At 44.3% G+C, this 68,302-nt stretch overlaps 10 protein-coding genes across 11 annotated transcripts in view; 6 read left to right on the top strand and 4 right to left on the bottom strand.

Annotated features, from left to right (window-relative positions):
* Nucleotides 1–351: 351 nt before the first annotated feature.
* On the bottom strand, nucleotides 352–3,956 carry fbxl15 (F-box and leucine-rich repeat protein 15). The gene is made up of 4 exons (XM_030339824.1): nucleotides 3,817–3,956; nucleotides 3,347–3,506; nucleotides 2,752–3,254; nucleotides 352–2,035 (listed from the first exon to the last, which is right to left on the bottom strand). The coding sequence occupies exons 1-4, from the start codon at nucleotides 3,849–3,851 to the stop codon at nucleotides 1,846–1,848; spliced, it is 888 nt and encodes a 295-aa protein (XP_030195684.1). The 5' UTR covers nucleotides 3,852–3,956; the 3' UTR covers nucleotides 352–1,845.
* Nucleotides 3,957–3,961: 5 nt separating this feature from the next.
* gpx9 (glutathione peroxidase 9) lies at nucleotides 3,962–5,969 on the top strand. Its single transcript, XM_030339827.1, has 5 exons — nucleotides 3,962–4,014; nucleotides 4,845–4,938; nucleotides 5,189–5,319; nucleotides 5,419–5,549; nucleotides 5,647–5,969. The coding sequence occupies exons 1-5, from the start codon at nucleotides 3,979–3,981 to the stop codon at nucleotides 5,702–5,704; spliced, it is 450 nt and encodes a 149-aa protein (XP_030195687.1). The 5' UTR covers nucleotides 3,962–3,978; the 3' UTR covers nucleotides 5,705–5,969.
* A 370-nt stretch (nucleotides 5,970–6,339) lies between these two features.
* Nucleotides 6,340–8,389, top strand: ndufb8 (NADH:ubiquinone oxidoreductase subunit B8). Its single transcript, XM_030339825.1, is given in 6 exon segments — nucleotides 6,340–6,464; nucleotides 6,703–6,744; nucleotides 6,747–6,828; nucleotides 7,012–7,111; nucleotides 7,587–7,742; nucleotides 8,237–8,389. Coding segments are annotated over 6 exon segments (564 nt in total). The 5' UTR covers nucleotides 6,340–6,373; the 3' UTR covers nucleotides 8,330–8,389.
* Nucleotides 8,390–8,542: 153 nt separating this feature from the next.
* sec31b (SEC31 homolog B, COPII coat complex component) lies at nucleotides 8,543–23,758 on the top strand. The gene is given in 32 exon segments (XM_030339823.1): nucleotides 8,543–8,688; nucleotides 9,346–9,454; nucleotides 9,676–9,799; nucleotides 9,982–10,177; nucleotides 10,441–10,536; nucleotides 10,640–10,648; nucleotides 11,180–11,320; nucleotides 12,033–12,175; nucleotides 12,720–12,759; nucleotides 12,761–12,808; nucleotides 12,810–12,821; nucleotides 13,146–13,187; nucleotides 13,189–13,254; nucleotides 13,256–13,309; nucleotides 13,716–13,868; nucleotides 14,632–14,674; nucleotides 14,677–14,861; nucleotides 15,111–15,185; nucleotides 15,292–15,384; nucleotides 15,523–15,631; nucleotides 15,950–16,128; nucleotides 16,573–16,699; nucleotides 16,818–16,963; nucleotides 17,401–17,574; nucleotides 18,191–18,364; nucleotides 18,774–18,975; nucleotides 19,084–19,494; nucleotides 20,560–20,618; nucleotides 20,899–21,024; nucleotides 21,236–21,355; nucleotides 21,801–21,872; nucleotides 22,390–23,758. Coding segments are annotated over 31 exon segments (3,678 nt in total). The 5' UTR covers nucleotides 8,543–8,688; nucleotides 9,346–9,375; the 3' UTR covers nucleotides 22,570–23,758.
* Nucleotides 23,759–29,617: 5,859 nt separating this feature from the next.
* scd (stearoyl-CoA desaturase (delta-9-desaturase)) lies at nucleotides 29,618–34,423 on the bottom strand. The gene is made up of 6 exons (XM_030340340.1): nucleotides 34,228–34,423; nucleotides 33,757–33,987; nucleotides 33,499–33,629; nucleotides 33,145–33,350; nucleotides 32,589–32,821; nucleotides 29,618–32,273 (listed from the first exon to the last, which is right to left on the bottom strand). The coding sequence occupies exons 2-6, from the start codon at nucleotides 33,974–33,976 to the stop codon at nucleotides 32,074–32,076; spliced, it is 990 nt and encodes a 329-aa protein (XP_030196200.1). The 5' UTR covers nucleotides 33,977–33,987; nucleotides 34,228–34,423; the 3' UTR covers nucleotides 29,618–32,073.
* An 858-nt stretch (nucleotides 34,424–35,281) lies between these two features.
* Nucleotides 35,282–41,655, top strand: dnajb12b (DnaJ heat shock protein family (Hsp40) member B12b). Its single transcript, XM_030341009.1, has 9 exons — nucleotides 35,282–36,137; nucleotides 36,602–36,764; nucleotides 37,754–37,899; nucleotides 38,303–38,476; nucleotides 38,565–38,635; nucleotides 38,841–38,950; nucleotides 39,679–39,851; nucleotides 40,234–40,376; nucleotides 40,725–41,655. The coding sequence occupies exons 1-8, from the start codon at nucleotides 36,005–36,007 to the stop codon at nucleotides 40,353–40,355; spliced, it is 1,092 nt and encodes a 363-aa protein (XP_030196869.1). The 5' UTR covers nucleotides 35,282–36,004; the 3' UTR covers nucleotides 40,356–40,376; nucleotides 40,725–41,655.
* Nucleotides 41,656–42,327: 672 nt separating this feature from the next.
* On the bottom strand, nucleotides 42,328–44,255 carry ddit4 (DNA-damage-inducible transcript 4). Its single transcript, XM_030339763.1, has 3 exons — nucleotides 44,109–44,255; nucleotides 43,665–43,897; nucleotides 42,328–43,538 (listed from the first exon to the last, which is right to left on the bottom strand). The coding sequence occupies exons 1-3, from the start codon at nucleotides 44,213–44,215 to the stop codon at nucleotides 43,039–43,041; spliced, it is 840 nt and encodes a 279-aa protein (XP_030195623.1). The 5' UTR covers nucleotides 44,216–44,255; the 3' UTR covers nucleotides 42,328–43,038.
* A 1,438-nt stretch (nucleotides 44,256–45,693) lies between these two features.
* On the bottom strand, nucleotides 45,694–48,974 carry anapc16 (anaphase promoting complex subunit 16). Its single transcript, XM_030339764.1, has 4 exons — nucleotides 48,738–48,974; nucleotides 48,361–48,510; nucleotides 46,629–46,703; nucleotides 45,694–46,521 (listed from the first exon to the last, which is right to left on the bottom strand). Exons 2-4 carry the CDS (start codon nucleotides 48,500–48,502, stop codon nucleotides 46,412–46,414), a joined length of 327 nt encoding a protein of 108 aa, XP_030195624.1. The 5' UTR covers nucleotides 48,503–48,510; nucleotides 48,738–48,974; the 3' UTR covers nucleotides 45,694–46,411.
* On the top strand, nucleotides 48,933–60,356 carry ascc1 (activating signal cointegrator 1 complex subunit 1). Of its 2 annotated transcripts, none has more exons than XM_030339761.1 (10): nucleotides 48,933–49,222; nucleotides 49,722–49,824; nucleotides 49,913–50,010; nucleotides 50,146–50,324; nucleotides 50,602–50,735; nucleotides 50,860–50,979; nucleotides 51,407–51,531; nucleotides 53,289–53,362; nucleotides 53,818–53,964; nucleotides 60,101–60,356. In XM_030339761.1, the coding sequence occupies exons 1-9, from the start codon at nucleotides 49,006–49,008 to the stop codon at nucleotides 53,932–53,934; spliced, it is 1,167 nt and encodes a 388-aa protein (XP_030195621.1). In that variant the 5' UTR covers nucleotides 48,933–49,005; the 3' UTR covers nucleotides 53,935–53,964; nucleotides 60,101–60,356. The 2 variants fall into 2 exon arrangements, with proteins under 2 accessions (XP_030195621.1, XP_030195622.1); XM_030339762.1 differs by lacking the exon at nucleotides 60,101–60,356 and adding an exon at nucleotides 55,592–55,610.
* Nucleotides 60,357–63,549: 3,193 nt separating this feature from the next.
* Nucleotides 63,550–68,302, top strand: part of LOC115531363 (testican-2) — a 30,732-nt gene continuing 25,979 nt past the window's right edge. Inside the window, exon 1 of the mRNA XM_030340580.1 lies at nucleotides 63,550–63,930. Coding sequence (XP_030196440.1) covers nucleotides 63,736–63,930 — 195 coding nt within the window. The 5' untranslated portion in view covers nucleotides 63,550–63,735. The remainder of the gene's footprint in view (nucleotides 63,931–68,302) is intronic.

Raw genomic sequence — 68,302 nt, 5'->3', positions numbered from 1 at the left:
ACAATCATCAAATATTGACCTTCGTTAATACTAGGATAAAAATAAAGAATAAATTAGGTTTTTATTTTATTTATATTTTCCATACACATAATATGACGTTGATATTGCTTCGTAAGCATTCACATTCGCAAAAAATGTTGGGCAATACTGTTCAACTGATGACTTATTTGAAATCACAAGCAACTAGTGTATTTTGGTGTTCTCTCCCGTTGCTCTCGTCTGGTCCACCAAAACTTAATTGAAAATCCAAAGGGTCAGGATATGCTTTACTGACCATGCGTTTACGAAATGTGTTGTTTCACCACAAAGGTAGGAAAACGCAGTGTAGACTATATGCAATTAAAAGACAACTTAAACTGTGACTTTTTTTATTTACAGTAAAATAAATGTTACATTTAACAGTATATTAACATTATGTTTGACATAGTTTGCCAAACATCCTAAATCTTCAAATGTGTATTATATTTATCTGAATTTTTGATATAGTTCAGTGCCTGAAAGAACTGATAAACAGTGCCTGAGTACTTCATAAAAAAAAATGCAGATATCTTATAATGTAATATTAAACCAAGTAGGCTTACGCATGCAAAATGAAATTAATCTTTACGAATTATAAGAAAATAGTTTTGTGAAACAAACAATTCCAACAAAGAACAATAACAAACAATAATAATGAGAAATTAGTTTTCAATTAAAATAAATATGTTGCTTTGGTAGTACATAATGCCAAAGTCACAAAATACATATTCTTGAAAAACAGTGAAGAAAAAAGTTAAGAGGCAGAAACGATTTCTGAAAAGTGCATGGCTTTCTATTTCTTAGGTGCAGAAATATTCTCAATGCCATTTTACATACTATTGCAATAAAAGTTTGAACATTTTCCCCACATAAGGTGAACATTTTCCCCAGATAAGGTACACATTTGTTATCATTAAATATTTGCATTTCTTTAACATAAAAAAAAAGGATATATCTTTTCAAGTTGCAGTTAGACCGAGGTAACCGATGAGGAGACAAGGTTACTTTCTACTGATCATTTAACACAATTATCTAACACGGTTATCGCATCGTATAAAAAAACATAATGAGAATGTGTGTGGATAATACTTGGACACATAAATATGTTTATAAAGGCATTTGGATATATTGCAGTCAACAATAGGGACCAAAAGAAGCTCTTATTACATATATTTTTTAAGACATTTAGCGACACTTTTCTTTGAGAAAGTATTTTCTTTTTTAAACGTTAAGGCTCGGGTGTGGTTCCACGTCGCCGCAACGCAATGGGGTTTACAGATCCCCTTACGTCCTTGCGCCCCTCCTTGCGTCCACCGTAAGGGCCTGACGTGCGCCCCCAAAAAATGTTAACCTTCTGTGGAGGCGACGCAGCAGCAAGGGCCGTGATTGGTCCACTCACTAAAACCAGCCCAAGAAACAAAACAGGTTAATGTTTCTGCGTCTGGATGTAAGGAGGATCCGTAAACCCTCTTGCGTTGCGTCGACGTGGAACCATAACTAAGGCCCAGACCCATTTCTACCCCTTATCCCTTCCCCTAACCCCTCCCCCATGTTTTGAAGGGGTAAGGGGAAGGGGTAAGGGGAAGGGGTAAAGGGTAGAAATGGGATTGGGCCCAATCCCATTTCTACCCCTTACCCCTTCCCCTTCCCCCTTTTTTTGAAGGGGTAAGGGTAGGGGGTAGAAATGGGATTTGGCCTAAGGCCCAATCCATTCTACCCCTTACCCCTTCCCCTTAACCCTTCAAAACAAGGTGGAGGGGGAAGGGGAAGGGGTAAGGGGTAGAAATGGGATTGGGCCCAAGCCTTTACACGTGGCTCTCTTACGGACTATATCTGCAGGTTGATGAACGGGGTGAAGCCCACCACGTCCTGCAGCAGCACCAGGGCCCGCTGCAGAGGAGGCTCCACGTCGATCTCCACGTTCCTCTTGCGCAGCGGGTTCAGAGTGGACTCGGTCACGTTGTGGCAGTGGTTCACCTTGAGGGACTGCAGCTTTGGACAGTACTCCGCCACGGTCCTGTAAGGACCCGAACCCCAATGCAAAGCACAGTGGGCATGGTTATGTAAGAGTCAGGGGCAAAGAACAAAGTGAATGTCTATCAAGTCCTGAATAGTCCCCTTTTCGCAAAGGCATCATTGTAGGTTAAAAACAGGTCTCAATTCATAACACTGCTAATGGGTCGGCTGCTTTAATGTGCGGGCGCACGGGTAGAAGACCAAACGAGTGAAGGAACCACATACGTGGACCATGTGCCAAGGTACATAAAAGTAGCAAGCAAATCAGTAGTGATATGAGCGACAACTGCGTTTGTCCTACGATGGCGATGGAGGGAATCCAACCTCTAGGATTGGAATCGATTTCTGGATATGAAAAAAAAGTAGACATGATCGATACACAGTACAGACTTTGCAGCAAGAAGGCCTTAGTGCCAGAAGCTTTCGTTGTGTTGTCAGTTTTATTGTTGGTTATTATCATGTTATTCCTAGCTAATGTGCCCATTCTTGTCTTGATACGGTAATATTCTTTGCATATTAATAATGTATATAATATTCCAAAAAAAACTTTTGACCATAGAGAAAAAATAGAAACAGTTCAATTTTGCAGTTCAAATTCTTTCGGCAATCGATCCTGGCCCTGCCTAGTACAATGACGGTTTGTGTCATTCCGAGTCTGCAGAGAGCCGGATACCAACCTTAAGAAGAAAAGTTCTGTGTGTGCATTACGAGTCCTACCTGATGGACTGGTTTCCCACCCGCAGGCAGCCCGTCAGGTCCAGCTGTTCCAGACTCCTGCAGTGCTTGGCGACTTCCTCCACAGACTCGTCGGTGATGTTGGCGTTGACGGCCACCGACAGAGACCTCAGCCGCAGACACTTCTTGGCGAGGTAGCAGATGGCCTCGTCCTTGAGCTGGCGACAGGCGGTGAGGTCGATGGACTGGAGCCCCCCGCAGTGGTCGGCCAGGCTGCGTAGGGACAGGCTGTCCACCCACTCGCAGTGCGCCAGAACCAGGTGCTGGAGCTGCACACAACTCAGGGACACCGCCACCAGGGAATGGCGGGTGAGCCGCACGCAGCCCCTCATGTCCACTCTTAGCAGGTGCTGGTTTTGGCCGATGACTGGCAGCAGCTCTTTGTCCGTCACCCACTCTGCACAGTTATGAAGTGACAGGTTCTGGAGAACTGTGTTGTCCCTCAACATGCTACAAAACGCCTCCTTGGGAATGCATGTGCCAATCTGTAGACGTTATAACAAGGTTTTAATGTTTTAATTACACTGATACAATCGAGGACACTACATGGATCGTTTGACATCACCGCGTGACCTACCTGTGACAGATCGAAATTCCGGCAGTTGGCAAGGTACACCTGAATGAGAGCTTGGAACTGCTTGCTCACTCTTTGGAGGCTTGCAATGTGTCGCAATGGTAAATGGCATAAAATGTGTGGAACTAATACATCCTCCCAGGGCAAGTCCAAAATATGACACCTGCAATAGAAAAGTAAAATGAAGACTGGAGCAAAGAACAATGCTTATATCATATTTCACAAAGATATATCCAACCTATTTTCCTAGGAAGTGGAATAATGTCGATCGTAAACAATGCATTGTGTGTGATTCACGTTGAGTGAGTAGGAAGGTTTCTGCATGTCCCGTTGTGCATCGTTGCATGCCTGTCTATTGGTTGGATGGCTGGTGGCTGAAAGCTAATACTAGCAGAACAGCTAGCCCAGCTCTCAGGTTGTGACATTTGCTTTGAAATAATGTATTTTAAGAATTATTTACAAAACGCACATACTTTAACTCCAACGCATCTTCATCCATGTTGAGCATGTAGGGATATGTATAAGCACTACTGAATAGGTACTCATTCGGCTGGTACACACACCCGGCTAAATCTCGCGATCAGACTAGAAACGGGGTTCCGTTGATTTCCGGGTTTGAATACATTATTCATTGGATGTCTGGAAGAATGGAATGTGACATTTCAATCATGGTAATGACTATAAAAACAGCGCACATAATAGCAATACAAATTTACAGGTAACAGATATGACTTACAGGTAATAGATAAGACGTACAATATTTTACTTAAGCATCACATAGAGTTTACCGAGGTGTCCTATCCCAATTTACTATAGGTGGTATATTCTTTGAAATTGATTGTAAGAATGAATACAGTGTTGTACTATTAAACAACTAACTGCAATTCTATAAAGGTTGAGGCTGTGGTTAATGAATTAATTTAATACATTTAACGTGTGTGTGTGTGTGTGTGTGTGTGTGTGTGTGTGTGTGTGTGTGTGTGTGTGGTGTGTGTGTGTGTGTGTGTGTGTGTGTGTGTGTGTGTGTGCGCGCGCGCATGGTTCCTGGGAGCCTGCGTATGGTGTGTGTTTATGCAGTCCTGTGGCCTATGTGTAGAAGAACAATTGAGCATAATGTCAGTAGTTCCCTTCTGCGTTGGGGAATAATGGAGTCAACCATGCTGACAAACTGCTGACCTAAGAGTTGTCTTTCAGTGAAGAAGGTGAGCAAACAGGGTGGCAAACTTTCTCCCCCACAACGAGCCGCACAAGCTCAAGAACCAACATGTGTGATAAATCCATCTATGATTTTATGGCAGAAAGCCTTGATGGCCAATCTGTACCACTCAGTAAATACAGGGGTAAGGTGCTTCTGATTGTCAACCTGGCCACTTTCTGAGGCTCGACAATAGAGGAGGTAATACTTCATAGATACAATCATAACACGATACATAAATGTGTGTTTGTGCATGTCTTGTTAATAACAAAATTGGCGTTGCTGCTACTTTTTCCTCTTCAACAGCACCACCGACTGAATGCACTGATGGATATGTTCGGGGGCCTCCACTTCACTGTTCTAGGGTTCTGCTGTAACCAATTTGGTCTCCAGTCGCCAGGCAAGGCAACATTAAGGCTTCCACTATTCCACTATATATATAAATATTAATAGTATGTCTTGGAAAAACGCAGTGGAACACTCTTATTCTTGAAACGCCATCTTCTAACGGTTTGAAAGAGGAAAACCATATGGCTTGAAATGACTACTGTGTGTAGAATACTGTCTCACAATATTTCACGTTATTTTGTCTTGTTCTTTCTTTACATCCTGTTTTATTTAGCATTTTGTATGTTTTCTTTATGCTGCAGAGGTGAACAGTGAAACACTAAATATACTTAAGTATGTGCGACCAGGAGGGGGATTCATACCCAAGTTCCCTGTGTTTGGGAAGGTAGAGGTGAATGGGTTAAGCGAAGAGCCACTTTTCACCTATCTCAAGGTAACGGGCAGTTTATTGGCTTATCCCTAATGCCCCATATATGGAAACAAAATATTGAATATCTACTCTGTCAAGTCTAACGTCTATTAATCCCTGCAGGACTCTTTGCCTTTTGTAAACCCTGTTATTGGAGACATAAAGAAATTCTACTGGTCACCTATCAGAGTCAATGACATTCGATGGAATTTTGAAAGGTTTCTAATCACTGCAGATGGTGTGCCATTCAGACGGTAAGAATAAGTTAATATTCAGATTTCAAAATAATGTGGTTGAGCACAAATACTATTCAAAATACATATAGACAGCCTTGGTTGTTTTCTCTTTCAGTTATGAACTTCACTGTCCTGTTTCAACGGTGGAAAGAGATATTGCTGAACTACTATAGTAGTAAATGTCTTAATTTTCCCAAAATGTGTGTTCAACATCAGTGGTAGAGTGACGATCCCTCTGTAAATGCAGACATGCACCTGAGCTGGATCTGATGGGGAGGAGCCTGACTCAGAGATTTAGTGCATTCACTCTGAGGACTGCTTCCCTTGGACCATTGGTGTTGAATTTGTTTATCGGCTCTCAATACAGCCATGTTGTAAATCAAACATAAATAAGTATGTGCTAAAATAGTACATGAATAAACAACCTTTATGCATCTATGTTGTTTGTATCCTCATTGACAATTTCAGGAAATCAGATAGTTTACACAAGTTCTACTTTGATTTGTTTCCTAGCATTAACTGAGAAGTTGTATACATTTTGTTCTAAATTCACATGTGCGAATGCATAATATAGGCCTAACCGATTTCTGATATAACAACATTTGAGAAATGTAGTGCTTCATACAACAAGCATTATTCTTCACCACAACTCTTGTGCATTACTCGGCATTTCTTCTGTTTGAATTATGGACCGACAGTTAATAAAGAATATTTTATATTCTTTATATATAATCAGCATTATACCTTTGCTTTTCGTAGGACCATCTGCCCCTTTTCGCGACCCATAGATTCACACGCACATGCGCGTTTCGTTTGTATCGCAAAGCAGCCAGTGTCAAGAAATGGCTGGTGTTGGCTTTCAGCGGTGGGTCCGGACCCTTTCAAAAGGGAAAATATCTGGTATTTCAGGGCTGCTGCCGGCATGTAGATCAGGTGAGATATTGACTTATTTTCCCATCAACATCGGAGCAATATACCTTAATAATTTACTTGCATTTTGAAGCACTTGCCCCGATGTCAACATAACCTTGACGGGCTATCAGAAGCTAGCGCTAGCAATACAAACCCAGTAACGTTTTACTGTCAGATATAACAAGATGGATCCAACCCATTGGTTAAGTTGTCATCTTATAGTCTTTGTAAATAACAACGATTTAATTGTGGTTTTCAGCCTCTGGAGTTTCGAAGGATATGCTACCTGGAGCATTCCCAAAAGTCCCGAGGAGATTGCCGCTGCAGCTAAGAAATACAACATTAGGGTTGAGGACTATAAACCAATAGCTGACAATGGCGAGGGGTACGTCTTTAAATCACAGACGTGTTTGCATTGGCCTTCTATAATCGGTTTTGGACTATAATGTGGCTATTGTGTTTTTAACGTGTATTTGGTCCCTTTCTGAACGTCATCACTTAACATGAGGATGAATGAATTGTTGAGATTGTTGCAACTAATCTAACGTTAGTTTGTATGTCTCTGTAGATACGGCGACTATCCTCAGTTGCCAGATAGATCTCAGCAAGATAGAGACCCAGCGTATCAATGGGACCATCCTGACCTGAGGAGGAACTGGAACGAGCCTGTAAGACTTGTAAAATGTATTGCTGTTCAAGTTCAACCAGTAATGGTTATGTTTCTTACTGGGCCTAGCAGTTGTGTTGGGTCAGAATAATTTTTTGACGGAATTTGTTGGAGTAGTCCTCATGTTAGTTTGACACCTAAATTGTTTAAGCTTATATGGCTGGAATTATGCTAGACTATCCATAAAGTGTAATAGTCATTTAAATGACTGGACAATATCAGATCCTCGCCTTAATTGTTAAATAGGGTTGTCCCGTTTTTGGTATCCTCCATATACATGGAATTTCACAATTGAACAACAACCTTGTTTGGCTTTATTTTATTATGCCAAAATGAATTCTGACATACTGTGGACTGTGTCAATGTGTTACTGAATTGTAATTTGGATAGTATAAGCATAGTGTCTGTTGATAGCTTGAGAGTTAATGTAACCTATACATGCATTAATTAATTTTTTTGTTCTGGATCATTTGCAGATGCACTGGGACTTTGACATGTTCATCAGGAACCGCGTTGACACCTCTCCCACTGTGGTTCCCTGGTCAACAATGTGCAAACAGCTCTTCGGGTTTGTTGGATTCATGCTGTTCATGTTCTACCTTGGGGACAAATTCCCAGCTTACCAACCAGTCGTAAGTACAGTTGAAATCATTCCATGTTCCTTTACCATACCCACGCATGCCATAATATATTGTGTTATTTCCTGGCTTTTAATATTATGGATGTATGGTAGGGAAGAAAAGGGGCAGAGGGAGCTTTTGTTAAGCTGAACATTTGTTTTTGGTTCAGCAATGCAATTAAAAGTACGCACCAGAAACATATTTTTTGGTTCATCATGAAGCATATTTGTACAATATATATACTTTTTAATGGAATTCAGTCACTTCATCTGACTTACTTGTTTCCACCCAGTGGGTATACCTTCAAATATACTGATTTTCTGAGCGAATCTGACCATAAACCATGCACATTAGGCTCGTATTGATAGGCTTAATCAGCGCACCAAAGCCATTTTTACCATGTTTTGTCAGAAAATCGTCTTTATATTATTATTATTATTATTATTATTATTATTATATTTATTATTATTATTAACTCTTTCGTATTGCAATCTTCTATCTTTCAGGGACCCAAACAATTCCCCTACAACAACCTGCACCTAGAGAGGGGTGGCAGCCCTGATGTGGAACCAGAAGAAGTCAAGAATTATGAAATATAATAATGAAGACCTTCGTGTGTATATGTACAATTTCTTCCATTAAAAATCTTAAACATTGTATCTTTTTGTGTTACATGTTTGAATAATAATTATAAACGAGGCAGCCTGTTTACAATTTTATTTTTACGTTCTGACAAAACCAGAAGTATTTCCACTCACATCAACTACGTGTTCATGACCTTTTTTTCAACCAAGTATTGGCGAATTGTTTTACCCATGTCGGCCACCGTAGCGAAGTGACAACACGGCAAATAATTGGGTGGATGTCGGTGGCTAAGCCGCTAGCATTTTTGCCTATCCAAGCTAGCTTTGTACATTTTCTGGTGATCAGGGTGCCATAACTGCATTTAAAGTCTTGAGTGAGTACATTGTTAATATCGAGCCTCCAATTCTGATTTGCAAGGGGTTATACGTAGGTATAACAAGGGGATGGATTGGTTAAATTCATTTCCTGCTAGCTAGCAGTAGGTCTGCTCAAAGTCTGGAGCTAACCGACTGTCAAAGTTTAAACTATCAGCTATCTTTCTGATCGTCACCAGAGCGAGATTAGAATGAGTGTCTGCTGAGGTTTAAAACCTTGCAATGGTTGACATCTTTGGGTAAAAATGTTCAGTCGTTATTTTTCTTATTTCGACTAACCTCAGTCGTCGTACGTGAGCTAACAGTGCTACATGAAGGGAGATGTGTCCAGCTTATCTGTGAATGAAAGGTCGCTACGGTTCACCTAATGCCACGCTAAATTCTCCTTCGAGTCGATTATATCACAGCATATTTATCAAAGATGGCGATTATAAAGGACCTGGCAGCAAGCTAATACATCATGTTAACAGTCGATTGATTATTAGCTATTTCATGCCCGTGTGTATAATGATGGAGACCAATCATTGCATTTAAAGGTGTATCAGATCCATTTATATCAAGGCAAAACATGAATATTAGTATAAATCATATTCCTAGCTAATGTATGTCGACGGAATAAGTTCCATTCGTTAACTGGTTTCTGTTTCACAATCCAGGGAATAGGAAGTGCTCGCCTGAAGAGGAAGATGAGGCTGAAGGAGATCCAGAGGACCGCCCACCAGGCTTGGAGCCCTGCTTCGCATCATCCCATCTACCTGGCCCTAGGTAATTAACTCGTCTTGTTTCCCTAAATGTTACATTTAATTCACTATAAAGCTTACTATCACTGTACCGTTTATACAGAAATATATCATAGCTGGTGTTTTTGTATTCAGAGTTTGTAGTGCCTATATATTATGTGTGTTATACGTAATAGTTGATTCGTTTGAAGGCAGCATATTTCTATATTTTTATTTTTTATTTTAATGTTTTTGGTTCATTTACAGGTACATCAGCACAGCAGCTTGATGCCTCTTTCAACACCACTGCAGCCCTTGAGATATTTGAGATGGATTTTGCTGATCCCTCACTAGACATGAAGCTAAAGGGTTCCTTGCCAACCACAAACAGGTGAACTACAGTATTTGGAGCATAGACACAAGCAATATGTGCACATAGACACAAACTTGGCAATTGTGCAACAGAATTATCTTAAATAGGCATAGTTTGAATCAAACTGTTGGCCTGTGGCAGTAATGTACAGTTGTTATGAATGGAGATTAAAGGATATCAAATACTTCTGTGTTCTTTAGGCTGCATAGTATCGTATGGGTGAATTTTGGATTGGGAGCAGATGGTACTGGAGGAAGACTGGTCAGTGGCAGTGAAAACGGTGCAATAACGGTCTATAACGTGGAAGCCATACTAGAATCTGCAGCAGACGCCGTAGTAGGACAATCAGACAAGCACACAGGCCCAGTGCGAGCACTGGACTTCAACCCCTTTCAGGTAATGATGCTGGCCGGGGCCTTGTACTCTTGTCTTCTATAGGAAGGTTTCAAGTGATGTTGCACACATTCCAAGCCGCCATCTTGGGGCTTTCTCACCATAATAATAATAATATTAGTTGTAGAATAGTAGCTTTGGTTATTCTGGAGGTTTTGGTCAAGAAGAGGGCTGGCTGGCTCTCGGCTGACCCTTGGCGGGCTGTCATGGCTCTGTATCCCACGCAGTTCATTATACAGGTATCTCTAAACACATCTCTCCTTCAGAGTAATCTCCTGGCGTCGGGGGCGAATGATTCAGAGATCTACATATGGGATCTGAACAACTTCAACAATCCTATGACGCCCGGAGCCAAGTCCCAGGTGATTATACATTAGAACCTGAGGCTGCTGACGTTATAAATAAAGTTCAGAACATCCTCAACAAGGCTTAAAGTTAAGCTGTTGTTCTCTGTTTTCCTTGTAGCTTATAGAGGTAAGAATGCTGGTCTCTGAGTTTTGTTTGTTTGAACAATTGTTTGTTTGTGGTGTGATGATGATCTTGGTTTGTTGGAGAATGCTAATGCCTTACTAATCTCAACTTTTGAGTGGTGTTGTCCAGCAAAAAGCTGAATTAATTTAAAGAATAAGTAATGTGGTATAAGCCAATGTTTAATATAGGATTTATTTCATGGGGTTATCTTTGAAACTGTGGAATTGATTTGGTGAGAAAAAAATGTGGTTTGATTATTACTGCTGAATTTTTCTTTTGAGTGCATGCGTTTGGATTTGCTGTGTATATTTCTGATTTAAGATTCAGTAGTATTGGCAATTGAGGATTCAAAAGATCTGGAAAAAAATGTAAATATACACAAATAAGTATAGTTACCTTTCCAAATACACACAAATCAATCATATATATATATATATATATATATATATATATATATATATACAGTTAATCAGTCTTGCATATTTCTCAGGCCCCCATGCATTAATCTCATCCCGTCTTCTCTCACGTCTCCAGCCTGCGGAAGACATCAGCGTTGTCTCATGGAACAGGCAGGTGCAACACATCCTGGCCTCTGCCAACCCCAGTGGGAAAGCCGTTGTCTGGGACCTGCGAAAGAATGAGCCCATCATAAAGATCAGCGACCACAGCAACAGGGTGTGTGGTAAAATGCAAATGTCTCTTGCTGTTTATACAAACACTGACCTAATGTTAGTGTTTGATCATAGTCAAATACCCACTTAAAGCTACATTACGTCAAACATTTGGGTATAATAATATAATTGCGTTTTTTATATAGTAATGTGCATCTAATGTGGAATTACTAGATGCTTTTCTATTCCAATTACCCCAAATAATAATAATCTGTCAGTTATTTTAACAAATTTGACCTTCCCCGAGTCCGTCCATTGCGGAGACCAGGCTGTGGGCTGATTTTTATTATATCTGAACCAGGCTGGTTTTGCCTGGGAAAAGGAAGGAAGTGACTAAATCTAAATACAAATAATGGCGCAAATTTTTTAATTTTATGAAGGATTATAAACATCATTATTTTATGATTATTATTATCTGAATCCACTGAGCTGCACTGCAGTACTATGAATGCACGAGTTTGAGCAGGCTGCAGTTCACGTACCAGCCAAAGGGGCCAGTAGTGAGAATGAATTTATGATTCTTACTCATAGTACCTTTTTAAAGCTGTGTAGGATTGAGTGACATCCAGTGTAACAGACTTGGCAGATACTCAACCTCAACGCTAGATGCCACTAATCCTACACACTGCACCTTTAAGTCGATTCTGTGACAGGCAAATGGTTGTAGGTGTTTTTATCCAACATTGTTCGTCTTGTGTGTTGTGTGGTTGCTACAGATGCACTGCTCAGGAATGCTGTGGCACCCTGAGGTGGCCACCCAATTGGTCCTGGCCTCGGAAGACGACCGCATGCCTGTCATCCAGATGTGGGACCTGCGTTTCGCTACCTCCCCTCTCAAAGTCCTGGAGAACCACACAAGGTAGCTCTTTAGCATGTTGCCGTGCCGACCACTGAAGGGCATTTACATATACATTTAGGACATTTAGCAGACGCTTTTATACAAATTGACTTGCAGTAAGTACATTTGTCAGAAGAAAGAGAAACAACAATATATCACTGTCAGTACAGTAAAGATGTTGACCAGAATATGCATTGTGATGTGGCATGCAACAGACTGATGTGAAATGAAGATATAATTGGATTTCTTCTCACCTTCTTCTTGACAGTGATTTTAGTTCTAAATATAACATTTCCCTGCCTGTTAAATATCTCTTATTTAATTGTGTATCACAGTACCTCTACAAACTAGCTCTATTTGGCCTACCAGTTCACTAGTAACTAGACTTTGTGTTCCATAGACTAATGTGTTTTATTATTGGTAAAACGTTCTAGACACACCACTCTTAATGTTGGTTAAACAGTTAACTCATCAACAGTCACTCTGTGTTGTTATTGTGCATCATTGTACTAACACTTCACACAGATATTACCTGATCCTATCATGCAATGTGTGTTTTTTATAGGGGAATCCTGTCCATTTCATGGAGCCAGGCTGACCCAGAAACTCTTGCTGAGCAGCGCAAAGGACAACCGTATCCTGTGCTGGAACCCACAACACAGGAGAGGTGGGCGGGAGCTAGCACGCCGAAGCATCCATCCATGCCATGCAATATTTTTCCTCAAGCTCATGATAATTAGGGTTCTATTGCTCTGAGCCTATGGGCTTAGCTATAAGCAAGCGTTCACATGTGTGAGAGATGCATGTGTCACGCAAAGCCGGTTGGAGTTCAGCATGTTTATCTACTAATTAATCATCAATTTCAAACTGCTCCATCTGTCTGTTTCTTCCAACAGAGGCATGCCAACTGCTTTTGCAGCCCCCCTCTCTCTGCTACATTTACATCATTACTAATATCACTGTGAGCCCTAACGCCCCTCTCTGGCTCCAGGTCATCTACGAGCTGCCCACCATCAACCAGTGGTGCTTCGATTGTCCAGTGGTGTCCCAGGAACCCGGCGCTGCTCTCCACCGCATCCTTCGACGGCAAGATCAGCGTTCTACTCTGTGATGGGCGGAAGCCTGGAAGGCCAGCAGCAGAGCTCCGTGGATAAGGTATCCTCCTCCTCCTCCTCCTCCTCCTCCTCCTCCTCCTTCTGCTGTCTCCTCTTTATCTACGTGGACAACATACTCTACAGGGGAACTAAAGGATGTGTTAACCGGCAATAGTGATGATCAACACTGAGTGATTAATTAAGGATTACGACTTTGCTATGCATCAGTTTGTCTTTGCTCTTTGTGGGGGTCGGGTGAGTGGGTGATCAAAGGCTACACAAATACGTAAAAATAGGGTATTTAGGGATAAGGCTTCTTGATCAAGGATACCTAAAGCGTGCTGCAGACATATGGCGGGCGAACGTAGACTGAACCATTCCGGAGGCTCCACACCCTAGCCACCAGTTCTATGGACGTCCTTAATGTATATATGTTGAATGTGTTTGTGGGCGTTGACCTCCTCCAGATCTCCTCCTCGTTCGACAACATGGATCCCTTCGGCATGGGCCAGACCCTCCCTCCCCTACAGGTGCCCCAGCCCACGGCCCAGACCACCATCGTCCCCCCGCTCAAGAAGCCTCCCAAGTGGGTGCGGAGGCCGGTGGGGGCGTCTTTCGCGGTGAGTGCCCCGCAACGCCCCTGCTTCGCCCCTTCTTACCCTTCGTCACCACCCCTGAATCTAAATGAAGATGCTCCTTTTGATTCCCCGTCTGCAAGTCTCTGTCGCAGGGTCGAAAATGTACTTGAAGGATTTGGTTTTGTGTTGCCGGAGTGGAAAACTCTTAACAGCCCAGTAGGGCTAGACAATATATCTAATTTTTATCGCGATGACGATATTGGTGTCCCACGATGACACGTCGTGTTCTCGTGATATTTTCGCGATATTTTTTTTTAAATAATGCATCCGCAAAAAAAAATGAAAACCAAAAAAGAAACGAGCCCCGCCCATGCAGTATACGCCTCTACCTCCGCTGCAAAGCAAACCAAGCGCTCCCTGTACACCTGTCTGCGACTGCGTGAGTCCATCCTGCACACAGCGGCGCGAAGCCTGAAAAAGGGGGGGGGGGCGTGGCCTGGCGGCAATTTGCCGCTGAGCACAGTGTGTGGCTCCTACCACTAGGGGGTGGGAGAAATTCGAAAGATTTTTTTTTTCAATGAACAATCGTGGTAAATAATCGTGATATCAATATTTATCAAAATAATCGTGATAATCATTTTGGCAATAATCGTGCAGCCCTACAGCCCAGCACTTGTTCTAATAGGTCATCCTGTGGTCCAATGGTTGCCACCTGCAAAATGTTCAAATCCATCCGCCATTGGCTGGGTCTCTGGGTTGTTAACGTTGGACCCCCCCCCCCCCCCCCCCCGTGTCTTTCCCCCAGTTCGGCGGTAAGCTGGTGACCTTCGAGAACCCCCCGCCGGCCCCGGCCAGAGCCCGCAGCCCGTCCCGCGGCAGGTGTTCGTGAGCCAGGTGACCACGGAGACAGAGTTCCTGCAGCGCAGCCGGGAGCTGCAGGCGGCCCTGCAGGCCGGGACCTTCGTCCACTACTGCCAGGCCAAGATCCAGAGCGCCCCCTGCGACGCCGAGCAGGACATCTGGAAGTTCCTCATGGTGGGCCTCCTATGTAGTACAATGTGTTACAGTGTGTTACTATGTATTACCATGTAGTACAGTGTGTTACAATCTGTTACTGTATTACAGTGTTACAATGTGTCGCAGTGCATTACAATGTGTTAATTTTTATTACAGTGTGATGCAATGTGTTGCAAGTTGTTAGTGTATTTCAACTTATAGGTCGTAAGACAGTCTTCTAACAAGATGGGTGAATTTTTGTGTGTTTCGTCCTTTTGAAATGCACAGGTGAACTTTGAAGACGAGGCTCGTGTTAAATTCTTGAGACTTCTGGGCTTTAGCAAAGATGAATTGGAGCGAAAGGTAGGAAGACGTTTTTGGGGTTTTGTGTTCATATTGATCTTCATAATCGATGCAGAACTTTTAATCGGTGTTAACGTTAACTATCAACGTTTGACTATGTTTGAAGATTTCAAAATGCCTGGGGAAGAACTTCCAGCCCAATGGACACGGAGTGGACGCTAAGGATTTGGCTGAAAAGATGCAGCTGCTCTCCACGGAGGTATGTAGCCCACCATGCATGAAGTCTGGTATGCGTCCCGCTGTTGTCCCCTGCTTTAAGCCGAGTCCCTCCGCCTCAGCCGGCCTCTGAAGACTCAACAGTGTGATGTAATGTGAACGTCGACGGTTGTTTTTCCAGAGGGCGGATGAAGCGGGCGCTGTATCCGACACCGGCTCCACATCGCCCACAGACTTCTTCAGCCAGATCCCTCAGGACAAACCCAGCTTCCAGATCCCAATTTCATCTGGTGAGTACAATGGCTTCCCATCTTTCTTTGTTTTCCTTTCTTTCTCTCTGACTTTGTTTCATTCTTCTTTCTTTTTCTCTCTTGGTTTGGGCTTTATCTTTGACCATCTCTCTCTTTTTTCTCTTTCTTTGTTTCCTTCTTTCTGTGTTTCTTTCTGTTTGTTTGTTTGTTTGTTTGTTTGTTTCATTCTGTCTGTCTGTCTGTCTGTCTGTCTGTCTGTCTGTCTGTCTGTCTGTCTGTCTGTCTGTCTGTCTGTCTGTCTTTCATTGCTGTTTCCTCCTCTTCCTCCCCCTTGCTCACCACTCCTCCCCCTCTCAGACACTGACGGGCTGATCAGCCAGGCGCTGCTGGTGGGGAACTTCGAGGGCGCGGTGGACCTGTGTCTGAACGACGGCCGCTACGCCGAGGCCATCCTGCTGTCCATCAGCGGCGGGGAGGAGCTGCTGAAGAAGACCCAGCAGAGATACCTGGACACGCAGAAGAACAGCATCTCCATGGTGAGGCCACCAAGCCACAGCCATTGCTAATAGTGCCATGCACGCCCCATCAGCCTGTTGCTGCGATACGTCAACGTGCGATCCAATGGCCAATGCAGTGTCTGTGTATAGTGTCTCTGGTCATAGCCCCTCATATGCATGGTCTTCATGCTCAATATTTAAGAATGATGTCCCCCCATTCATGGTTTACGCCTTGCAGTAGGAAGCGACAGAATAACTTGTCAGGACCGGTGCCCCAGGTCTTGGGTTAGGCTGTATATTTTATCATTTGTCATTTAAATATTTCCACAAGTCGTATAGGGTTTAAAAAACGTGTAGCAAAAATGAATATGCTACAAACAATCCATCCATCAATCAACACTCACTTCTTATTCTCCCCAACACTAGCTAGCGTTGCTGTCCTTTCAGGAGCTACCGAGACACTGACCTTTCCCCCCACTGCAGCTCATCTCGTCGGTGGTCACCCAGAACTGGAGGGACATTGTGCAGAGCTGTGAGCTGGACAACTGGAAGGAGGCTCTGGCCGCTCTGCTGACCTACGCCCACCCTGAGGAGTTTGCCCCCCTGTGTGGTAAGCTTGTCATGTGATTTTAAGTACAGAGCACCAAGTTCACCAAGTTTCCTTGATTCCTCCTCGTGTCTCTCTTTGTGTTTAACACCTTCCCTGTACTTTCATGTGAACCCATCAGACACGCTGGGCGGGCGTCTGGAGACGGAGGGGACGGAGAAGCGCTCCCTGCAGGCCTGCCTCTGCTACATCTGCTCCGGGAACCTGGAGAAGCTGGTGGAGTGCTGGGCCGTGCAGAGGGACTGCTCCTCCCCACTCGTCCTGGAGGTACGGCGAATCAAACGCCCCTTCTTCATATGTTTGATACACAAAGCAAATTAATGCAATAGCTTCTTCTTCTGTTGTTCTAACAAATAACTACAATCACTTCTTCTTCTGTTGTTCTACTGACTGATAGGCTTACTCACGATCACAATACTGTTATAACAGAGATTAATACAATGACATTGCGTCTAGGTCCTCCGAATTAAGCTAGACGATGCCAAACTGCCACAAACCATGTGCAAACTATTAAACGCCAAACAGCATGCGTGATGAATCAAAATAATATAATATCGATCTTCCGACCCACCCCTATTTGTTTTCGGCCGGGGCCAATGTCATATGAGGAGGCTTTGGTCAAAAGCATCCCCCAAATGGCTAATCATATACATGGCTGAAGTTCTGAGCCTTAGGCTAAAAGCCGTATCCCCTGAATGACGCAGGATCTGGTGGAGAAGGTGATGATCCTGCGCAAGTCCATCGAGCGCCTGCGCAACAGCGAGGTGCCCCTGCAGAGCCCCACCCTGGCCGAGAAGCTCACCTGCTACGCCGGCCTCCTGGCGGCCGAGGGCAGCCTGGCCACCGCCATGACCTACCTGCCCGACAACTCCGATCAGGTCAGTGGAACGGGGCTTTGGTCTTTAGTCTCGATGCGTCCCCACACCCCTCATACACACTCATTGTAAGTCGTACGTCCTGGCAGGAAATGTACACACTTATTATATGTTGTACGTCAATGTACGTGCGTACATGATTGGTGTTATCAGCGAAACCTGTATTTTTCTTATGAAGAGGCCCCTTGTGAAAGTGTGTATAAAACCTAACATACCCTGCATTCCAATACCCATACTACCATACTATTTAGTATGTCTGGAAAATACAGTATGCCAAAAATACTAGACTGTTCTACCACATCCGATAGTATGCATTTCGCAGAATGCAAGGCAACAAGGCTTGCATAGCAGGCATGGCTTGCATTCTTGCCAATCCTCAGGAGATACGACTGAGCCTGTGGAATACGATGGCTGGCCCTACAGGTGATCTTATCAGGGAAATCACCTGCTAAATGTCCCGTTTGTATACATACTGTGTGCAACAGTACGTGCTTAATGGTAGTGCAGTATGTGCGAAGTAAAAGGAAAAAGTATGCGGTTTGGAACGCAGCCATGGCCTCTCACGCAGTACGGAGAGAGATCGGCTGATGGCGCCCTGTGTGTCTTCTTGTCCCCCCAGCCAGGGGTGGTGTCGCTGAGGGAGCGGCTGTTCCACGCCCAGGCGGAGCCTCCCGCTGCCCCGGCGCCCGGCCCCGACCCCGCCCGGGCCGCCGCCCCTTACAGCAGAGTGGGCGTGGCCACCGCCAAGCCGGCCCCCGCCCCCCAAGCTCCGGCGCAGAACGCACAGATCATGGTACCCGCCGGCGCCTGGGGTTCATTGTTATGAGGCTGATGATTATCATCGTCTCCTTCATGATGTGAATTTAAAATATGAAAATATACATGAGTCGAAAATATGAAGCTGATGAGGGTAAGTTGAAACAAGAATATTATTTTTGTAATATTATCTAGAGGCAATACACATTGTCTTTAGAAATCTAAACTTTGTAATATATGGTTAATTAATAGCATATATAGTGATATTATGTTCAGACGAGTCTAAATATTTGAAACCGATAAAATAAATGAATTGTATGTTATTTTGGTAATATTATCACCAGACGATGTGTGAAACGGTTCTGCCTCCCTCTGCTCCCGTCCGTCCCTGACCTCCACTATAATGACTCCTCCGCGTCCCCTGTGTGCTGCCCTCGCCCCTCTAGAGCCAGTACCAGCCCGTCCCCCCGGCCCATCAGATGGTTCCGGGTGGGCAGCGCCCCATGCCGGCGCTGTTCACCCCCCACGCCCCCGGCCCCAACCCCGTGCCCGGCCAGCCCCCCAGCGGCCACATGATGAGGCCCAGCGCGCCACGCCCGCCCGCCCCCACGCGGCCGTCCTACCCCCAGCATCCCGCTCCAGGATCAGGTTCGCCTCGACGTTCATTCATTCACGTGTGTGTTTAGTCTCTGGTTGTGTGACCGCTGGTCCGTGACGCGTTCCCTCTCCCGGGGTCTGATGTGCGTTCCCCCCCAGGGTTCCCCGCTGCCCACCAGCCCTTCCAGCCCTTCCAGCCTCAGCCCATGCACATGGCCCCGCGCCCCGCCTTCCCTCCGCCGGGGCCCTCCATGCCCGCCGCCGGCCTGTCAGGCCCCCCGCTGCCATCCTCGTCGTCCGCTCCCGGGGGCCTAGGCTCCATGCCCACCCCGGGCCTGCCGCCCATGGGCTTCATGCCCTCCTCCTCCATGCCCAGCGCTCACTCCCAGGGGCACTTCCCCAGCATGTACGCCCCCGGGCACGGGCACGGCCAGGGGCATCCTCCGCCACCCATGGCCGGGGCCCCGTACCCCCCACTCAGCCCCGGGTACCCGCCCGGGGGACCCGGAGCCCCCGCTGTGAGGCCCTTCTCTCCAGCAGTCAAAGCTCCTCCTCCTCCTCCCCCTACAGGTAACCACCCCCCCCCCTGCCAGACATGCCCACATGCTGCGTGATGATGCAGTGTTGTTGAGCCTGACAGTGGTCGCCGGTGGGTGGGTTAATGTGTGCCCCTGGCGGGTCATTCTTTTCATTGAGATGCCCTTTACTTTCAGGGTTCTTCCCTTGGCTGGGTCCCCAGTCTGGTGATCAAGGTGACAGGGTTAGAGGTGGATGCGGGCTGGTAGAGATGTGTGTAACGAGTGCTTGCTTCCCACAGCCCGATAGCATGTAGGAACACGAGTGTTGGCATGATGAACGGGAACACACTGTTTAATTTTGCAGTGGCCCCGTGATTATATAGTGCAGATTTTCCGGTTTACGCAGTGTAACGGACTTCGTCAGACTGAGCGAATCCAAACTGTAGGGATGCATTCAGAACTTTTGTAACCGTTAGGAAAACAGTGTTTCCATTGTCAGAGGTTTAATTTGCGTATGTAGGTCAGAAGTCACGTTCATTTGATTATGAAACAGGATAACTAATGTCTTCCCACTCTTCTCTCGCCAGTCAAAATAAGGAAAATGCCATGGAAAGAATTTCAGTATTTACTTAAAAGAGATTTTATTAGGAGAAATCTGGTCACTTTTCACAATTTCTGAGTCCCAAAATGCACATTTGGGTAACGGAGACACATGCATGAGCTTTCCCTAACCTGAGGTGGCCTGTATTGTTCAGGAGCTTTAGAAATGAGTCACGCTGCCTTTTGTCGGAACACAGATGGGCAAATGTCACTGGTTGGACAATAGGGCAGTGAAAGACACCACACGCGTCAAAGCCTGCTCAGTGACAGTTGAACGAATGAAGAGATAATGCTTACCCCGTTTGCAGTTCCATTATTTCCTGGGCGAGTTTTTCCTAGCGCTACGTTCATTTGTTTGATTCCTTTTTAATTGCATTAAGAAGCTTCCTTTATTGGCCTGAAAAGGTATGTTTTCCTGCTTGTTTGTGGCTATGGGATGAAGGGGCTTTTGTTTTCTTTTGGGGGGGGAAGAAGCGTGGTCAAGACTGTTTCTAACTGTAAGCATGCTCCGTTTTAGGGGGTCAAGATGGCTGGAATGACCCTCCTGCAGTGCGCGGTGGACCCAGGAAGAAGAAGGTACTTGTTCATGTAATTTTATTCTTTCTGTGCCCTGTGTAAGCGTTCACCATGAAGTGTGAAAGTAGACGCAGCAAAGCACTTTTTTGACACTTAAATCATGTCAACTGGATATTACCTAGTGGTCTGACATAAAAATACCACAAACAATCAAAGTTTTAGGGCTCGAGTTCAGGGGGCTGTTATAATAGATGGCTTGTAAGGCCCTTTGTGACTAATTGTTATTAAGGACTCTACAGATAAAATGTACTTGACTTGACTGTTCTTTCCCCGTACTAAGGTCCCTGATAACTACACTCCTCCGACCCCCATCACGGCCCCTGTGATGGGCTTCCAAGGGGATGCTGGTCAGCACCACGACCACGCCCAAGTCCCTCCAGGGGCCCCACAGGAGCCCAGTGTTCAGGTGGGCGTCCTAAAACCATACCGAGACTTGTCACCACATCTCCCCTGTCTAAATTGATTAGCAGATGAATCACATCTATAGGTCAATTTAACAGAATAAGATGAAATAAAAATAAATAACTGGAGTGATAGTAAGATGGAAAATAAGTTTGAACAAAACAAATGACGTAGTGAAAAAGTGAAGCAATTGTACCTCCTCCACCCTCCTACAGCTCCTCCAGCAGCTGCCGGCCGAGCGAGTGGAACAAAGGGAGATCCCGGCCGAGCACATGATCCTCAAGAGCACCTTTGACAGCCTAGTGCAGCGATGCCAACTGGCTGCTGCAGACCCCGTAAGCCCCGCCTCCCCTATACCGACAGCAGTTTGGACCAATGGCAATGGGGCTTGTACATCAGAATGCATCATGGGATTTCTTTGGTCTCTATGCTAGATACTCCACCTTATCGAGAGAGAGTTTTGGGTTCTGTAACGTCCAAAATGTAGTCAATATGCATAATCTAGGCTTATAAAAACTTTATTGCCACATCTTGCATGAGAAAAGCTGTGGCAGTTTCCAACATTGTCTTCCTTTAAATAATTGTATGATTTAATTACTAAACAATGACCCTGGAAACATTACTTACAACACACCCTACCCAACATTTCAAAGCTCCTATGCTTCCAAAATGGAGACGGCCAGTGAGAAGGGATGTTGTGTACAAAAGCCCTATGAGAGTTGACTTTTCGAGAGCTTTGTTAGAGTCTAATGAGAACAATGTCTTTTGTTCTTTTGGCAGCAAACCAAAAGGAAACTGGAGGATGCGGCCAAGCGACTGGGATACCTGTATGACAAGCTGAGAGAGCAGTCGGTGAGAGGTCACACGCAGCACATGTTCTACCGCACCGGCAATGACCCTGAAACGTTGCACTTATGCAACTGAATACATACCATTTCTGCCCTTGGTTCTACCTTGGAGTGTCCAGTTATTGTAATTACTTCTTTTGATATTTATTCATAACTATTTTGCAGACCCTTTTATACAAAGTAACCTGCAGCTGATTCAGACCCTTGTCATTAAGGAGTCGGGAGGAAAGGTGTTTCGGGTCTTTTTCTTGGATAGCTACAGGTTAGACTACGGACATTGGGGATCAAAACCTTTTTGTGGTTTTCAGGCGGAACAACCCTTGCCGTTACACTATCCCATCCCCTAGGTTCTTATTCACAGTCGTTCCCTGTTAGACGCTCGCTCCAAGTGTAAAACACCAGCAGGTCTCTCCCATTCCACGGTCGCTCGCTCGCTCCTCATCATGCCGGCGCCGCTGCCATGTTTCTCCCTGTTGTTGCTTACTTTCTCTCATACCCCCCCCCCCCCCTCCCTGGCCCAGCTCTCCCCCAGCATCCTGGGCGGCCTGCACGAGATCAGCCGCTGCGTGGGGGGGCAGAACTACCAGCGCGGCCTGGAGGTCCACACTCAGGTGGTGGGCAGCAGCAACTTCAGCGAGATCTCCGCCTTCATGCCCATCCTCAAGGTGGTCATGACCATCGCCAACAAGCTGGGGGTCTGACCGTCCCGGCCTGCTGGGCGCGGGGGGGGGGGGGGACACCGACACACACTCTCGCTCCGAAAAAGGGAGGGCGTTAAAGATGGTATTTGTTATATAAATATATATATTAATATTTATTTCTTCTCTTTTGTGCTCATGATGGATGTGGTTTTTGGTTGTTTGGAGAATGGGTAAAGGATGTGCCGAGAGTTTAAAGATGAGGTAAGGTCGCAACCGTGGTCCATATTTCTACATTGAGATGAATGGTCGTTGTTTGGCGGGGGTTCAATCCTTAAAATGGTTAGTCGTCGTAACTTAATCGGCTGGTAAATATGTACTTAGAATGCAAAGATGCCCCGACGTTGTGATTAATGCTGTAGCTAGACACGCAGCACAGTGAAATAGTCCTCTTATTTCAGGTTCCCGTTAGCCACTTCAAGTTTTAAACAGACGATTAAAATAAAACAGGACATCACTCCGACGGAAGAAAGCACTCGGAACCGCGAACACATAGAAATCCAGACCCTTTGACCTGGAAGGAATGTCCTGAAATAATGACTGTATGTACCATAGTACCCTAGCCTCTCCCACTTAAAGCGTTGTGCCATTTGATGATTCTTGGGCCAAAGCACTGAACAGAATGTCATTTCAAACAATGTTGGTCTACTCGCTGGATAGTTTAGTTTCTTTGTCTTCAATTTTGTCATTTTGTGCTTGTGAGAGTTTAGGCATTTCCCTCGGAAACCTCTGTCCGTGATCATGCCCGTCTTCACCTGTGTACCTTCAGCTCCTGAGAGAACCGGGCAGCTCACCGATGTTGGTTCATAGATACATTTTCTATTGAATTGATCAATTTCCTCAACCACTGCTTTTGCAGTGTCTGTTGCGTTGTCTAATGTATCCTATAGGCTGCCCTCCATTACAAAATGATTATATTTTTTGTTTTAAAACCATTGGTTGATTTGTCTGAAAAAAAATGAACGTAGTGAGTGCTGCAATAGAGGACAAACTGTATGGAAAATGGCTGGTGTGTTGTCATTTGATGGCGGTTCAACAAAGCTGGAGAGAATGTGTATATTATTGCAACAGAAGGCATTGAAGTGCCTCAGTGCTCATTTTGGTTGCACCGATATTTCTACAATCCATGTTGCTTTATGGTTTTATGTATTTTTCAAATAAACTAAAAATAAATAAATAAATTCAAAACAGACAAATTTGATGACTTTGCTTCCGTTCTGGAAATGTCTGAGATAAAGTATTTACTAGTAGTTAAGATGTCAGAATGCCAATGATCTCAGGAACCTTTTGTATTATTATAATGTCGATTTCGATTACACTTGATAAAAATTGCTTTAAGTTGGGCTTTTCTAATTATTATAAACACTACTTAGAACTACGATTATATACCGTTTAACGTCAGCGCCAGTGCAATGCGGCTGTGTATTGCAGACTGCAGCCAAGTCCCGCCCTTAGGATGTTGTATGCTACATTTCCTGTTGGCTTACCTTGGTGGGGGTACGACTATTTATCCAATATAATAATACCGGTATGTTAATATGTACTGCTTGACTGCTATCTGAAGTGAAAAACCAGAAAAGTGAACAGTAGGAAAACAAATGCTTTGAAATGGTATTCTAAATATTTGATGTTTTATATGCAAATATATATTCTGTCAAAACCAATACACTCTGCACACTTTTGTGCAAAGCGTCAAGTCAATTCAACCATGAAGATGCAACCTAAAAAATAGAAGAATCATGAGAGAACCGAAATCCATTAACTTAGGAAACGGCAACAAGTGCCACAATACAGAAACAGGTGATAGAGAACTTTCTTTTTTTTTCTTTTTTTTTAAAGTGGCAGGATCCAGTCCGACCAGATGAGTTATTAATACATTTTTTCCTGAATAGGCTGCCATGGGGGACAGCTGATGGGTTTCTAAGCCTCGCCATCGGGTCAAGAGAGCAGGTGGTTGGGCGTTGAAAAGTAACAAGGAAAGCACCTCATTGGCAGAGAGGATTGTGAAGGGGCTTAGAGTAGGGGATGAAGAGGGGGATACAGGACAGGTTGTGCCAGCAGGTGGGTGGGGAAATGAGCGTATTTCACCAATCTTTTTCAAAAGATAGTTAACAAAATGGCGTTAACTTTAGGGGGTAGGGCGATCGAGGAGGGCGGAGAAGATAGCAACGTTTTGGTGTTCGGGAAGGACTATTTAATTGTAGTTTGAAAGAACAAGCCTTAGCAGATGAAGAGTTGTAAAAGCAGAGAAGAAAAGAAGGTTGTCAGCGTCCGCGTGGATCCGAACCGTTGTCTTTCAGCAGCTCGTAGGAATGTTGTGTACGCACGCAATGAGGCCCTATAGAGCAGCTCCATCCCAGACAAGACGCACAACATCACACCACCCTCATTAGCAGCCAACAAAATCCTCCTAGAATGCTGTTCTCCACCATCACACCATCTTGATCTCCCCCCCAAAAGCCCTCAGGCGCACCTCAACCCCAGCTCCTAGTTCCTGGGCTTCCTCCAGGCCAAGTGGCACCTTGCTCCCCCCTCCCCCCCTCCACAAACATCAGCCACAGGGCGTGGCTTCCTCCACGGTGGCCCGTTCTCCTTCTCCCAGTTCTCCCTCTCTGAAGAATAAGTCCCGCCTCCAAGGCTCCCGGTTCCCTCTGTCAAATGTTTATTGGAAATAACATGACATAAAACTAAAAAACATAAAATATATAACATAAAACTGCAGTGGAAACTAAATGGAAAAAGTGTGTAGGTCAAAACGCGACACAGCTTTTACCTCTTCACCACCTACAGAGTTTGTTATGTATGATCATTCAAAAGCGCCATGTTATTTCCCATAAACATTTGACCGAGGGTACCGGAGCCTCGGAGGCGGGACTTATACTTCGGAGGTCTATGGATGCTTCTCCTTTCACTGAGCTCCCCCTGTAGCCTGGCTCCGCCCGTCTAAGTACTTCCGCTCAATTTGAATTTCCCTTCAGTACTAGTACTAGTACTAGTACTAGTACTACTGGTACTGGTACTAGTGTTGTAGAATTAATAATAACAACTTATCTAATTCACTTCAACTAGCTATAAGCAAAGATGAATCGGGGAGTCCAGGTCAAGTATAGATGGAGAGTTTATTGCCACCCGCAAACGAGAGACAACAAAGCTGAATGGTATTCGCGAATACACACTACCGAATGAATCCCGGACAGCTCCTTATATCCCCGATTCTTACACAATACAAAGTTGGACTTTCCTCAAATATAGAATTTCCCATCAGGGTCATACTGTGTGGATGTCAGCATACTCTTATGTCTTCTGAATCCCAATGTGACCTTAGAACATATATTATCCTTATACAAACAGAGATGATGCACATGTGTGAATGTAAGCATTGTCTTCAGAGAGTACATCAATATGGGAGGAGACTGGACTCTCTGACTGATGTATCACATGGCCCATCAGGTGAGAATGTCCTGGACCCACTCACTGGTGTCACACGGCACACAATATCTAGGTTAGAGGTGATCAGCTCTTCTCCACTATTAAAGTATTGATATGATATGTAGGCCTAATAATAATCATAGTTTAACATAAAATGTAAGGTTAATTTCTACCACACTAGTACTAGTACTAGTTCTAGTTCTAGTACTCTCTGTACAAATGAAATGAAATGAAGTGAAGTACGAGAGTCTGGTAGAACGAGGCTACTCCCCCTGTGCTTACAGTCGTGGACAAGGCATGCTTACCTTAAAGGTGACAAACCACAACCATTATGGTATAATATTATATATTTAAGCAATAGATCACGCCAGGCTGTGGTGTGTGCTCATTATACCACTGTTAAGGGGCGTTGTCCGGCCCCGACGCGCAGCGGAGGGCCGGCGACCCCCTTCCGCTTCCCCTTCCGACTTCGCGGAGGCAACCACGCCTCCTCGTCGTCCATTAATTCCTGATAATGGACACCTCGAAGGGCATTATCCCGCTTATACCACGGTCACTTACCAACGGTGACCAAATTAAGACCATTAATTTATATTTTCATGCGTTTTACAATCTGAATATAAAGTTTTCCACAAAACATACATTTGTTTCCCTGGTTACGCCTGAGGGTCCGACTAATACCCGGAACCACCATTACACGCCCGTTGGGTTCTCATGCAACGGAAACGTTGTTCACTCCTCCAGTAATTAGGACGGACCATAGCTACGGCTTTAGAACGGGAGGTAGCGGGAGGTATTATAGTCATGGACATAATGATTAGAGTCCGCTGAGCTTTGTTTTGTTTCCCGTTGCTATGGTTACTAGTATTTTAGAGGCGATACGCCAGCTAGCGCATTAATTGAGAACGGTAAACGGACAATTTAACGGAACTACTTGTACAGGTGTCCGTATATCAGGAGTTAATGCACACCCTGCATCCAATCAGAATCGAGTATTCCCGCAGATCGTGGTATAAATATATATATATTGTATATATATTTATATATATATATTTTTTTTGTGCCTCTTCTGACATCACAAGTAGGTGTGACCACCCAGATGTATGACGGATAGAATGAGCAACGTTGGCTACTGTCCACTGGGTAGGCTGGTAGACTGATCCTATCCAGCACACATCTAGTGGACAAGCCCCCTTGTGATGTCAGATGACGCAGATTTTCAAAACGGCTTGTAAGGGCTATTCACACTCACACCTGGTGGCATAATATGTCCCCTTTAACCTGGCAAGCATCATGGTGGGACGTTGTCAACTCCTCCATGGGAGCTGGCCTGGTACCCTCTAGCTTCAAAACTGCCGCGGTATCCCCTATCCTCTTAAAGGCAGGTCGGGACCCTGATGACCTCACAGACGACCGATTGATCTCTTGACTTTCTTTAAGTGAGAGAATCTGGAAAGAGCAGTCGCCCGCCGGCTCAAGGAACATGTGTGCAACACGAGCTCTGTGAAGCCCTTCAGACTGGCTTCAGAGCACAACGCAGTCCCTTGTGAACCGCCTGCGCCAAATACAAATCTGCATGGCATCTAAACCTAGCTAAAGAGCAGCTAAGACACATTGCTTGTGGTTTTAAGGTAGCCAATGGACATTTAAATGGCAATAATAATTCAAGTTTTAACGTGATCCCTAGGGACCTCCAAATAATGTCCAAAAAAGCGATCAGATTTTTTTATTTATCATAATCACTATCTTACTTGTGAGTTATGACCTTTAGTATTACAGACTAATTAGTAAGCACAATTGAACTATGAAGGAACCTCATCACTTGACACTAGGTCTTCTCGACACTGACGTAGACGATTACGTAGGAGGATTCCACAAGTTGCGAGCGCGGGCGAATAGCCGTTTTTGCTGTCAGTCACCTGAGCATAGTGTCACCATTGCAATATATGGTACTTAGTATCATTGCAAACAAACGTAAACACTGATCCATTGCAGTCCCACCTCACAACGCCCGATATTAGTGTGTGACCCACTGCTCAGCATCACTAAAACATGGGGTTAAACCATCCCAGGTACCCCAGGTAGTAGCTTGTGATTATGTGGATACATACTCTCCAATATGAACATGATTTTACCCAGACCGCGCTCACTCTGCTTTTAAGCTTGAAAAAAGTATGTTCCACTAAATCCATGGTGTATATTAAATAAACGATGCAGTAGAGTAGACCAATACAGACAATGAAACTTTACTATTGCAATTACCCTTTTTGAGTTACAATTGACTGGACTGCCCAAAATAGCTTGGTAATTGTGGTTTTTACCTTTTTGTTGTAATCTGAGTGTTTGTTTAGGTCTTTTGTTTTTTCCCCTTTGGCTGTAGTTTGAGTCTTGTCTGTTGTTCCTTCCCCTGGCTGTATTTTGAGCGTCTTGTTTAGGGTCTGTTTGTTTCTGCCACTCGGCTGTATTTTGAGTGTTTTTTCTGGGTATGTTGTTTAAATATTAAGTACTTCGATTTGCCTTAGCTGTTGATGGATTGGCTTCCTGATTACATGGAAGGCATGTTAGCATGCATTGTAATTGTACACTGCCTTCAGTGTGTCCGTTTCGATTCCCCTTTGATGGTCTTCTCCTCAGACACATTCTCTGATTTGAGGTGGAGGATTTCGGCCACATGTGTAATTTTCAAGATATAAAGGATCTTGAGGCCAATGAACTGTGGAAGTTTTCTATGTACAGTGAGGCAGATAGCACATGTGCTGGAAAATAATCATTTTTGATGAGAATTGGTCAGTGGGAGTCTTTTTCGGAAATATTTTTATCAGAATTGCATCAGCCCCAATAATATGATTTAGGCCTTTCGCCTTTGCTGACATTTCATCTTAATATTTAAAACTTATATCACTTCACCAATAAGGGGTTTTAACTTTGAGGCCTTGAGTCCAAACGTCCCTTGTCGGGGCGATGTCGTTATCGACCGGCTTGGATTGCCCACGGCATAGACCAACACCAAATAATAGAGAGAAAAGCTCCTGAGGGCTAGACCAGGCTACCGGCCTACAGGAGGTGGCGCCCTACAGCCGGAAAAGTTGTCAAACCAGTTCCAAAATATTTTGCGTCTAAAATGGTCCACCTCAGTCCGGAACTTGCACCGACTCGTCGTTAAGGCGGCTACCTCATTTTAAGGATTGGTCCAAGTAGAGTCACAAGTCAAAGATCTATTGCTGATTGGCCGAGTTGAATCAGACGCTACGGATCGCGCGCTGTGCATGCGGACGGGAGGCCTGGAGGCTGAACTGCAGTAACCTCGTGTCCGACTGCGGTGACGGGGATATGATGTAACTTTGCAACGTGCATGCCTCATGCCGGTTGCTAGAACAGTTCCACACCGCTGTGCTCTTGAGGTTCACCATCTCAAATCTGCTTACTACATTCAAACTTATGCAATTTGATGTTGCTCCTTTTTCTTTTAAGCGACTGCCCAGACTATAGGGGTCAGTAATATAAATAGAAGGGCGTGTCAACAAGATGTAGACTAACACTTTGCAAGTGTAGGAGATTGTTCAGAAATGCATTGTAGACTTACCGATTGCATTCAGTGTGCACAAAAAAAACAGTTTAATTCGGAAGAGTAATGAAAATACAGTGTATTTTTTTATTTCAGAATATATTTATATTTCACATGTCATTCAGAAGATCCTTGTGCCTCCTCAGCAGTCCATGAATGATGTATCGTGTCAAACAGTTCTGAACAGCAATCGATGTTTGGATGGCTTGTGGCTTGTTAAGTTTTAGTACTTTCTATGATAGTTCCCCGAAAAAATAACACTGCATTTATGCAGCTATACCTGTACTAGAACAAACCGGTCAGGACCACTAAGTTTAATGACTTACAAAACACCAAGGTAAACATTCACTGCTGGTCACCAATCCGTATCTTGTTTAAATTCTGAAATGAACACCAGCTACTAAAAGTGATTTCGTTTTGCCATTACTTAAAACTTCTTACACTTGTATTGAAATGCTTGTGTGGTAGGTAGGAGTTAAGTGAGGTGTTAAGATTGTAAAATCAAACCTTCTGATTTGCTTTATAAAGTTGCACTTTTATCATAATTGACAGGATTACAAAACAGATCAGGAATGGATGTAAGTCATAAGGCATTAGGCTTTATCCTGACTTTTTAGGCATCATATCAGGCTCTTATTCAATAGAATTCAATATAGTTAAGGAAAATATTAACATTTCAGAAAGCAGTTTTGTTTCCGCCTTTTTAAATGAATATATTTCTTCCTCATGGACATACAATAACTTAACCAAAACAGGCAACAAAATAAATAAATGAATATGCATTCAAGCCCAGCGTACAACCAGATATTAAGATGAAATATAGAAACGCGTCACAAATTCTTTTCAGGACAATCAACCGAGCAAAAGACACCGAAAGGGGAAACCAGGCATTGGCATACAAAGAAAACCAAAGCAAAACAGTTTCTGATTATCCAAAAGCTATGCTTTTGGTTCTTTAGGGGTTTTTCGCCACTAAAAATCGCTAGGTTAAGGTAAGTGCACCACAACATGTATTCCATGCACAGCACATCATTTTGAGACACCAGAACTGTTACATAACCGTCTGCTACAGGACCCCAAAACACAGGGTCATTCCGCCCCATGCCGTATACTACATAAAGAAATCAATATATATCCATACATTAGATATATAGAATATTTTTTTTCTTAGCCAGGAACGAGACAAGTCTTGAATAAAGCAAAGCAACAAACTACCAAACTTCCAAAAACCCTCCTATAAGATATTATAGCGCAGAAGCGATAGAAAACCCACACTCTGATATAGATGGGCCACATGTGCATGAGATGAAGAAAAAAATAAAAAACACGTCAACAATTGGCACGTTCTGAAGACCATGGCATATTTCGTAGCCTTAGCAGATTGAAGCCCGTCGGAATCTGCCCGTACGAGTAACAAAGCAACCCTTGACGTCAGAGATTGTCAAGGAATGGCAGTTAGAATGTTGGACATTTGTCACATCTTTCCCGTTGTTTTGGAGAAAACTGTCGCAGACTTAGCCTTACACAAAAAAAAAAAGTGTGTAACCGATTGAAAAGATCGTTCTTCCTAGGTAACTGATTTCCGTTTGAAATATATCAGGGGAGTTGTAAAGGAATATATTTGAATGGTTTACTCTACGCTATGACGACAACTTCAGTATACAAGTTACCCAATATACTGAAGGTATTGGAAAAAGTATTCGTTTGCTTACATCACTGTGTATATAGCGTCTCTAAACAGTATAGCCGTATGTTCCCCACTATAATGTCACTGCAAGTTATACAGTATATTTGACACTGAAACACTGTACACACCGATTGTAGTCAATCCCAGGGCTAATGTGTCCAAATTAAGCGCCACACGAGACAAAGGGGAATATTCTCAGTCACATTTTTTGGTTCTCTACTATCTGGCAACTAGTAAACTCATCTGTGGCAACCGATTTAACTGTTGCGAATTGCGTTGTCGCGACAGAATACTACAAAGTGCTAAGGGAGACGTAGCCAAGGGTTGAAACTGAAGCTACTCCCATTACTCTTTTAGAGATTTCATTACGGATTGCCGTTTGCAACGTTATCACCATCCCCGTTTAACCGGGGCTGTGTGTGTGTGTGTGTGTGTGTATGTGTGTATGTGTGTTTGAGCGGTCCATAGCAGCGGTTATTCTGGAATAGAGCTCATGGATTGTCATCCTCCTCTACACTTTCTTTTGTTTTCCGCTTCAACCCAACAAAGTCAGGATGAATAAAAGTGTCACACTTTTAAATGGGGTAAACCTTCTTTTCATATTTTGGATATTCGTAGACACGAGAGTAATGTATGAATATCAACAGAATGCGATGTTATCGTGGCGGTTGGATGTAGCTACACAAAAAGACACACGGCTCCTAAAACAATGATCAAAAAACACACAATCAGGATTTTTGACGTCCTTTTTGATGACGGTTCTGTTGATGCAGGCCGTTTTGTTTCTCCCTCTCTCCCCCTCGCTTTCTACCTCTGGCTGGCCCTCTTAGCCACTTCGAATGCTCGCGTCGCCCGTGCGCTGTACCCGGGCCTGCACTATGTCCCGGGAGGCCCTCTTCCTGTCCGTCGCCAGGCCCAGGAAGCACATGAAGTCGATGAAGCAGGTGGTGAGATTCAGCTTCATGCCGTACTCGCTCGTGGCGTAGTCGTATGGGAACGTGTGGTGGTAGTTGTGGAATCCCTCACCTAAAGAGGCAAAGAAAATGTAGCTTCGGGTAAGTCATTAAAAACCACCAAAAACTAACTAAAAGCGTTGAGGTATGTTGCATCAGCAACCAAATTTCCAAAATGTGTTCCAAATGCAAATCACTATAGGATTAGGGAAATACTTTTTGGTGTTTGGCAGACGGCAAACAATTTTTCAAAGAGAATTATTCAGAAGTAACATCATGTACTGAAAATTCTCCAGATTCTCAGTGAACTAAGACAACATCTGCCCTCAGTGGGAGCCCTGTCCATTATAAAAACATGGGACCGCAGCGGGAGGTTCATTATGCTCACCTATGGCACTGAAGGTCACAAACTTGTTCTCCCTGGGGTTGATGCCGGTGTCGTACGGCCTGTTGCCCCACATGTGGGCGGCGCTGTTGACCAGCCAGGTGGCGTTGAGGACCAGGGTGTACCTCAGCAGGGAAGGCACAAAGTAGGCCACCCAAAGGGACTCTCCCCACATGTACCAGGGCACCACCATGGGCAGCATGAAGCACATGAGCACCACAGACGACTTGTAGTACCTGGTGGGCCGGGGAGTAAGAAGCAAGTGGTAAGAGAGGAGTGACTCATCTGTGGTCATGTTAACTCAATAACAGTGCAGGGGAACCCTGAGTGGCACGCAGTCATTTCTTTAAGTTCCATCAGTGAAACAGACTTATGTTGGTCCGGCAACACATGTTGTTTTTTTCGAGTTACATTATTAGCCTTAAAGTATTTGCCAATAAATCCAACAGGTGGATGAAAAATCCTATCTCCACTGAGAATGCACGAAAAAAGGGTAGCATGCACACAAAAGATCAAGTTCCTCGATTAATACACCAACGTTGCTTTTCACACTACTCACTTCCTTTGAAACATGACAACTTTATCTGCCTTCAGGTCACTGAGCTCCAGCTTGCGTCCTTTTTCTATGACGTCGGGGTGCTTGCGAACCATGAGCCATCCAATGTGGGCAAAGAAGAATCCCCGTACGGCGTTGTGGGGGTCTGCGTCCGTCTCAGAGTACTTATGGTGGACCCGATGGTCTCGTGCCCACTCGAAGATGTCATTCTGTGGATTGCCATAAGGTGTTAAGATTACATGCACTTGCAGCCCAACGCGGTGCTTAAGAGTATTATGAAAACTGTAATTATGACTCACTTGCACGTGTGGGGACCCGTGTGTGTGCGTGTGTTTGTTTGTGGTCAAACGCAGTTACCTGAAAGGCCATGGAGTTAGCCAAGCCAAGAAACACTCGTAGGGGTAGGGAGGCCTTGTAAGTCCGGTGACTCCACAAACGGTGGGCTCCCGCTGTTACCCCTAAAGCACTGATCACAAAGCACACGCCGGCTGTGTGGCGACCAGGGATACGTCAACAGATTAGATCACGGGGGGGGGGGGGGTAAATGCACTCGGTGAGCATGCAAAAGGTGTTACAGCATCAGGTAGATTCAACCCAATGTTACGAAATACTTACACCAAAGCAAGGTCATATAAGATGCTGAGGGGACTTGGAACAATCCGTAGAATGCCCCGGCGTGCAGGAAGGTCATCAATACTACATTTTTCCATACTATTTCCTTGGGAGGTTTGGGGCCTTCCTGTTCTTTGTACGAGTGATCAAATGTGTCAATCGACGCCGGCGGCTCCGGCAGAACATGTCCGTTCCTAGCGTGGAGCTCAGTGTCCGCCGTCATGGTGATGGAGTCTAGAACAGAATTAAAGCTACACGTTAAACATTGTCGAGTCCCCCCGCCCCCCCACAGAGTACATATTTATCGTCTTTGGTAAAAGAAGCAGTGGGCCGACTGGTTTCTCTCTAATGTAACGCTGGGGAGAGATGGTGATGGTGATGGTGGTGGTGACGCTGACTACTGGCTATGTAACAACGTGCAAAACAGCAGCCCTGAACGTGCACAGAAGAGCTAAATATCACAGTCATACTCACGGAAAGAACCGACGAATCCGACACAAAAGTACCCGAGGACGATGTTTAAACCGATGTTGTTGATCGAGTGACTTTTCTAGCTAACTCAACGCATATAAACCCTAATACAGGCGAGCACTGTGCAGTTTAGTACGCATCTGTGAGATGCGGTCGACGAGCTGGTAGCGACGATTGGCCAATGGGGCTTTGGTACCACCTTAGGCGCGGCCTCCTATTGGCTGCTGCTCTATCTGCTGTTCACGTTCACACCTTTATTCATTCCTTGCAGATGTAAATTTAACCCGGGTGATCCATTTTTTTGGTTGAAATACGTATTGTATTGTATTAAACGCGCACCACAAACACATAACCTCAAGTGACACAGACAACGTGTAACCAAAAGCGTATATCAATACAATGTTTAACCGATAAAGACATCCGAGCCCCCCCCCCCCCCCCCCCCCTGTTTGGTAACGTGCAGTGATCAACGCAGGCTTCCTGTTCAGCCTACATCTGTTTGTGATCTGACATACTCGGCCCAACCTATGTGAATTTGGAAATGTTGATCTTAATAAACTACGGTTCAGTTCTTGACCAAATCAGACTATGCTACTTTTATCGAGAACTGGAACGAGGCATCTTATGATACGCGTCAAAATGTAAACTATATAAGTGTGCATTGTAAGTTGTTGTAGACGTGGAGTGTTGCAGACCCATCAGTTATGCAAGTACAATTGTGTCATTGTCTGCTTATTGATCATGTTCTACGAAGAATCTTAGTGTGTAATCATCAAATTCTACACATTGTACAAATGTATGCGTTCAATATTTAACCAACGCACTCACGTTGCTTTGCAAGTGTGCTTGTATAGCCAACACAACTGTTGCAATTTGAATACACGACCATTGAGTCCTTTGAATATTGATCGCGATTCCCATTTATTTCATTTACGCCCTATTTCTCCCTTTCTAAAATGTATCTATAAATGTATGTATAAAATCACCATTATGCACTGGTGGCTAAGGAGATAGTGAAGGAAATTAGTTGTCCTATTTTTATAACAGGCCTACTTTACAATTTACATCCACAACAATTAAATTATGAATAAGGCTATTCAACTAGCAGCATGTCAATAGAACCACAACAAGTGAAGAATTAAACGTTCTCCACATTGTGTGAACTTGCGCTACTTCTGCAATCGAGACAATCGGTGCATCATTCACCGTGAAGAAGCAAACATGAATATGTTTTAAAATAATGTAATTCCACGTTATTTCAAAGCGGATCACCAGACTAGTGCGAGGTGAGAGCTCCCTGCTGCAAACAATCAACCAGCTTGGCGTGTTTGTGTGATTTTAGTCATACGCGTGTACTTTGCAGCTCTGACGTCCTGGCGAGAGAACAGATGGAGCATATTTAAGGTGAACTGATGAAGAAAGAATGAACGGGAAGAGTTCATAAATTGTAAAGTGTTCCCAACTTCATAAGTGTGAGTGTTTTTTATAAGTAGGTTAGGTCTACAGATCCTGGTACTGTGTCGTCACTTTGATTCCTAGATGTAATGGGAGAGGATGTGTCGCCATCTAGTGGAGTCATATTGAAACGCAGTGAGCTCACATTGCTGTTTACTGTGGTGATGCTCTCGCATGACATATCTTCATGAAACAACTATTCTTCAATCAACTGGAAACTGGAACATTGACGTGCAAGATCGACAACATATCAGTTGTGCACTGCATGCACGGCCTGTGACGTCATCACCCGGCGTCTTTATTTACTTCTGGCCCGGTAATCGAGATGGAAGTAAACAGGGATGAAGCAGATCGTTGCATTGAAATCGCAACGGCGGCGTTGTCAAACCATGAAACGGAGAAAGCTCGACGGTTTCTGGAGAAGGCGCAGAGACTCTTCCCGACGAATAAAGGAAAGAGTAAGTCGCGCGAGCCGCGCATGTTAGCTGTGTAGTCATGCAGCATCCTCCGCAGCATCATCTGCATCCCAGGATGAACATGGCTGTGCCTCAAACCGGGGCCTAGTTCCCAGACTAGGTTAACGTCTTGTAGCATGCCTTCGATTTATTATCAAAACGGGTGTTTTATTTGGCAAAAGGAATGTTGCACGAAATTATAATACATATATCTATATTTATATATATATAAATAGAATAGGCTATTATAAACCGCTTGTGGTCCTGTTTAGAAAGTGTCTTTTTTTTAACGTGCGCTATGATATCCAACACTATATGTAAGCACAGGTTGGCTTTGGCATTTGAGCTGGTGTATTATTATGAATGTTATACATTCTATGTCAATGCTCTTTGTTCCCACTATCACATAGTTTCGGTATTTAATTGATGGAATCTGAATGCTAACAGTTTGTTTATGAATACTTTAGTGCTGCTGGACATGATAGCCAAGAATGGATTCACGCCGGGACATACAGGCCACCAAGGGTCCAATGGAGAGGCCAGATACAGGCACCAGGCCTCCGGAGAGGAGAAGAAACAACCTGAAGCAGCCAAACCCTACACTTCGGACCAGTTGGAGGCTGTGAGGAGGTGTGTTCATTCATGATGTGGCTCTGATACTATTCAGGACAGGAAAAACAAAACTGATGGATTTTTTTTGGTCTGAGGGAACAAATCTACATAAGCTACATATACATTCACATTTAGGGCATTTAGCAGATGCTATTATCCAAAGCGACTTATAACTACTATTTTTAAGTGCAAGGACATACAACATACAATAAGTGCATGGAGGGTTAGGGGGGTATGGGGGGACTACTGCTATGTGGTGTTGGGGGGGGGGGGGGGGGGGGGGGGGGGGGGGACTACTACTATGTTATCACTTTATTACATTTTTTAAATATTTGTTGTATATTTGTTCAGGGAATTTATATGATATATTACTAATAATTTCCTTTTTATTCAGCCAGCTAATTACCCAGAATTTGTTGTTAGCAAAAGCCCAGTATACTGTAGCCTGTAGAAATAGCTGATCATGTGTCCTCACGTTATGTTTTCACTACACGGATCAATCCGGACCTCTAGCCACCCATGATGATCTCCAGAGATTGCAACGTAATCTGGGCCATTCAGGGACTGTGTGGAAGTTGATGATGTAAAATACAGACCGCCGCTGGCAAGCAGTCATGGCATCTCGCGAAGCAACGAGCAATAACGTTAGCCTTTTAGTAGAGTGAACAGAGCAATACGTTTAGTGATTGCAGAAATGGAGTCCATAACAACTATTTAACAGGAAGTGCACTACTGTGCACTACTGGACGGTCTCTGAAAACAATCCTTGTTCCTCTGATTGGCTGAAGGAGCTTGTCTACCAAGGCAAGGACTCCCGTCCACTGCAAACGATGTGCGCGGCAAGAGGTCCAGACTGATCCGTGTAGCGAAACATACCGTGAGGTCACATGATCAGGGTGGTCTCCAGGCTGTGCATTTCATAATATAAAAACGTTAGCCTTTGGACAATCAATTCTTCTCACTCCTGACATAATAGATATCATGGCGTGGTTCTTCTCCCTACACAGGATAAAACAGTGCAAAGACTTCTATGAAATACTGGGGGTTCTGAAAGAGGCTCCACAAGATGAACTGAAAAGAGCATATAAGAAACTTGCTTTGAGATTCCACCCGGACAAAAACCACGCTCCAGGTGCAACAGAAGCTTTCAAAGGTAATCCATGGGATGTTATGTATTGAATGTTTTTTTCCATTTCTATTCTATTTTCAATTATACTTTTCGATTTGCAGATACTTTCATCCAAAGCAACTGGAAGTATAACATTTCTAGATATGATATGTCCTAAATGACCGGGGAGGGGTTAACCCCTCTTGCTTGGGAATGCCTCTATGTGCAGACTGTGTGGACAGTGGGGGATCTAACCCCCCCCCCCCTCCACTTACGTCAATATGACGTCCTTATTCACCTAGCTGCCATTTTTGGTTCAAATCACAAGCCGGGTGCGGCAACTGAATTGGAAATTCCGCTTTTGCCCCCACCCAGCTAGTGTCAAGAACCAAAATGCAACCAAGATGGCCGCCATGTGAATAAGGCCCATGTTCTTTGTGTTCCACAGCTATAGGGAATGCCTACGCGGTTCTGAGCAACGTTGGCAAACGGAGACAATATGATCAGTGTGAGGAGGAGAGGGGGGACCCCACAGACCCCGGGCCAGAAAACGGACCCTTCCAGGCGGACATATCCCCCGAGGACCTCTTCAATATGTTCTTTGGAGGAGTCTACCCATCAAGTATGTGTTTATTTTTAGCTTTTTTGGATAGGGCCCATTTTGTGTGCTTGTACTTTCTGATGTGTGTGACGGCCTGGTTTTCCTCCAGGTAACACGCCAGTGTACACCAATGGGAGGATGCGCAATCAGAGACCCGAGAGAAGGGAACGGCAGCGAGAAGTAATGCCATGCAATTACATATTTCCTTACCATTTCAGGTTCCACTCGATTTTTTAAATGATGTACTTTTTATTTGTAACAACAGGGGGCGACATTGTGTTACATTAACCGGTTTTTCGTAATCAGCAAGGGTACTGTGTGGATTCTTTCAGAGTTCTCCTCGAGTTTAGTGCTGCATTGTGACAGGGAACATGTTGTCTTGCAGGGAGGCCTTGCTCTCTTTGTCCAGGTCATGCCCATCCTTATCCTGGTCATAGTGTCAGCCCTCAGTCAGATGATGGTCACCAACCCCCCCTACAGCCTCAGCTTCAGACCGTGAGTGTGACTGCCATTGTCGACAGACAATGTCAATGTCTTCTTAGACAGCCATTTTATACTTGTCAAAGTTACTCAGGCCTTTCCAAAGGCGTTGAAAAAATAAATAATAAAAGAGAAACTCAATATAATTTCATAGATATGTTATGGAATTAACTTGATCTTTCTTTTAAGATATACGACATATGAAAACGAAAGGTGTATGTATTATGCTCACGTTTTTTCATACCCATTTTCTTGAATAAAACCCATTGTTCCTACGCAGCACTTTCATACCCGATGTGGACCTTGTAGGGAAAGGTCCTCCTTAAATCATTCATAATGTCTTCCTTTTCATCCCCTGGCTCCAACATATCTCATAGACATCTGTATGTTGACAGCTCAGTCTTTTAAACATGACTCCCCCTCAAATGTTTTAAAGAAACACCACTCCCAATTACTGGGCATCCCTTTTTTCTTAGATTTACAGTATCCGGAAATGGGAACATTGCTGTTTTTATCGGTTTCATGTTTTTTGCAGTACGAGCCATTTGTGTCTATGATTTTTTGTCAAGGTATTTGATAGACAATAAAGTGATCTGAAAATTTGAAGCCTGTCAGACACTGCTAATATCCTTCTAATCCTCCTCCTCCTCCTCCTCCTCCTCCTCCTCGTACTCCTCCTCCTCCTCGTCCTCCTCGTCCTCGTCCTCCTCCTCCTCCTCCTCCTCCTCCTCCTCCTCACTTAGCTCCTCGGGCCACACGCACAAGAGACTGACAGAGACCCTGAAGGTGGCGTACTATGTGGGCGACCACTTCACAAGGGACAACAGCTTGGCCAAACTGAAGAGCGTGGAGCGTGCAGTTGAGGAGGACTTTGTCTCCAATCTGCGCAACAACTGCTGGAAGGAGAAGCAGCAGAGTATGTTCTCCGCTCAAATATTTGAAGAGAATCACACTCTCACTCAAACACTGACATTTTGTTTCTTTGTTTCATTCTTTTTTAAGTCAAATTAATTGAGTGAAAGATGGTATATTATCCGTCAAGCCATTCAGATGATTGAGAATACATTTCTTCTTTCTTTATTAACATTTACTGTACATAGCCATTTGTATCCTCCAGAAAGCATTTCAATCTGGCGCTAAGCACTGGCTGATGAACGTGAATAAATGCTAGAATACTGGTCAAGAACCATTAAGTTTTTTTTCACTAACTACACTATTATCCTTTATTCATGTTGGCATTTAATTGAATCCACGCCTTGTTCTCTCGTTAAGCTGTGTTGCCCTGTGTTGTCCCGCAGAAGAGGGCATGCTCTACCGCGCCCGCTACTTCGGAGACAACGATCTGTACCAAAGAGCCCAGAAGGCCCGCACGCCAAGCTGTGCCAAGCTGTCCGAGATCTCACCCGTGATAAACGGCTGAAGCTTTACCTCACACTGCAAGGCGAGCTCCCTTCATATGGTCTTGTGTTGTCCTTTTCTTAGTCATCCGACAAACAGGTGGGATGTTGGTTATGGTTAAAGCCGGATACAAGTTATTTATAAAGTCAACCCTACAGTGATGTCACACAGGAAGCTAGTGGGTGTCCACCAACTTGTAAACTAGTCTTCCTGGCTAACTTCCTGGCTAAAAAGCATAAATCTGTGTGTACTATACCTGTCAAATAAACCAATACATAACAAAATGACCAGTTGGTTCAGTCCACTGGATGGGCTTGTAAGTTGACCTATCATGAGTCCATCTCCAGGTGGCTCTATTAGGAATGTTGACCTTTTCCTCTTCGTTCTCCAGGTTTAGAGAATCATCCCCACACGGCCATCAGGCCGGTTGTACATAGATACCGTGCGACATTCAGGAAAACCCAAGCACCCAACTCCACTCTGCTGCGATACAGAACGGGCATCTCTTTTACTTGAAGAAACACGGGATGCTCAGGAAAATATCAAGTTAGAGCTGTGACTAAAAACCAGGATGTTCACAAACACATACATACATACACACACACACACACAAACACACATACACGTACACAAACACATACACACACGTACACAAACACATACACGTACACAGACACACACACACATAAATGGTCTTCCTGAGTTAGCATGGGTTTTGGATAATCCTACAAAATAACAACACAATTAATGTGCCATAAAGCCAACTTTGTTTTTACCTCGCGGTTTGAACAGAGAATGCCGAATGAGACTTGCATAAATAGTTAGAAGAGTGGTTGCAATTTCTGTAGCAAAGAGAATATATTTCAAGCACCACAGTGAATGCTTCCTATTAGACGATTCTACCCATCAAGGTGTCAGCTTTGAGCTCCATCGTTTCACACATCCACGCTTTACGCAGAAACTATGCAGGAATATGATCTACCTTCTTTGACCACCTTGTCTATTTATTGTCCAGTCAGACAACTGTTTTTATGTTAATTTATTCTGCATGTTAGTCTCATTGACCTGTAGCACACTTACAGTCTGTGTTTTTTAAGTGTGAAAGCCTTTGATAATCGAGCTGTCAAAGTTTGATTAGGACAACCCTCAGCCGTAGCGGTGTGTGTCTTTTATTTTATGAATGTATTTATTTTAAAATCCGGCAAATTAAATTAGAAAAATAAGGGAAGAAAAATAACTACTGAAAGCCATTGCTCACTGTCGCACCTTGTTTTTACTCCCGAATGAATACAAAAGAGAAGAAATAAACTTGGTTGGATGAACACGTTGGATCTGAGTCATCTTTGTGGGTACAGAGGAGGGGTGAAAATCCGGGTAAGCATATTTTGCTTGTCCAACCAACCCCTTCACCAGAATGCTGGGGCTGGGAGACAAGGCTTTGAGCATGACGACACTCCTTTGCTCCAGACCACAGGGGAAAAGGAAAATGCTGCATACCTTCTTAGCTTCCATTGTCCTACAGAAGCCTTACTTTTCTTCTATAGTCTGCTCTCACTGTGTTTGTTCGTTCTGTGAAGCCTCTTGTCTGTAATGTTTAAGTCAAACTATCTTTGGAGGTTGCATGTAGGTCAAGTTGGTGTGAGGATTATGGCGATGGTCACGAAAAAAATAAAAATATAGACCTGGATGTGGGACAACGAGAACGTTGCAATGCCTTTATCTGCATAGAAAAGGTTTTATGGGCCCCGTTAGTGAGATAGTGCCTGTGCATTCAAATACTCATAGCAATCCGCCTTTATTCAAATTATAGTCAAAATCTGTCAAGCCATCCAGCCGTAAACTGACGCATGTTCTCATCTTTGTAGGTTTTTGTATATTTGTGAAAACACATTTCTTTTTGTAATACAAGGTGAGGTATTGCTAGACTACGTAGAAGGGACCTCTTACTATGTTATTACACACATTAAACACCCAGCATGAAAGACAAAGTCCAATTTGTTAGAAAATAATTTATTCTGCAGTCATGAATGTACAAAACAGTGCAATGGTGTGACTATTTGAATGTCAAATAAATACATTGGAATGCAAGACAGGTCCACGTTATAAAAAAAAAGAAAATAAAACAAGTTACATTAGACTTTTGCTGTACGTCCTCTTGCATATAACACAAAATAAGTAGACTACTGCTAGGCCTTTGCGCTTTGAACCAAAGCGGTCGTTCAGGCCCGCACTGGTACTCCCGGTGTACAACAACTTGCAAAACAACAGAGTGACCATAGAGCTAGCTGCCATTATATGGTTTCAATAGAAACTGAGGTACACACACACACACACACACACACACACACACACACACACACACACACACACACACACACACACACACACACACACACACACACACACACACACACACACACACAAACTCGGAAAGATGTCCATTTAAAACGGATAACCGGTATGTTTAAGCGAAGTGAAAGGTGTTGGGCACGTTTCGCTTCTTGTTGTACCGTAACGGAGGCTCCCTTATAGAGGAAACAATATTTAAGCTAAGTTCTAAAGCCACTTTACATTTAGGAAGGAAACATAAACATTTAACACAATAAACAGCTTTTTTCGTAAAAGGACATTGTGAGGGTCATTTTAAAGGTCAAGTTCACTATTCAGGCACAGCCTTTATAACGCCATCCATTGGTTTGTCACTCTCAACACTCCTCGATGAACAACTCTTCGGAACTGTACAGTTTTTTCTTGATCACCCGGAAGCCCGTTCCCAGTCTGATCACCTGCTTGACCACAGGGGCCGAGGGGTGCTTGGTGTTGAACAGTTCTTGGATCTTTGGCCACAGACCGCCGGACTCCAACCGGAGCACGAGCGTCAGCTGGAAGGTGGGCACTAGGTACGGGTCCACGGAGATCTGCTCCACGCTCTCGCAGAGATCCCCGTGCTCCACGCACAGGTCGATGGACGCGCCTCGCAGGCCACACGGCTCGCTGGTCGCCAGCTGGAGCAGCTCGCGTCCGATGTGGTCCAGGAGTTTGTCGGGGATGAGGAGTTTGGCGCACCGCAGGGCGCAGTCAGAGTCTTTGGCTTCCCGCAGGCTGTGAGCGATGAGCAGCACCACCTCCTTGAGTATCGTCTCCTCCATGGGGTCGTAGAACAGGTCGTCGTTGGATGGACACAGCTCGCCGGAAACATCCGACCCTGATGAGGAAAATAAAGAGAGAATATTTTAATATTATGTGGAACTGTACTGGAGCTGGACCTGATGTGTTTGGCACACACACTTGTTTTGAGAACAATGAAGAACATGGAGGACATTGCTGGTACCTGAGTCTGAAAGGTCACTCCTGCTGCCGTTGTTTGAGCTGGACTCCTCGATGCTGCTGTTGTTGACCCCTGCACCAAAATCTGTAAATCTCTGGACCAGTTTGCCCCAGGACATCCTCCTAGGCGACCTGTCCACCGGAGAAGGGGGCAGACTGCTCACGTCACAAGGTGCAGATAGAGTAGGCATAGCGGTCCACTTGGGAAGTGCTGAACTCGCAGTCAACTGCTTTGTTCTGCAAGAAGACAATAAAAATATTATTACACATGATTCTGACCAGACAATTCCACGATAGCGCATAACAAGAGATAAAACTGCCTGCATGTCAGTTTGGTTATTTGAGACGAGACGGATTATTGATAATCTAACCAAAGTTCCCAGCAAGAATGAGCTAAACAAATTATATTTTCATTAAGATAATTAAGCAAGTGCAAATTCATACTTACAGTAAAGTATAAAGCTGCAGAAGCGTCGTTAGGAACCGAAAACTGTAAGAAGTTCCATAAAAACAAGAGCTATCTAGACTGTCTCTGCTAGTACTGATCCGTTTCATCAGCTGCTCAGCTCTGCAGCTTTCTTTCTTCGCAACAATGTATTTATACCGCAGTGGTTAGCACACGCCCATTCCTCGTCGATCAGCCAATCAAAAAGAGAGGCACGGCAGCAACGCTATAGCCTGCCTGGTAACATGCCAGCAGAGAAGAGGAAACAGAAGAAAAAAAGGGGGCTGGGGTGACAATAGGACATTAGTGTTGTGGAAATTTCCAAGAACATGCCCGGACAAAGATACGTTTAATTGTTTAACATCCACAAACAAACAAAAAAACTAAACTAAACTGCTCTCCAGGAACCAAGAAGAGTTGAAATGGTTAAAATATGCAAAACTCCACTGGTTCAGTGTTGCAGTGCACATTACGTCATTTGTTTTGCTCAAACATTACATCATGTTTTTGGGCTACGGTGAATGCGTTCGAGTTAAAAAAAAAACCAACAACGCATCGTTTTTGACAGTACAATACAGTAGGACATACAATTCGAGTACATAATGTTAGATGTTATAATAGGATGCAGTTGTATGTGTGAATATTTTTGAAAACAACATTCGTATGCAGCCCATTGTACTTGTCCCAGAAAGCAAGACAAAGGCAAATTCACCTTGTACATTGTACAAGGTGAATAATGTATCGCCACTGTCAAGTTGTAATGGCCAATATCTTGCAATGCATTCTGCACATTGCAGGTCATATGACTTAATCCTTATGTGTACAGGTATGTCCCAATCCCATCCCATGTACAACAAGAAGAAGGGAATAGGATTCCACTGACAGAATTAGCCTATAGTGGTGGCCTACATGTGTATGTCAACAGGAAGAGCTCAACTTGCGAGATAAACAAGCTGAAAAGCTCCCAGGATGTTTAAGACGTATCCCAAGTTTGTTGACCGAGAGTCCTGATACCGTATATGCTGTGGAAAAATACGGGAGGGAGGGAGGGAGGGAGGGAGGGAATGAGTGGGGTGTGAAGGCTTTTCTACTGCGAGGCGGAGCTCCGAGAAAACAACACAGCAGAAAGCACAGAATGTTCTAAGTTCCTTGTTATCATTTCGATCCGATGCAATAACATCTTCAACTGTCAGCCCGGATGGATACGTTTGCATTTAGATTAGATTTCATAGTGCATGCAGATATTTTTGTGGGTTCAACTATACACATGTAGAAGTTTAAGGAAAGTTAGTTTACCTTCAGAATAAAGTTAAAACTTCAGTCATTGAATTCTTACATTTGCATAATAATAGCCAGGACATAGTTGATAAGTATATCTGAGATTCAGCTCAAGGTGTCCTATGTCATGTGACAGTTATCTGCGATGTTAAAAAAAAAAAAAAGGAGAAGAAAAAGAGGAAGCATATAGTCCGCTCCTCGAACAGTACATTTTGTACAACCACCACTCGTATGATAACATCTATTCACTGGCAGGAACTTTGAGGTCTACAGTCTTCAAAACAAATGAAAAGTTTGATTGGGTCGGGAGCTTTAGATAAGATAACCGTTTATTACCGCCTGTGCTGAAGCAGTGAACAATAAAAACAATACACAGTTGAAGGTATATTCAACATAAACCATTGAACTAAGGTACATATTAAAACATTTCGTTTTACATGATTTCTGCATATAGTATAACATCTGCATTTGCCATACCAATTTTATATAGCAGACAGCTAGTAAGAAAAATACAACGGTATAAAATAAAACATGGCAAAGTAGATTTTTTTTAAAGTAATCCAAGATCCTTTTATAAATGGCCAAGAATAAGTTTGAAATTGAGAAATACAAATAAGGCTTACCTTTATGGGCACTTGTTATGATGCCAATAAAGAGCAGGAGTTATGTGTAATTCTTGTTTTCACACACCCAGGAGGGTGTACCGAAGGTCAACACAGGTAAACAGCAATAACACAAGCTTTCCAGAAAACAATGTGTACTGGAACTATTCATGATGACGGTGGCACAGCAAAGTGATATAGTTCCAATGTTGGAAATGGAAACAGAACAAATGCTACAGCAAGAACTGGATAAAAACACTTATTGTGTGTTCACATATGGAGAAAAACAACACATTACTGTAGATTAATAACAATATGTTTTATACAATATAAAAGGAAGACACATTAAATATTGCATCTTTGCTAAGCAGTCCATCTGAAGGAAATGCAACCAAAGGCCACTGGAACTTTATCATAATTATTTATTTATGATGGAGTGAATCCCAGTAACTGCTCGATGGGCTTGTATCGCCATTCATCTGCCTCCAGCTCTTCGACTAAACTTGCAAGTTTCTCCATTCGCGACACCTGTTGATCTACAAACAAATGATTATATTAGTGTGAGGCTCTCAGTTGCACGTTATCAAACATAAAATGCTAGCATTACCATTTAATTGAAATACAATGATTGTATTATACATACCATGCTTCACTTGTTTTAATGTCGATGCCACTTGGTAGCTGAATACGGACTCACATAGAAATCTGTCAGATCCATCTGAAACACACACACACACACACACACACACACACACACACACACACACACACACACACACACACACACACACACACACACACACACACACACACACACACACACACACACACACACACACACACACAATTGCATCTTGATTAAAATTAGGAAAGATTGACCCACACTAGACTACCTGGAACCCTCTTTTTATGTGTTAGTCTGCATGCATTCAGGGGTCTTGTGTAACATTATGCCTTCTGTACCGTGTCTAGTGTGTGTAAAACTCCACCCCGTTGTCCATGAAAATAACTGTCCTCTTTGAGGGCAATAAATGACTATCCATCTATCTAAGTATCCATCTATCAATCTAGAAAGCTGTGATCCTAGAAATAACGCACAAACAACCATATATCGACTTGTTTTTCTTGTTCTGGAAATAAGAAAATATGTCGCAACTTTCACCCTTATGTCAATGCAAAGATTGGAGTGTTGAAATCACATACTGACACCCCCTACACACACACACACACACACACACCCACACAGCACAATAGTACAAAAACAAGGAACAGGCAGAAAGGCCAGAGCCTCACTGCGCTCCCAGAGTCACACTTTGTTCTCAGCTTTGCAACACTCGCGGTTTCTGTGCCAAATCCTAACTAAGCACATTAATTAGTGCATTCGAAGCAAGACACGCAATAGAAATGGGCATCCAGCCAGCTGGGCCTGATATCCATAAACTAAATCATCTCATGTGGTACTGGACAATAATGTGTTCAATATACAAATAGACAAAAGATAAAGAGCTATTCGATTGAGACCAATCACATACAATAGCGAATAAAATAATGCAATGTTACTGTGTTGCTTTGGATAAAAGTCTCTGTTAAAAAACAAAATGTGATTGAAAACCATAAGTGATGTCGTGCATCTGTGTGTACACTAAAATATTTACATGTGTATCTTATACTACTTACTAGGCAAACCCCATGAAACCATAAGAGTACTGAAGGAATAAAAATACTTAAATTGCGACAAATTATATATTTTTCATCAGGAACATCATCAAGATAGTGTAGCGGTTACAGTGTTTGACTACCCATGCGCGTTGATGGTTCGATCCCCGATGTACACATCCTTATTTGTAGGCATCCTTGAGAAAGATGCCTAAACTAATTGCTTAAAAGTGTCAGATACACAAATTATATTTTAGATTTTGGTCGACTGCCTACCAGTCTGTCAGTAGCCATGCTCTGTTTTCCCCGTTTCTTCTTGAAAACAGTCAGAAACAAATACGCCAAAGCCCCACAACAGAGAAAAATATGATCACGCTGCTCTGAAAACACATTATTCCTATTTCATATTTACTTTTGGGAATTTCTTTCTGTCCCTGTCCACCAACGGTGGTAAGGGAAGCCCATTTAAAGATGGGGTCACACCCCTAAAACATCTGATATCCTAGAAAAGTGCAGAATGTCCTTTGTCTTAACCATGAGAACTGTATGAGCCAGAAAATACTAACCAAAACGCAATGTCCACTAGAGTGGACCCAAATGAATCGCAGCTTCTCAGAAGGGGGTTAGCCTCGTGAGAGCATCCTGGTCTCGCGTCTTTACCCTCTGTTTCTCTTAGCAAACGTGAACATCTGGATGGACACACCGGTACCATGACCTACCTTCCATCATTTCACCCGCACCCTTCGGGTATGTGTAGAGGACCTTCCTGGGCGGTATGAGCTCTGAGGCGCTGAACCCCGAGCCTGTCACTGAACTTCCACTCACTCCTCCCGCAGAGGACGACGAAGAGGACGCGGCCATGGTCTTGGCTATAGCCACAACATGGAAAAACAAATTTGAAATAGTCAGTTATTCCAGCTTATATGTTTTAAAAAACGGACAAATGTGGATGTGATGCAGGGAGCAGGCTAGCAGCTAGCTAGTGCCACCTGAATTGTTTAGCAATTAAGATAGCGTATTGTCAGTCGTTGATGGGGGAAACCATACAATATTATCAACAGAAAAGTACCCGCTTATTACTTCACATATCACTTACCTTATTTTACTGGGGATGCATTTACTGTAGTTCTCAGTGTTGTTTACCCATGGGCTACTTCTTCTTTTTTTTATTTGGCACGACTTGTGAGTTGCTGCCCCCCACAGCTTATTAAAGGACCTACAACTTATTTTCCATCGACTTGCGACAATAGAGATTCACTTTACGTTTGAGCTAATGCGCAAACCTTGGACACGCAATCTTTTGACAACGTTGGAAAATCTTCTGGCCGATCCCTTCGGTTGAAGATCTACAAAAACACGACGTCATGGTGTCGCAAAAAACGCTAGATCCAGTCACTTTTATCGTAAATCGACTTTTGCCAGCCGCTTCTTATGGTTCTTACCAATGCAAGCATTTTTTTATTATGGATGTTTTACGCCCAGCACTTATAAATATAAATGGCAGAATATATAGACGAAACGCAATTAAAGAAGAAAACTACGAAGAAAAGGAAGATGACTTTTACCAAGACGAAAGACCAGGTGAGCCTGAAGTGCCTGAAGTGACGACACACACACACACACACACACACACACACACACACACACACACACACACACACACACACACACACACACACACACACACACACACAGTTATGTAACTTTAACCTTTTACAAGGTAGGATTTCTCACCATCTTGTGTAGACCTATAGTAGCCTATGCTATCTAGTAGTGTGTGTGTGTGTGTGTGTGTGTGTGTGTGTGTGTGTGTGTGTGTGTGTGTGTGTGTGTGTGTGTGTGTGTGTGTGTGTGTATGTGTATGTGTATGTTGGGTATATCATTATTATTTACTCATTTGTCAGTTCCTCATTCATGTCCGATGACGCTGATAAATGTAAATGGATATCTAGTCAGTGCCATCATTTTGAAATGGCTGTCTGTAAATATGAGATGTCAATAAAGGGGGCCGTCCACACTAGGGCCGTAAGTGTCCACAATTTTAAAAAGAGAATTATTCTTACCCTGTGATGTTGGACAGAATATGAAGAATTGGAAACTGATGAAGTCTGTGAAAGCCACTTGATTGAACAGACGGACAAAGGTTTCCGCTGTGCCATTGATGTCCCAAGTGTCCTCTACAAGTGAGTGATTGATGGACATGTTTTATCAGTGTCTGAGGTGCTGGCTACAAAGGAGAATATGTGTGCATTTATTTGTCTATTTTTTCAGATACATTATTGGAAAGAAGGGAGAGACACGCAGGCGTCTTGAGTCTGACACAAAGACATCTATCACAATTCCCAAGCTGGGTATTGAAGGAGAAATTGGTGAGGTTTTATAATTATTGACCCCATAGGCTTCCTTGAGCCTATGGAGTAAAACGCTTTTCTCTCCATTAAACTCAATCTCACTCACAGATGCAAAAATCCTGCCTCAAACAATGTCCATTCTTCATCTGACAGTTGTCACCGGTGCTCAGAAGAACGCCGTCTCCTCCGCCGTCACGCGACTGGAGATGCTGATAGACGGCTTCCGCAGGAAGCAGCCTTTCACCCACTTCCTGTCCTTTGCTCTCAATGACTCCCAGGTTCAAGAGGGATTCCACGCATTCAAAGCCATGGTTTTGGAGCAGTTTTCACAGGTATTTATTCAATTGTCTTTGTTTGGTTATTATGAACATAAATAAGGTGGTGTGTCCTCCAGTGGACAATGTGTAGTAGCCTGGAGCCAGATGCCTGTAAAGCACTGTCTGCTCCTTAATGCTCCTGTAGTCACCGCTTTGGATGAAATCAATAGCTAAATTAAAGAATAAAAATAATTCTTCATCTAAATCGTCGTCATCTTGATGTAATCGGAGAGAATGGAATGGAAGCACGTCGCAACAAAATCCAAAACAATTTGTCCGATATGCCGCCTAGGATAGCGGGGTGGACGACAGCATCTTCCAGAACCCTTCCAAGCTCCACCTGACCTTGGGCACTCTGGTGCTGCTGAACGAAACAGAGGTGAACAAGGCATGCGACCACCTCCAGGAGTTTCGACATGTTATCAAGTAGGAGCAAAGCACTGCACCGACAGGTTATCGCAATCTGCAGACTCATGTGAACCGCGATGGATGGAGATGGTGTTGTGTAATAGCTAACGGTGTCTTCTGCTGCGATCTCTCTGGTGACCAGGGACCTCACGGAAGGTAAGCCTCTGCCCCTGGAGGTGATGGGCATCGAGTACATGAACGACGACCCTGCCGCAGTGGACGTACTGTACGCCAAGGTCAACCTGCAAGATGGTTCCGACAGGTGAGCGCAACGCTTTCCGTTTGTGTTGAAACCGGCACGATGTGCCTCATGTTCATTCAATTTATTTGATTGAGACACGGTGGACAGGTTTCATTTACAAAAAGCGGAAAATAAAACAAGATAATACAAACAATATGAAATACAACAAATAAAAAAAGAGTATTTGATTTCATACCACGACATGAAATCTTTTGGATTGTGGTTGGTTGTTATCGTGGGTTATAACCTGGATAGGGAAATTGCAGCCCTTCTCTGGATAAGTTTGTAGGACCGTCTTCTGTGCCCGTCTCCCAGCATTGCATCTTATATTTGTGGACCACTTGAGGTCTGTCCTGGACGGTCGACTGCCAGTCTTCCCAGTGAAAATGTGGGCTACTATTTTCAAGCTCCCCCACTGTCAATGACCCAGAATCTCTTGTCCCTGTAGGCTCCAGGTAATGGCCGACCGGCTAGTGGAGCACTTTGTCTCGGCCGGCCTGATGGTGAGAGAGTGGGACAGGGTGAAGCTGCACGGCACGGTGATGAACACCCTGTTCAGGAAGGACAGCACAGGTAGAGGCATAAACCTTGTTATTTATTATAGGGTCACACTGTGCATTAGTGTCCTGTTATTGGGGAACGACACGAGTAAGTACTGAGGAACGGCTCGATCGGCGTGTTGACTTGTACCCAGAAGGTTACAAGCCAACCTCGATCCCCTGCTCGAGGCGTCCCTGAGCAAGACACCTAATCCTAACTGACGAGTTGGCTGTCGCCTTGCATGGTTTACTCTGCCGTCAGTGTGTGAATGTGTGTCTGAACGAATGAAAGTAGCTTTGGATAAAATGTCTGCTAAATGTAAATGTAGTGTGTCATTAGCAATCTAACAGCATACTATATATGTTATTACGTTGTGTTGGAGTTCGGGGTTAAGGTTGGGAATATTCTAAAAAGTTCCAAACCAGGGTTGAGGCTAGGCTGCTCCATAACGTTTTACACAATGTTACTGGTTGTGACATTGCGTATAACATGTCGGATAACACCGTAAATAGCTGTAATCCCAACGCTTGTTTCCGAAAATATAGTGTGGTCAGCGTGTGTGAGCTATTATGGATAAATATACTGTGTGTGTGTGTTATCATGGATAAATATACTGTGTGTGTGTGAGTTATTATGGATAAATAGAGTGTGTTTGAGTTATTATGGATAAATAAAGTGTGTTGTGTGTGTGTGTGTGTGTGTTGTTATGGAGGAATACAATATATAAACTATGAATGCAATAAAATCACAAGTCACCCTTGTAAAAAGCATACGCTGGTTGCTTATGATGCTGCTTATACATGTGTGACGCCGTAACTACCGTAGCTGTAATTCCAACCCATGTTTGCTCAAATATAGTGTGTGTGAGTTATTATGTCTAAATAGTGCATAAAAGCATATGCTAATTAATAAATTATAAATATTATCTGATGTAGATCATATTTATGCCCTTAAAATAATGAAAAAGCTTTACCCCTCAATCCTATTGCCCAATGTTTACTCTGCTCTTTGGGGCTTGGCTTTACTCACAGAGAATCTTAAACTTCCCAAGTATTCAGGCTGCAGTGAGCAGTGAGTGAGTGGCATCAGACGACCGGCTCTCCCTATCTAGCCGCAGTGCTGTTGACGAGCCTCGGGGAATGTGTTTTCCCAGCCGCGTCTGACAATGGTTTCATTCACGTTGGCTGTGGATCAAGTGCAGGCCTTACTGGTTTATACAAAAACAGTGTTTCAGCGCTGACCATGTTTACTTGGTATGCCAGCTATGGGCCCGAAGTAACTTAGTTTAATGTCTGCTGGTGAAGCTATAAAGAAAGAGGACTTGTGGTCACAGCTTCGCAAAGAAAACAACTGGTTGGAGTGTTTCTTCTCTGCTGCACGGCTCACAAACACAAGGCTGACCAGTCATGTTGAGATGAACTTGGAGTGAGATGAGCTGGGAGTAATATGAGCTAGGAGCCCTGTGCACTATTGTGTTTCCTCGGTACCACATGGCAGTCCCTGTTTATCAAAGCAACTTTCAGTGAATTCACATCCAGGCGTTGTATGTATGTTGATCTATATACTGTACGTATATTTATATGATCTCATTTTAGCTTACCTTATGTCCTTGGGGATCTTGCTCTGAGGTAGCCTACAAACTAGGGCTGGAGACTTAAGGGATGGAACCCAGTTCCTTTTGTCAGGGAGTCGATCATCTTAACCACTAGTTCTGCCCCCCTTTTTATTTCCCGGTTTGCTTATCTGCTCAAACCCTTTGATCTGTGCTCTTTTTTCTGTTCTCCCTCCAGCCGAAGACGTTGGTGGCCCGGGACGAAGGAACCCACGGGACAGGGAGGCGTTCGATGCCAGGAACATACTAAAGGTTAGAGGGGAGAAGAGGGTGCACCTATCAAATATCACTGGGGTGCCAAGAGGTTTACAACCTGGCCAGAGGAAACATGTGACACGACCTAAATCCAGTTGTTGTTGTGCATATGATCTTTATTTTAATTACCGGGCTTGTGGTTGAAAATAGTAAATATAATCATGAAGGCTACAAAGTCCCATGATGCAGCATTCAACAGCACACAACCCAATCACCATGGCAACCTCCCACTTGTGTACGTTGTGAGCGACTCCAGATAACCTCTGGTCCTGCAGCAACGAATACAACCACATCATACTTGAGGCTGCCAATGCTTGATTGGAACAAGACGAGTCAAAGGTCAACTCTCGGGCTTGGAAAGTTTTCTGTAGCCGAGCAGCATAGACCTCTGTAGCATAGGCCTTTTGTGCTTGACCATGTGTGCTAACGATATTTCTTTAATTTCAATGTAGACGTTTGGAAGCCATCGCTTCGGAGAGTTTGACCTGAGTTGCGTGCAGCTGTCCCAGAGATTCTCCACAGATTGCACAGGCTACTATTCCAGTGCTGGAAGTGTCAGCTTTGCCTGAGGATCCGCAGACTACTCACCATCCAGCCAGGTACTATCTTCGACTGTTGAAATGTCCCATGTCATGCACCACCCCCACCACCATGTTAGCAGCTGTGACACTCTTGTCACCCACTAGGTGGCAGCATAAGCTATTTGTGAGGAAGGGGTAAACTCAGCAAATATGCTCTAGCCCTGTGGGAGAATAAAAAACATCAGCGCCATGAATGATTAACACTCACAGATCACAGAGAAAATGAAACAGACATGAATGCCAAAACTGAAAGCTGCATAAACATATGTTTATAATGCCAGGAAAAGTGACAGCAGTGTGTGACGCAAAGCCTACAAAAAACAAAACCAATTTTAATCTCGGTGTAACAATGACACAGTCTGTACGTTGGTCCCTCTCGCTTTTTTTAAACTCTTAAACGAGACGAAGGTTAGGTTGGCAATATATTTTTTTGTAGAGCAGCTCTCGATGAAGGTTGTTGCCGCCCTGTCCTCGAGGGTCAACCAAACCCGGACATCCCTTCGCAGTGATGCATGTGAAGTCCACGGGCAGTGATAGAGTACGGGCAGCAGCTTTTTAAGTAAAGAGTCTGTCCACACAGTTGCATCTAAAACAAGGACCTTCCTTAGCAATTGTGTTTTCAAATGAACATCCTTGATTGTTGCCATGTTTATCGCATGTTTGTGCCCGTTTGGTATCTTAGCGCTGATAATGTTTATATAATTTGTATTGTTCAAATGTTGACGGATACATCCTATTATGAGGGAAGAATAACACTTTCCCAGAAGGGACATGTAGGTGTTAATAAAGTGTTATATTATCTCCTCTGATCACAATGCTGACGGTGATGAATTAAAAAAAAATTTCAACCCAATTTAAACTGTCCAAATGTACAACAAACATTAACCATAGGACATGAAGCCTTTAATTCCCAGCAAAAAAATCGGAATTAATGGTTTACCAAGAGTTTAAGTAAGATAGTGACTATACAATACATGGGAATTAACTTGCCTATTATCCATTCTTATGCTGCGAATGTCACAGCATTTCCTCTTCTATATTTAATTATACAAGAATCCAAGTCTGGTTGTCCTGATAGTGAGTGATATAGGGCTAGGATTTTCCTTGATGCAATATGATCCATGTAATTCAGCAATCCAGCAAACTGAAAAATACTCCCATATACCATTCCACAATGATATAAACAAATTCAGTTAAACCAGAATATACAATTAAAACAAAGTTGAATGCTCTTCTGACTGTACCTACATATTCCGCTCAATTATATTTCTAGATATTTGCATATTTCTTCACTCTGTTTTGAATTTGAATACAATAAAATGTATGAAAGGCACGCAAGGGCATATTTAAAGCAGAGCGACCTTAGCGTCCAGGTTCGCACGCGGACGCCTGCGTTACGTCTCTCTCTTAATCGTGCCATTAGCCTGACGAGCCCTGGTTAACTCTCCCTCATTTCCCTGTACGGCAGCGCCTCACGCACACACACACACATTCATACATAAATGTTGACAACCTTCGGTGACATGATTTATTACATCGGTGTCACTTATTTCTCTCTCTCTCGCTCTCTCTCTCTCTCTCTCTCTCTCTCTCTCTCCCCCTCTCCCCCCTCTCTCTCTGTCATTCTTTGTGTTCGTCACTGTAGAACCCATGCCCAGCCTCCTCCTACACAACACCTCCTACCCACTGGCCGTCTGTCGAGCATGACAGTGAGTGCAGTCAGGGCGGACTAAGTGACTGACCCCTTGCCCCCACTGTCACAGTCCCCCCCCCGCCCCATGGCTCCTCTTCCGTGACATGTCCCCCCCCCCCCCCCCCCCGGGTGTCCACTGCTTGGTATGCGGCTCTGAGGAGGAGATTGTTCTTTGATTTCATGTGTGAGGACGCCAGTTCACACCAATTGGCACTCAACGAGGGAGGAAGGGAGGGAGGGAGGGTATGTAGGTCATAAGGGTGTTTGTTCTGGGTTCGAACCCGATGTTGACAGTATACCTGTAGGCATCCTCGAGCAAGACACCCCAACCCCTACTCGCTACTCGTCTTTGTTTGCATGGATCATTCTGAATTTGCCGTAAGTCGCTTTTTGATCCATGACTAAATCGGCCATAGGTCAGTATGTGTACAGTCGGTCAGTCTCTGTCTTCATGGATGACAACACACATAGATGGGGTTGGGGGGGAGGGCGGGTGGTGGTTGAAGTTGAGATTGCGATTGAGATTCAGCGCGGACCCGCTGCTGCTTGCTTCTCCTGGCGTGGGACACGATTAAGGATTCACTGAGCAGATGTCCTCGCTAATCAATGCAGCGCAAACATATGAGGGCGCATAAGTCACCGAGCGGCACAGAGGCGGGGACGTCACCTGACAGCAGGAGGCTGTCCGCAGGGTTATGTAGTTGTTGTTGTTGTTGTTGTTTTCTTGTTGTTGTTTTTGTTGTTGTTGTTGTTGTTGTGCATTTGTGTGTGTGTGATCTGCATATTTTATAGAATTGGCATGATAATGATGATAATGATACTTAAATTAGAAAATAGAAGACCGTTAGTAACAACGGTAAATTTGCTCCTTTTATTTACTGGCAAATATTTCACGTATACAAATCTGGACAGATGCTGCAGTGTGTGTGTGTGTGTGTGTGTGTGTGTGTGTGTGTGTGTGTGTGTGTGTGTGTGTGTGTGTGTGTGTGTGTGTGTGTGTGTGTGTGTGTGTGTGTGTGTGTGTGTGTGTGTGTGTGTGCTGCTCATTCCTCAGATCTGTACCCTGGTGGTCCCTGCTGTATCCGCTCAGCCTAATTAGTCAGCTCTTTGCTATAGCGCAGTGTTATAAGTCCCCATCCCTAACCTCTTGTGGTTTGCCTGCACTGGAGTGTGTGTGTGTACGTGAGTGTGTGGGGTGTTTGTGTGTCCTCTTTCAATACCACAGACACAAGTGTAAAGATTGTACTCTTTGTCACGTTGCGGTGCTGCTGAGCTCTTCCTGCACACACACACACACACACACACACACACACACACACACACACACACACACACACACACACACACACACACACACACACACACACACACACACACACACACACACACACACACACACACACACACACACACACACACACACACACGCGCGCGCACACACACACACTTCTGGTTGTGGAGGTTAGGATGGAGTCGAGGCCTGTGGAGTCGAGGTTATGTCACAGCTCTATTATAGATCAGCAGCGCGGTATTTGGAAATCAGGGGTGCCGGTCGCTCTGTAGGTAGAGCTGGTTGATCCTGTACAGAGTGCTTGTTGAGTGGGGAGCTGGCTTGAGCATTGAACATACACACGCACACAACCCCTGAAGAGCGGTTTGATTGCATGGTTGGATGGTGAAAGGTGCTCAGCAGTCCAAGCTCTGTACACAATGGTTGGAAAAGTGTGCTGTACGGAACCACGTGTGTGTCTTTGTGTGTGCGTGTGCATGTGTGTGTTCAGAGCATAGGATTTGTACGTTGATGTGTCTCCTGACAGGAGCCCTCCCTGAAGGACCTTGTTTACTGTAGGTGCCATGGTAACACTTCCTGGAATAACTAGCTCTATATATAAATGTCTGAGACCCATAAGACATTGACCTTGAAGAGGAACAGCCTTCCTTTTTCTGCATCAATGAGGAAAGGGGAACTTTTGATTATTTTATGCTTCTTTTGTAAAGGAGAAATCCAACGTACTTGACCTTTTCAAATTGTGCGTTACAAGAGATGTCTGCGGCAAACTTTCATTTTAATGAAGCTTTGGAATAGGGATCCCATGACATTTAATAATTGAGGTTCGATTTTTTTTATGTTCGTATTTCTTGTTCTTCTTAAAAGATAGTTTTTGTGCTTGACACAATTTGAGTAGCAATTACCAACCCGTTTCAACAAAGCTTTCATTTCGATCAGATACGGCTTTTCAATGCGCTTCAATCTGGGTCTTAAATGCGTCTGCTATTTAAAAGGAGCGCGGTACACAGCAGATCCGACGACTGCCAAGGGCTACAGGCTATCTGACCGTTTGGAGCTGTGGAAAGTTCATTTATTTTTAAGGTCAGCACGCGTCTAGCTCGCTGTCGCTTCCTACGTGTTGGCCTGCTTATCCTGAGAGGGTCTGTGCCACTGAAACCTTGCGGGAATAAATTAGATGTGGATCTAAACCAAGGTCTCTCAAATTAGATATGGATGGCCTTCCATAAAACCCTCATCACAAACCTGAAGCCTGTCGGGTCTCACACACTCGTACACAGCCTTTTGTTGTAGGGCGTGTATGGTGTCTCTTAATTGGTCCGTCATAGCATGGCTAAGCTTAATCTGTCCAGTGTAATATCTATCTAAAATGGATACATATTACACTCCCCCGTCAATGGACATATTTCACAAATCGTCCAGATTTGGATGTCATTACGGGTGACTGATGGAGCTCCTGTTTTAATCATCATTCAATCAGTTACTTTTTTCATGTGGCTCCACAATTGAGTGCCGCTGGCGTTCGCGTGCTTCACTGATCACTCGAACCAGAGGAGGCCTCACCGTGACTGGCAGCCGGGTTCCAGTATGCTGGGAGGCTCTGATCGTAGCCTACCATCACCAGCAGCGAGGGCAGGTCGAACCCCGTCCGGCCCGCCTCCATCACTCCGAGGAGCGCACCGATGAGTGGCGTTGAGTCTATACCTGCAGCAGCTGTCGGTGTCCGTTCACTGGATTACCCGTCGCAGATGCTTCGAACAGGCACGCACGGTCTCGTGCACGTGTGTTTGATCTGCTGCCGCCGCAGTCGGCGTTGGCTTTGTGTACTGTTTGGGAAAGGCGCTTGAGAAAAAAAAAGCACTTGTAAACGTGTGTATTTGCTTTGCCTGAATAAGCTGGAGAGTGCAGCTGCTGTTCAGCACCATTGGGTCTATTTGTGGTTTTGATGTTTTACAACATTGTTAAACAAATGTTGGACCCAGAGTTGAGAGCTTGGTCGATTTCACCCGTTGGATCCCACGTCAACGATTGATTTTTCCAAGATGTGTATTCACGCCAAGTAAATGCGAAGAAAAAGGACAAACAACTTTAATTAGTAATGCACTTTCAGGATCAATTCTTTAAATTCTACCCACATAACATAATTCTTAATTCCATCACTTCTTCATCAACAGCGGTCATTCTGCATGTAAACGCAGCCAAACAGGATGATAATATTCATTTTATCATTTTTTTTTAATGAAACCGCAAGTACGATTATTAACTACTCAGTTCAAATCGGACGTCTTCAGATATTCCACATTGGATATCCTCGGGCGATGTACATGGCATTACTGTACATGGGATGAAGACTCCTCAATTAACTATTCATTCCAGAAGAGTGCATTTTGGCGCTCCGCACTCTGTCTTCCCAGCACGTCTGAAAGGAAGGCTGCCAGTGCCCCCGCTGCTCCGCCCCGTCACCCCGTCCCTCACAGCGGGGGGGGGGGGCTAGACGGACGAGGGAGCGGGTGAGCGAGGGAGAGGGAAAGTGAAATGCGCTCAGACAGCTCCCAACACACTTTGCACTTTTAATAGTCGTGTGACCCAGTTTGAAATCAAATTAAATCAAATCCATATATACATTCATAGCAACTCCACTCACAGATCCTACAGTAAGGCACACGAGATCCTACAGTAAGTAAATCCCCCTCCCCCATCACACACACACACACACACACACACACACACACACACACACACACACACACACACACACACACACACACACACACACACACACACACACACACACACACACACACACACACACAATGAGTCACTAGAGTTTTGTCCTTATTCTGCAGCTTTGGAAAATATGCTTTCCTCCGGAAAAAAACAATACACTTTACGACATAGGTTTTTCCTATGCATTTTTAGTAGGAGCATTTAAAGCTTCTACTACTTTATGAGCAAGTGCTAGATTTTGCCTTGCACAGAGTACGGTATCTATGAATCAATAATTGATTGTGGAGCATAAACGCATTTTGTGTGTGTGTGTGTGTGTGTGTGTGTGTGTGTGTGTGTGTGTGTGTGTGTGTGTGTGTGTGTGTGTGTGTGTGTGTGTGTGTGTGTGTGTGTGTGTGTGTGATGCCGAGATTAATAATGTAATTGTTTTTTTTTGTGTTTTGCAGTTGAAAAATCAAACAATATTGACGAGGACGGAAGGCAATCTGCGTGCTTCAGTTTTTTGAAGCAACTGTATCCAATCCATCAAACAAACCATGTACCAAGGTGTGGCCAACAAAAACACCATCCTTTCTGTTACGTTACAGAATAAGCTGGAGATGTGATTCAGTTTGAAGAACTGGAACTTCAACAAATCAATAGACGTACAACAAATGATTGTAAAGTACTTATTTTCAATCTAATAAATACAACGCACGCATATTTATCGTCATTCATACTGTCGATACAAAAGGTGCCATATTTTGAATGTCTTCTGAAATCTCGGACATAAAAACAACATTTTGCGCACAAAGAAAGCTTCCAATCTTTTCCAGTCACAATTAATTGCTGGGTATTGTGTGTTTCTGCAGTAATCCCTAGATAAGAACTGGTCAAACATGCACCGCCCGATAAGAAAACAAGCTTGATTGGGAGAGTTAGGCTTGCACAAATAACGAATAGCAACGCTGTATTTCTTTGATTCACAGCTGGTAGCGGGCAGATGTTTACCCATAAACAACCAAGTGAACGTACAAGAGATGTCATGCAGAGGTTTATCATGCATACTGGCAACCAGCCCTCGTGCAAAAAAATTCTAATTCAAGCATACAAGGTGCCGTTTTTATGGGACCACACTAATGTCCCTTCCTGTGCTGCTGCTCTCTGTGGAAATATATGACTTTGATGGATGGGCATGTGCATGAGCCCGAGCCTTATCTACCGTCTTTGTGTGAAGATGGTAGTGATATAAATTGTATGGAGTACAGTTCAGTATAGCCCATAGAGTTATCTTCAAGAACACAACAGCAGCCAAAACGCAGGTCCTCTTGAAGACGGAGCTAGTATTGAGAGCTGAATATGACCGAGATGTAGATTCCCAGATGACTCTGATCATGGTTTACATCTTGTGTTATCATGGGTTAGAGGGAAGATGATTATTAAAAAGTGTGTTTATTTGAAAATGGATATTTGAGGAGGAGAAGAGAAAAGCAGAGAGCCAGTTTGTCCTTTGGGCATGCTCTGTGGTGGATGTTATATTGAATTGAGCCCATGGCACCTTTTTAAAAAGGAGAACTAAACAGCAATGTTTTCCCACATTTTTTTAAATCCCACGACACAAGCACGAAAAACTCAATAAATTGTACCCTCAAATCTGCCTGGACCCTTTTGACCTGCACAATGTATTATACACTTTCAATATAGCGCTATAGTGAATGATACACACTATATTCCTCATATATATATATATATATACTCAAGCAATATATACTAGGACTAAGCTCCTTTAATTTTAATTTAAAATTGCTGTGAATTGTTGCCAATTCTAGAAATGGTCAGAAACCATTGGATTTAAGTTCTACCCTAAAGTGAAACTCTTTCTTCTCCACAACGATACCAGCATTCAGTCATACAGTCATATTATCATTCACCCTGGCGTGAGATAACAAGTATGTGTAATGGGAAAGCACTTGGAATCCCTTCCGCTGCTTATCGGCTGAATTCAGTGATGAAAGCCTGTGGTAATCACATGAGATCCCCACTTCAGGGTGCTCGCCACACGCCAACACACGCCTGCTTCCTGTGATGGTTTATATAGACAGAGAACGGATGGGAGTTGCTTTTTCGCCCAGCACCTGTCCTCCTCTTGGACTGATTGACATGACCTTGCCAAGACTTCAATCCCGACGAAAGGGGTTGAGAAGCATGCCAGGAAATGAAAGGTTTTGTCCGCTTATCAAAGATGAACCCCGCTTGCTCCGAGTCCTTGAGTCGAGGAGTTGCTATTGAACGGTGTGCGTCTGGTGTGTCCTGGGTCGTCAAGGTATCCGATGGATCAGAAGGGGCTGTCAGTCTCTCTGAGAGGTTATGGGTGAGGAACGGGCAGTCTGGGAGGTCAGTTCTGTATCCGGTGCACACCCGCTCTACTAGCCCTGTCAAGAACAACTAATTGACGGCGACCCAGCGGTCAAAGGCCCTCGTAGCTTGATTTATGTTTTACACTTAAAATTGCTGTTGCAGTTTTTCATTAATCAAGCCTCACAAAGTCAGGAAGATTTAACGAGGGGCGCAAAGATTCATTTGCTCAATAAATCTATCCATCCATCCATCCACCTATCCATCTAGGACTATTCATCAATCCATCTAGGACTATTAATCAATCCATCTATTAATCATTTAATCAATTTATTTATGGATTGATTGATTTATGGTTTGGTCGATCAACCGATACAATACCGAACGCTTATAGCTTTCATACTTGAATATAATGTGTTAATTGTGTTTTTCAACTTCTTGTTGTGCTCTCTTGTTCCATGTGTGCTCGTGAATCTGTAAAGCGACCTTGAGTGTGAGAAAGGCGCTATATTAAATAAACATATTATTATTATTATATATCCAAAAATTCTGGCAGCCAACAAAGCTATATTAAAAAGCAGACGTGAGGCGATTAAGATGCTCGAAGGAAAACTCCAAGGAAAGCTCAACCACCTAACCCCCCCACCTGAGAGACAACGGCATCTCTCGGTCACAGAGGATCGTGACTGCACTGCGAAGAAGCCTTGAGCAGAAGACACATCCTCCTCTCTCTGACCGGGAAGTTGTCGTAATAGGCCTTACGGTTGCGCCGCTGGCTAGCCCTCCTCTGGTGGGTGCCTCTGCTCCTGATTGCCCTTGCCAATCTCTCAGAGTTCTGTTCTGCACATTCAGGAGGAAAACCCAAAACTAATAAAGTCTGCATCTGCCACATCAACGCTTTTGACAGCGGTGTCAAGAGCTGCTTTGGCCAGGGAGCTGGAGCAGCATCGAACAGAATACCGTACTGGTAACCTTAAACCCGAATCACTTTGAGCATAGCCCGTTGTTTTTTGGTGTTATGTTTTTATACGAGGATTGGATAGCCTACCAATGAGTCAGCCAGAAGGACGGCCAAAACACATTCAGGACAAGATTGGATCAAAAACTTTTGTAATTGACAGTTTTAGCATGAAGTGCTTGCCCTAACACATGTTCAATTTGGTAATTTTCATTTTCTTAAAGAATATATCAACACAGTGTGTTAGTTTGTTTCTCCTCTCCACTATGCATGCTTAGCTTACCACTATTATCTTTACAGCTACACGCCCTATTTGTCTCTCTCTCTTTCTGTCTCCCTCAGTATCCCTCCCTTTCTTTCTCTTTCTCACCCTGTCTCTCCCTCCCTCACTTTCTCTCTCCATCTCTATCACCCTCTGTCTCTCCCTGATTATCTCTCCCTCTGTCTCTCCCTCATTCACTCTCCCTCTTTATCTCCTTCACTATCTCTCTCTCTCTCTCTCTCTCTCTCTCTTCCTCCCTCTGTCTCTGTCTCTTCCTCCCTCTGTCTCTCTCTCTACCTCACTACCCCCCCCCCCCCCCCCCCCCTTTCTCCCTCCCCTGTCTCTCCCTCACTAGCTCTCATTCGCATTCAAGCGACAGCCCGAGCAGTGGACAGCACGTCGAGGTGGAACCTATTCGAGCAGCGTGAACGCGTCGTATCTTGGAGCCTTGAACGCAGGACTCAAAACACACACAAACACAGGACTCACCACACACAGTACCGTGTGCTCGACCGCCGACAGACGCGATGGCTGTCTTGAGGAAGACGTTCTCTTGCTCGCTGGTGCCGATGCTTTTACTGGCAGGTCTGTCGACGCAGGTAGACATTAAAAGTGGCAAAGAAGAAGGAGAGAAAGCGGGAAATTTCATGGAAGACGAGCAATGGCTGTCAACCATCTCTCAGTACAGCCGTAAGATCAAACACTGGAACCGCTTCAGAGACGTGAGTGACTTAGAATCTGATTTATTGTACAAAGCGACTGCGGCGTATTATTATTATAGGCCACATTTTCAATGTTTATCTTGCAATTAATTAAGCACACGTTGGTAGGCTGCTATTAATGAGCGCCACATATTGTTTATAAAGCGATGACAATGTTTGGCCATTTTCGCACATTCATTCAACTGTCTGGAATCCACGTTCACTCGTAGAAACATTTCACACTCAAATCAGCAAAATTATAAGTCAGGGATACGCAACGTTCTTGTTTTCTATCATAAGATAAGTATAGTGTGTGTGTGTGTGTGTGTGTGTGTGTGTGTGTGTGTGTGTGTGTGTGTGTGTGTGTGTGTGTGTGTGTGTGTGTGTGTGTGTGTGTGTGTGTGTGTGTGTGTGTGTGCGCGTGTGTGCGTGAGTGAGTGTGTATGGTGGGGACGACGACGACGACAGTGTTAGTGCGTGCGCGTGAGACTTCGTGCGCATGTATTAATTATGAAAGGTTACTAATAAATAAAATGTTTTTACAAGACGTTTGTGACTGTGCATGATGTCGCTTTTACAACTGCTATACTATTTAATTTATGTAAAAAAAAAATGAAACATACGAGTGTAACAGGATCCGATCTGTATCAATTAAGTCCTCCTCACAGTGATGAGACAGCCGCTCAGAACACAGACGGAATGTTGTAGTTGAACTCAACCAGATCTTTGGAAATGTCGATTGGTTGATATTTGTTTGTATCCAAAAATCCCAACAGCCTATTCAAGCCCCGTGACGCTCACTTTTACACCCTGGAAGACAGAGACACTCACTCCCCAATACCAATTCACAGATTTTCCGCCCCTCAACCCCCGTTACTAGGGTTGTCTCCTTGGAAACCGAGCCCCCTTCCTCCCATCCCAGGTGTTGACTCTCATCGTATCAACAAAGTGCGTGCGCGTGAGACTTTGTGCACATGTATTAATTAGGGTTACTAATAAATAAAATGCTCTTACAAGACGTTTGTGACTGTGCGTGATGTCGCCCATCACCACATTGTTATCTCGTTGGTAAGTCAGCCAGTTAATTAGTTGGATGGTTAACTTGGTTGGAGGAGCATGCAAAGCACAGATTTGCTGGGTGTGGCTGTTGCTCCCTCGGCAGGTAGAACAACAAACCACATGAGGCAGAACGCCGTGTTTACCGCTCGCTGGCCGTGGAGGAGGGGGTCGGGCTCGAGGAGGAGGGGCTGATGGTGGTGGAGGAGGATGTGGTGCTGGTGGAGGAGGAAGAGGTGTTGGAGGAGGTGGTGCTGGTTGATGAGGAGGTGGTGGTATTGGAGGTGGTGGTGGAGGAGGTGGTGCTGGTTGATGAGGAGGTGGTGGTGGATGAGGTGATGGCGGAGGTGGTGGTGGTGGTGGTGGTGGATGAGGTGATGGAGGTGGTGGATGAGGTATTGATGGTGGTGGTGATGGATAAGGTATTGGAGGTGGTGGTGGTGGTGGATGAGGTGATGGAGGTGGTGGATGAGGAGGTGATGGAGGTGGTGGATGAGGTATTGGAGGTGGTGGATGAGGTGATGGAGGAGGAGGTGATGAGACAGAGAAGGAGGAGGTCATGGAGGTAGTGGGGGTGGATGAGGAGGTGGATGAGGTGATGGAGGTGGTGGATGAGGAGGTGATGGAGGTGGTAGATGAGGTACTGGTGCTGGTGGAGTCGGGGGTAGTGGTGTGTGGCTTGGGGGGGGGGGGGGGGGGGGTTAGTTGGTTAGCAACTGGCTGCTCTCCCAGCCTCCCTGTTGACAACCGAGGGCAGACATTTGATCTCCATGCCAAGATATTTACCAGCTCCAGATATGGGTAATTAACATTGTTGGTGTGTGTGTAGCTGTTTATGGGGGAAGAGACTGGGAGGAGATCGGGGGGGGATGATGATGGTGATGAGGATGATGATGATGTACTGGTCTCATTCACTGTGGATGCACACACACACACACACACACACACACACACACACACACACACACACACACACACACACACACACACACACCAACACACACTCTCACACACACACACACACTCCCCAAGAGCCAATGAAATCGTCGGTGTACTGCTTACCGGACGACCACTCTATACTCTAATAACATGAATAACTGATAGATAAGATAATCTGGTCCATTTGTAACCACATGGTATCCCGAAGCAATCCAGGCCAGTGGCTTACCAGTGAAAACACACATCTTTGATTCAATTCCCCAAGAGGTGTGCCCGCTTGTTCTCTGTTCTCGGGGTGGTGAATTGAATTAGATGCGTGAGATGTACATTCCAGGTGTGAAGAAGGGGTGGGGGAGGGAGCACATATAGCCTACCAGCTAATGTGTTTCCCTGCTTAGCCACAAAGCACATGGAAAACACGGAAAAGGGACTCAGAGATAGGGACGGACCGGCTTTCTGTAATATGACGTGACGCCTATAGGGAGTAGCAACAGCAGTGTTTAACCAGCTGGCCGGGAGACGCTCGCGTAACACCCGTGATACGAAGCCAGTGCGTGTCAGGGTAAAATATTTACAGTTGGCTGGTGAACAGCAGATATTAAGGATTGTGCAGTGACTGTAACGTCCACAGTGAACCATTGGAACCAAAGAAACGACCTTGCTGAAAAGTGTGTGGGTGTGAGATAGATGGTAGAATGATTGGCCGGTCCTTTTCCCCTTATGCAATATTTGATTTATTCAAGTATTATAAATGAATTGACCCTTAAAAATGACACCTGGATCCATGACCTTGTGGTCCTCCGGTAGAAAGTAAAGACACTGTGAACAACCACGACTGTTACCGACCGTCACACTGTGCACATAATGAGACAATGTCCTGAGAGGAGGCTGAGAAAAACCTCAGGGCTGCTCGGAAGGTGAGACATCACAGTGTGTTCCTCACCAAGGTTACAGGTTTTCCTAGAGAAACCAATCACTGCGCACCGCTGTCATTTACCAGAGCAGTGGCGTCGTTGACTCGTTTCACACGGGAACGTGTCGACGCATCAGCTGTGAAACGAATCCATCTATGGGTGTACCACGCCCGAAAGGCAGCGGCATCATCCGGCCCAGCCAACCATGTACTTGGAAACGCTCCCCGGAAAAGATGCAAACAGGGAACAGTGGTTCCAACTGCTGTAGATAATAAGGTTGATAATGACCGTACATTGCATTCATAAAGCGCTTTTGCAGATCCACAAAGTGGTGCCTGTGTGTGCGTGCGTGTGTGTGTGTGTGTGTGCGTGCGTGTGTGCGTACGTGCGTGCGGTGACCCCTCATTCACCAAGAGTGTGATAAGAGAGGAAGAGAGTGAGAGAGGAGGAGGGAGGGAGAGAGGGAGGGATGGAGGGAGGAAAAGAGAGAGAGGGAGGAAGAGAGGGAAGGGGAGAGAGAAAGAGATGTTCATTCATTGCCAACTTTTTCTTCCTGCTTTTCCCTCCACTTCCCTGTGAACAGGGTAGAAGGAGCTCATTAATGAGCAGAGACGCGCCTCCCCACGCCAACTAGCTCGCTACCCTGGGCTGCACCTGCTGCCAGTGGCCACACTACATGTTTAATGAGAGAACCTTTCGCTGCATCCTTCCCAGGCAAATAGCGCCTCTGTTCCGTCGTCCGTTGTTTTCTGATTACGGGTGAAAATGTTTGATTTGCAATTCGCAGGATGAGATCCATTTTACAGTGCTTGTGGATAGACGGGGATGAATTATTGATGAACTGTCTCGATGTTGAGATCAACATTTCAAATGTCCTCAGCATCAAAAACAGTGGTGGAAGTCCACAGCGTCTGTGGCTGTTCAAACACAGACAGGCCCAGCGTGTGTCATGGAGCGAGATGTCAGTCCAAGAGAGGCTCATGGTTCTGAGTGTAACATCCCCCAAGCGGCTTGACAAATACTGTGGATACTCTCCTCTTGGGAAAGTGCACTGGTCACTGTGTCCCTGTTACCCAGGTGACCTCTTTAGTAATCGTATCACTTTAAGGCAAAAAGGTCCCCCCACCTGTGAGTTGGACGGAGAGAGTGGTGGTGGTGCTGCTGCTGTAGCGCAGTGAGTGACACTGAGCTCGCGAATGCAGCTCAGAGCCAAGCTGCCAGCTGTGAGACATTCTGCTTCCGCCGTTGCGTCCGTTTATTAGCTCCCACTCAGAATTTACAGCTTACATGCTTTTCTCATTCCTTTTTTTTTTATATAATACTAAATGAAAAGTGGGTTATAAATAAATTGGCTTATTCCTATTAGAGCGTCGCAAAATATTGGAAGGATAAGCATTTTAAATAGAGGCTCATACAAAAGCGACTCAGTAACTGTGATAGCCAAGGCCAAAAAAAAAGAAAGAAGGAAAAGATATATAGATACA

This window comes from Gadus morhua, chromosome 18 (genome assembly GCF_902167405.1).
Source record: "Gadus morhua chromosome 18, gadMor3.0, whole genome shotgun sequence".
In the NCBI taxonomy this organism is placed as follows: Eukaryota; Metazoa; Chordata; class Actinopteri; order Gadiformes; family Gadidae; genus Gadus; species Gadus morhua.
Note: the sequence above shows the minus strand (reverse complement) of the source record. Positions and strands in the feature narration are given on the sequence as shown.

Coding starts and splice junctions, on each gene's coding strand:
- gpx9 (XM_030339827.1), top strand. CDS start 3,979: ATGTCTGGAAGAATGGAATGTGACATTTCAATCATG. Junction 4,015..4,844: donor AATGTGACATTTCAATCATG/GTAATGACTATA, acceptor CCTCTTCAACAG/CACCACCGACTGAATGCACT. Junction 5,550..5,646: donor GATGGTGTGCCATTCAGACG/GTAAGAATAAGT, acceptor TTTCTCTTTCAG/TTATGAACTTCACTGTCCTG.
- ddit4 (XM_030339763.1), bottom strand. CDS start 44,215: ATGAAACGGATCAGTACTAGCAGAGACAGTCTAGATAGCTCTTGTTTT. Junction 43,898..44,108: donor CTGCAGCTTTATACTTTACT/GTAAGTATGAAT, acceptor GTCTTCTTGCAG/AACAAAGCAGTTGACTGCGA. Junction 43,539..43,664: donor GAGTGACCTTTCAGACTCAG/GTACCAGCAATG, acceptor TTTCCTCATCAG/GGTCGGATGTTTCCGGCGAG.
- ascc1 (XM_030339761.1), top strand. CDS start 49,006: ATGGTGTCGCAAAAAACGCTAGATCCAGTCACTTTTATCGTAAATCGA. Junction 49,223..49,721: donor TTACCAAGACGAAAGACCAG/GTGAGCCTGAAG, acceptor GATGTTGGACAG/AATATGAAGAATTGGAAACT. Junction 50,980..51,406: donor CTGCAAGATGGTTCCGACAG/GTGAGCGCAACG, acceptor TTGTCCCTGTAG/GCTCCAGGTAATGGCCGACC.
- fbxl15 (XM_030339824.1), bottom strand. CDS start 3,851: ATGCTCAACATGGATGAAGATGCGTTGGAGTTAAA. Junction 3,507..3,816: donor GAAGATGCGTTGGAGTTAAA/GTATGTGCGTTT, acceptor TTTCTATTGCAG/GTGTCATATTTTGGACTTGC. Junction 3,255..3,346: donor GGAATTTCGATCTGTCACAG/GTAGGTCACGCG, acceptor TAACGTCTACAG/ATTGGCACATGCATTCCCAA.
- scd (XM_030340340.1), bottom strand. CDS start 33,976: ATGACGGCGGACACTGAGCTCCACGCTAGGAACGGACATGTTCTGCCG. Junction 33,630..33,756: donor TTATATGACCTTGCTTTGGT/GTAAGTATTTCG, acceptor GTCGCCACACAG/CCGGCGTGTGCTTTGTGATC. Junction 32,822..33,144: donor GTTGTCATGTTTCAAAGGAA/GTGAGTAGTGTG, acceptor CCGGCCCACCAG/GTACTACAAGTCGTCTGTGG.
- anapc16 (XM_030339764.1), bottom strand. CDS start 48,502: ATGGCCGCGTCCTCTTCGTCGTCCTCTGCGGGAGGAGTGAGTGGAAGT. Junction 46,704..48,360: donor TGCGGGTGAAATGATGGAAG/GTAGGTCATGGT, acceptor TGTGTGTTTCAG/ATGGATCTGACAGATTTCTA. Junction 46,522..46,628: donor ATTAAAACAAGTGAAGCATG/GTATGTATAATA, acceptor ATTTGTTTGTAG/ATCAACAGGTGTCGCGAATG.
- dnajb12b (XM_030341009.1), top strand. CDS start 36,005: ATGGAAGTAAACAGGGATGAAGCAGATCGTTGCATTGAAATCGCAACG. Junction 37,900..38,302: donor TGCAACAGAAGCTTTCAAAG/GTAATCCATGGG, acceptor TGTGTTCCACAG/CTATAGGGAATGCCTACGCG. Junction 38,951..39,678: donor TACAGCCTCAGCTTCAGACC/GTGAGTGTGACT, acceptor CTCCTCACTTAG/CTCCTCGGGCCACACGCACA.